Consider the following 63,524-nt stretch of genomic DNA (forward strand, 5'->3'; position numbering starts at 1 on the left):
CACAGGATGCTTCGAGGGACACGGTCGAATGCCTTCTCCAAATCCACAAAACACATGTGGACTGGTTGGGCAAACTCCCATGCCCCCTCCAGGATCCTGGCCAGGGTGTTGAGCTGGTCCAGTGTTCCACAGCCGGGATGGAATCCAGAATTGTTCCTGTTGAATCTGAAATACGACTATCAACCGGACTCTCTTCTCCAGCACCCCTGAATAGACCTTACCGGGGAGGCTGAGGAGTGTGATCCCCCTATAGCTGGAACACATCCTCCAGTCACCCTTCTTAAAAAGGGGGACCACCACTCCAGTTTGCCAATCCACAGGCACTGCCCCTGATGCCCATGCAATGCTGCAGAGATGGGTCAATCAGGACAGCCCCACAACATCCAGAGCCTTGAGGAACCCAGGCCCCGCCACCTCGGAGCTTTTTAACTACCTTGCTCCTTTCTTCAACTTGACGGCCTCTCGAACCTTAGGTGTCCACCACCTGGATCGTGGATTGCCGCCACGAGAGGCACCGACAACCTTGCAGCCATAGCTCCGTTCTGCTGCTTCGACAATGGAGGCTTGGAGCATGGCCAATTCAGACTCAATGTCCATTGCCTCCCTCGGAATGAGATTGAAGTTCTGCCGATGGTGGCAGATGAAGATCTTTCTGACCGGTTCCTCTGCCAGACGTTCCCAGCTGACGTTCACTATTAGTTTGGGTCTGCCCGGTCCGTCCGGCAGCCTCTCCCTCCATCTGATCCAACTTACCACCAGGTGATCAGCTGACAGCTCAGCCCCCCTCTTCACCTGAGTGTCCAAGACATAAGGTCGCAGATCCGATGACATGATTACAAAGTCGATCATCAAGCTGCGACCTTGGGCATCCTGGCGCCTAGTGCACTTATGGACACCCTTATGCTCGAACATGGTGTTCGTTATGGACAATCCATGGCCACCACAGAAGTCCAACAACTGAACACCACTCGAGTTTAGATAGGGGAGGATGTTCCTTCCAGTCACACCTCAACAGGTTTCCCTTCTTGGATCGATGCCTTGCCATGCCAGAAAGGCTTGCGCGGTCTAGTGATCCTCGGAGTTACGTTGCCGGGAGCCACATGCTCCTGGTAGGGTTTCCCAAGACAAACAGGTCTGAGGTGAAGATCCAGACTAACTCAATCCTGAGACCCAAGATGGATTTAAATCAAGGATCAGTGCCCGGGAAAGGGTACCCGGGGCCCCACCCTAGAACCAGGCCCGGGGGAGGGGCTCACTGGCGAGCGCATAGAGGCTGGACCTTTGACCACAGTGCCCAGCTGGGCTCAGCCCGAAGGAGCAACGTGGTTCCACTCTTTTGTGGGCATAACACCTGCAAGAGAGGCCATAGGGGTCAGGTGCAATGTGATATGGGTGGTGGCCAAAGGCGGGAGCCCTGGCGTTCCGATCCTCGGATACCAAAACTGGCTCTTGGGACACGGAATGTTACCTCTCTGGCGGGGAAGGAGCCTGAACTGGTGTGAGAGGTTGAGAGGTACCGGCTAGATATAGTCAGGCTCACCTATACGCATGGTCTGGGCTCTGGAACCATTCTTCTTGAGAGAGGCTGGACTTTGTTCCATTCTGGAGTTGCTGTGGGTGAAAGACGTCGGGCAAGAGTGGGCTTGCTTCTGGCCCCTCGGCTCAAGGCCGGCACGTTGGAGTTCTCGACATTGGATGAGAGGGTTAATTCCCTGCGCCTTCGAGTTGGGGGAAGGACTCTGACTGTTGTTTGCGCTTATGCGGGCGAACGACAGTTTGGAGTACACAGCCTTCTTGGAGTCCCTGGAGGAAGCGCTGCGAAGCACAGCTCCTGGGGATTCTATCGTCCTGCTGGGAGACTTAAACACTCACATCGGCAACGACAGTGAAACCTGGATTGTAATATTATTTGTACAATTCCCATTCACTGGCATTATTGTATGCACCATCTGCATTAACTGTATTGAACTGTAAGATTACAACCCCAGTGTACCTACTTAATGTATTTAAATGTTTGTTTTTGATTTGTTACAATCCCTGGCTACTGGTACTTAACTTTCCCTTGGGATCAATAAAGTACAGTATCTACCTAGATGTGTGACATGATCATCAGACATGCAAGTAAAAATTTCACTGTACACTGAACATGTGACAATATTGCTATTACTATTATCAGGAATCATTTGTCATCAACAATGTGGCACTTAAATGATACTACCAACACAAGCCCGTACTGCCGACACTGAACAGGATGGACCCATGAATTTATGCCGTTTATGTTACAGTCTACCACTACCATCAGCAAGTTGCAACAGAAATCAATATTTGTTAGACCAGGTTATATTTCTCCCCAATCTTTAACAAGCTTGTACTGCTGACACTGGACAGGAAGGACCCATGAATTTATGACATTTATGGTGCAGATGGTAGTGGTAGACTAAGTTGCAACAGAAATCAATACTTGTTAGACCAGGATATATTTTTCCCAATCCTTAGATACCTACCTTTGGTCACCATACATCTACTATGTTCTCATCTACAAGCTATTAGGTGATAGTAATGGAACATGATGTGGTCCTCAGCTAATGTAGTCCATTTTTTTCAAGGTGTGATGTGCTGTGCATTCAGAAATGCCTTTCTGTGCACCATTGTTATAAAGAGGCGTTACTTGAAAATGGTCTTTCTGTTAGAATGAGCGAGTCAGGCCACTGTCCTTAGCCACTTCTAATTTAACAAGGTGCTTTCACCCATGGAACTGCTACTTACTGGAAGTTTTTGTTCATCACACTATTCTCTCTGAACTCTAGAGACTCAAGTGTATGGAAATTATAAGAGGCCATTTGTTTTGCAAAATACTGGTTGAGTTACAGCTATTTGATTGGCTGTTTGGAGGAGCAGGCGATATGCGTTAATGAGGAGGTGTTCCTAAAACAGTGGCCATTATTTAAACAGTATCAGTGCAGACACACAACAGTATTTGCAAGCACAAGTATCAGTTGCCAAAAATGTGGAGACCATAAAAGTTATATCATTTAAATCTATAGAATAAAGAAAACAAATACCTGGCAATAAAGTCCTTTACATTTGACTGCTGTAGTAGTCTACAAGGCTGCACAATGGGTTATCTTGAGGCTGGAATAAAGGAAACAACAAACATTAAAATGGCATGCCGTGTTTAAATACTGGAGGCTAAGTGATAACAGGGCAGGCATTTCCCTTAGCCATGCTTCTTCTTTGTTTTGGATTGGCCAGTTTCAACAGAAATGACATACGCACAACTAGGTTCAAGCTGTGTATTGTACAGTATGTGATAAAGTGAAGTTGGTTTGAATCTCTCAGAATTACCGGTGGATTTACACTAAGACACTAGGGCCCAGATGCCAGAAAAACTAAGTTTTTTATTCTTTTTCTCTAATCCTTCCACAGAACACATTAATCACAAAATAGGTGGTGGAAGAACAAATACTGAAAACAATACAGAAAACACTACATATTCAGAGAGAACTTTATAAGTACAACATAAAAGGAAGGGAATTGTGGACAACTGGACTTGTCTTTTGCAGAGTTCTCAGTTCTTCAACTGTATCTGTTTGGAGAGTATCAAAAAAAACATCTTAAGGTTGGACCGTTTGATGGATTTCAATAATGCAGCACTCAGATTTCAAACCATGTGGATGGTCACCCAGCTGCGTCTTTGAATCGTCCTTTTCAAATAGAGTTGATAAAAAATTAGTCCAATGAATGATACATTTGCCTAATATCCCTTCTTCCTGCTTTTCTCTGTAATTATAGCATTCTGGAACGTAATTCTACAAATATAATCAATGTATGCATAAATATATGTGTCAACTTAATCTCTTTCTGTATATACTGTTCCATACAGCCTTTTCCTATCAGTTTTAAATATTAGCGTCACTTTAGCAAAATTAGTCAACATGTTCTTTGTGGACATTTGGCTTTGAAGTATATTACTGGGGCAGGCATGAAATGACTAAGCTCCTTTTGCTTTCTGTACATTTTCCCTTTGTTACTCCCTCTTGTTACCCCTATTTGTACTGACCCCATTAAGACAATTTTCGGGGATAAATAATTCTTGATAGATTTTCAGCTTTCAATTTATCCTGTGGCACATAACATCTATACCCCAATATATATTTCTATGGAATTCCTGTAGAATTCCATGATATCCAACTGAATTCCAGTAGACTGCTTTAAATTAAAACAGATTGTTATGCTGATCCACTCTAATGGTTTAACTACTTTCACATCACTATTGTATGCACTAGAAAACCTGTAAATAAACAACGATGGACCTCAGTAAATGATGGTGAGGTGACAAGAGGAGAAGTGCACAAAAAAAAGTGAAAGTTTCAAAAATGTTGGTTTTAGAAGTTGAAAACATTTAAACATCTTTTTTCTTGGAATAAAAATCAACAATGCATACATAAAAAATGTCAATACTTCACTTGTATTAATTTTCAGCATTCTATAGTCTTCTGACTTTTCTGAGAGAGTCCATTCTAATTCAGCAGTGGATGCAGCTGCAGCGGTTAGGACATTCTCAGTCTCTTTCCATTAGTTGAGGTGCTCATGGTGCTTCAGCTATTCTCTTTTTCAAATGCTGTTGAATGTTGCAGAGGTTTAGAGGGTGGACAGTCACAATGGGTTCACAATTAAAAAGGTTGAGTGGGTTATCTGTTATGGTCCTCTTGCATGTCTCAGGCATAGCAGCTGTGAAGTTTTCAAATACCAGAGCGTGGTAGCACTGTTATAACTTTTACAGATAATATTCTTTATGGTACAATTAACTAACCAGTGTTTAAGTAGGAGGTTCACACACTTTTGCTAGAAATCCCTGGAAACAAAGTACTTTCTCTCTCTCATGGCAGAACCCAAGGAATATTTTCTCTCTGATTGACACAGCATAAAAGGGAAAGGAAAGCAAGACTCTCCCTTTCTCTATGCACGCACACACACACACACACACACACACACATATGTATATCTATTGATATATATTTATCTATTGAAACGTGAGCAGATTGAAGACAGGCTAGAAAGCAAAATGGCCCAAGCTTAACATTACTTACCCAGGAAAGGCCACATGCTGCTGTAGCCAAAAGCTTTCAATTGTGCCATTGTGATATGAGAGTTTAATTCTACATTATTTTACCTGAAGACTGGTAACGGAGGCCATAACATTTAAAAAAATGTACAGTGAGAGGGCATAACTAAGATAAGGAGAACCATCTTATCAAATCAAGAAATGATGGTGTGCTCCTTGTTTGATGACGGTCAATATACGATTAGCACTTACTTTGTGCTATTTAAAGTTGACCTGTGTTAGCTAAGAATAAATTCCAGTTTAGTTTCAAAGTAGAAAAATGAAACTGCTAAAGACTGTGAGCACAGTATAAAAACTGGCAAATGCAACTACAAGCTTAAGCTCACCCTATGGACAGATAGAAGACATCTCTGCTGCCCATGCCCAGAACAAACTGCTCAGAGGAGATTTCCAGAAACCTCATTACTGCATCTGCTTTGCCAGAAGTTTCCTTTGAATGATTATTTATTGGTGTGTAAGATGATATTAAAAGAAGCTAAGTGTATCCTTGCTGTAGTGTTTTTATTCTTTCGCCATCTGAGAATTGCCACTACAGTATATCACTGAGGAAGTATATATTTTTTTATAATAATTAAAAACAGTATATATTTTGGTTTAGTAGAGCTGCAATCTCTAAAATAACATTGTCAGGGAGCATACGCACCCTGCTGGTTGCAGCTTTTATCTACTTGTAGTATAAAAAGAAGCATTGTGTGCTTTTGCAGGGGCGTGTTGGGTGACACTTGACCAAGAGTGGAAGTGAAGCACAACCCAAGGTAAAATCAAAGTGTTGTTCAACTCCTGCTTTGTTGGTTTTTATTCATATTAACTAAGCACTACAAACTGTCCACCTTGAACAAAGTGGACAAGTCAGACATGGCAGCATTCATGGTTACAACCAGTTAAGGAGTTACCACAATTCTGGAATGTTATCAGACCCAAAAAGAACAAATCTTCAACACACAAGAACACATGCTGTGATATAGAGGCAGTGTGGATGACAGATAGGACAGCTAGCAAAAGCAACATGGTCATCATTTAAGAACCACATAAACCTTTGCATACTTTCCTTAACTCACTCTACAAATGTACTCAGCGTTGCCAGAGGATATAATCAGCTAGTGTATAATAAAAACAGCAAATCAAGCAATGCGATAGTAACAAAAATATGTAGAAATATTTATGAAAGAACAATATGCCATAAGTGGTATATATTGAGTTCAAAACTTAAATACAGACCTCTGATGCATTGAATACTGATTAAACTGCTTCACAGTTCCAACATTCCTAGGATTTGAATTTTGTGCCTAGATGCTGATTGTGGGAAACTATGTTCCACATTGTCTGCATTTACTGTGCTTCAAAAATATAAAAAGTCAATTTTAGGTATACCGAAGGTTTTGAATTGGCCTCATCTGGGTGTGTGTATGTGTGGGCACTATGATTTACTGTCCCACCATCCAGGATTGGTACCTGCCCTATGCCCAATACTACTGCTGCTGCCCCTAACTTCAAATTCAACCAAGTTCATGTTATATTATGTAGAGTGAATTAAGATTGGACGAGTACCACTGTGCAATATTCTACACCTGACTATTTATTGCCTGTCAGCTACCCATAGTATGCGATACCATGTGGCTAACAGCAGACTACAGCTGAGAAACCCAAATAAAATTTCAAATTTGGTTACCAGAGTTCATTTAATTAATTCCACAAATATTTGGTGGATTACTGGAACAAAATCTAAACAAAGTTATTATTCTTATTATCCAAAATGGTCTCAAAGCAAAGCTGCCAGCTTCATTGATTAAATGCGGTGATATGCAGCAATTAGATAGACAGATGCACAGGGGAAATCTGGCTTTTTACAGAAGATACACTATGCTCTGAACATACTCCAGCAGCAAAATTTCTGACTTGGCAATAAAAGTCACAAAAAGGCATTATGCAGGTGTAATAAGATTCCCAGTAGCATTTCTTGACACACTTCTGTTCAGTAATTTCCTGGCTGAAAGTCCTCAGCATGTTTCAGAAAAAAAGATCTGCAGTACTGTTCATTAATGGCACAGGGATTTGTTTTCATTCTCTCCTTTGCTACTACCTCCAGGGGGTTCAGTGTGTGCCCCATAACGGAGCCTAATTAGTTTGTTGATGCAGTGGGTCCCTCTTGATGTGATGTTACTAGCCCAACACACCACAGCATACAAAATTGAAATGGCCATCACTGAGTTGTAAAAGAAATGAAGAATGTCACAACCCACATTATAAGAATTCAGCATCCCAAAGAAAAAGTGTCATGACCTGGTGGTATATTTATAGTCTGAAATGTACAGAGTAAAGAGAAAGGAAAAGAGGACAGTTCCTTGTGGTACTTCAATACTGTTCACATCTGTATCAGAAATGCAGTCCTTAGGTCTTACAAACTCAGGCACCTGCATATTTCGGAGCTTAACTTCTAGCTGGGCTGGCTGGATGGAATTGAAGGCACTGGAAAAAAAAACAATCCTCAAAGTGCTGCAGGCCTTGACTAGGTTAGAAATAGTCTTGTAAAGCAGATATATAATTATGCCCTCCATTCCAATTTTTGTCCAATAGGCAAACTGCAGTAGATCCAGATGGTCTATCATAAGAGTACTCATATAGTCCAGGACTGGCCTCTCTAAGGTCTTCATGATGTGAGACATCAGTGTCACTGATCCTTAGTCACTGGGTGAAGAGGCACTTGCCTTCTTTGGAAAAGGAATAAAGTAGGATGTTTTCCACAGAAGCAGCACTTTCTGGAGCATTTGGGACAGACTGATAAGGTGAGAGAGAATACCACAAAGTTGGTCAGCACAGGCCTTAAAAACTTGAAGACTGACTCCATCAGGTCCCACATCTTTTCCTTTGTATAGCTTCCTCAGTTGTCTAATAACCTGGTCTTCAGTTATGAACAGCCCATATTGATGATCCGAGGTGGCCTTATCAATAATTCATTCCAGTTGAAATGGTAGGAGATGTTAATGTAGTAGGGATGGTGAGGGGGGACTGGACATTTGAAGAAAGGGGCAAAGGTGGCAAAATCTATCAAAGAATTGGTTCAGGGCATTAGCTTTGTTCATGTACCCTTCTAGCACCAGAGCCAGAGATTCCTTAAGCCCAATAATTATACCAGTCCCTTCTAGACATCCTTCACGTTATTCTTAGTGAGTTTTTCTGTTTTAGGTTTGTAAGCTTCTATTACTTTATCAACATAATATTCTAAATATATTTCAATAAGGAGACTGCAGTAACATAGTAGTTACTGCTGCTGCCTTCTGAATGCTAGGATTGAAACTTGCACCTGGTCAATGTTCATGTCAAGGATTGATGTTCTTCCCGAGTTTGTATAGTTTTTCCTCCTACATCCTCAAAGATACTCATGTTAGAATTGCAAACTGTGAGATAGAGATAGAGATGATAGAGATAGAGATGATAAGAGATAGAGATGATAGAGATAGAGATGATAGAGATAGAGATGATAGAGATAGAGATGATAGAGATAGAGATACTTTATTAATCCCAAGAGGAAATTCACATACTCCAGCAGCAGCATACTGGTACACGGAGCTGCTGGAAAGGCTGCCACTTATTTAGCAAATGCAAGTAAGAATTCTGTTATCTGTACGCGTGACAATAATGACCCTATAAAACTACAAATAAAATTATCTTAATACATTTTTTTATTATTTATTATGGCCCTAGAGGGTGGCCATGAGTTGTTCATGGCCCTACAGGGTGGCCATGTGTTGTATGTTGGTTGACAGGTCGTGACACTATTACTACATCTGCAACTATTGTGTTAGTGAAATTATCCTTTCTTTGCCTAAAAAACTATTTATAGTCTGGGGCGTGATGCCCAAACACCAGCTGTACTTACAGAAAAATGACAATTATGCACATACTATGCAGTTCTTAAATGAGTTTATGCTATGATATTAATTGCCTCTGAGTATTAAAGTTCTTAAATGGAAAACACACTACACAAGAGTTTTACCATAAGGTTGATTTGTGTGTGCTTATAATCCTCAAGAAAGAGTTACCTGTAACTGTGAGACTAGCTTGCAGACTTATTTGGGTTGGGAGAATAAAACAGATATACACGCATGAGGTTTAAGCAAGTCAGAGGTTTTGGTGCTACAGAGTGTCTAAGGTTCAGTAATTTAGTGGGTTCCCCCAAGGCAAGGGAGTAGGAACAGTTTTTATAACTAAGATAAGATTGTTTTGGTGAAAGGAGGCAATCAAATGTTCAAGCAGGAGCTTACCACATTTTGCAAGAAATCCCCAACCACAACACAGTTCCTCATTAATCCTACAACAGCACAAGCAAAGTTCTTTTCTCACTGATATAACAAAAAAAAAATTTAAGCAAAAAAACAAGAACATGTAAAATATACATATATCTATATTAAAAAGTAAAAGTAATGTAACATAACAAATGCAATAAAATATTTAGTACATAAAATAATATTTATAAAGCAGGTTAAGTGCAATGCTTATTGAGTACTGATTGAACTTCATTGGCACCTGCGTTTAATTAAAGTACTGTAGTTTTAACTAAACCCAGCAACTAATGAAGCACCTGGGTCCATAATCATTGAACTAATGCAAAAGTGAGTAGAATATACTACACTAAAAATAAAAAAGTATTAATTTCATGCTAAATTCTCAATGCAGTTGATCATATCTGACAATTACCAATATCTTATCAACTTTCATACTACTTCTCTATCCTTAATATATGTCAACTGCTAGTTTGTCATACTTTTTTTTATATCTGTCCTTATCCATCCATTTTTTTTTATCATTTATGGAACAAAAGACAAAGGTTAAATTTGTTAAAAGAAGATTAATATAACAACCTGTGATAAAAAAAACACTAGTTTTGTGTTTTTGAACTAGAAAAAAGCTGTCTGAAACAAAGAAATAAACTGTTTAGGTAAACAAAAGTAGGGATTGGCCTCATATTAATTTTTTAAAACGTAAGCCTACAGCCTAAGAGGCCCAAGATTCCATAGATGGGTTCTTTTCAGTGTTGAGTTTGACAGAATGAACCCTGAGAAAAAGAATGCATATCAACTTAACTATCTAAGAGGATCATGAAAATGATCCCTAAATAGTCCCTTTACCTCCCTTGGGGAAAAGTCTGAAAGCCCCAATCATCTGTAGGCATGTTAAGAAGACCAACATGGAGGGGAACTACTAATTTATACTTACAATCTCATCATTTCATTTGTTATCCACAAAAAGGAATGATAATACTAAAATCTAAATCGTCCCATGAGGGAGAAATTGCATATCCTTTTGAATAAAGTTATACAAACATAAGTAAAATCCAACTACATATAACTGACAAGTATTTTACATAATGAGAACTGAAGAAACTACTGTAAACACAGTACTGCAATATAAGCAGAAAACCTATTCTGTCTAACATTTTGTTGTGCCAATTGCATTATCTTACTGGAGATTCACATTGAGATAAAAGGAAGGCACATAGATAAATAAAACAAGGAGGCTTTTGGAAAGTTTGTTTTTTCTTTATACATAGTGCGCCTCTCTGAGTACAAGGAGGATTCACTTCAGAGAGCACTGGTCAGGCCTATACAGGGAGCAGCAGGCTTATTAGAAGACCTTTCAATCAGAGCACATAATGTAGGAACATTGTGAGAAGCAATAGTACTGAATTTTTTCACAGTGGTAAAGTGAGAAAGTCATCACCAACTGTATTAAAGTACAAAACAGCTGTAGTGGTCAAGTATTTTACATTTCTCTGTACAATTTAATCATAATTAGAACTATTATAACCTCCCATCCCCTTTCCCCAATATCTTTTCAAGAGCTCTGAAGAAATTCAGTCTCTTCACTGAGCTTCGCTCCACATTTAGGTGATTCATTTATCCTACTATACCAGCAAGTTCTAATGAAGTACCTTGAAATCCTATTCAAACTCTTAACACACTCATTTCTTATTACTATCTCTCATCCACAAAAAACGTCTTTCATGATGTTTGAATGGAAACAGTAAATCAACCCCCAAATTCCTAAGGAAGAGGAATTAAAAATATCTGGAAAATATCTGGACAAATTTTTAGGGTACGAAGATGCACTGTTTTAACAAAATGGGTATATGTTCCCCCAGAGCACCACATGGAATTAAGGTTCCAGAAACATCTGGTCAAGGCATTCCTCTGAACTAAGGCAGGGAAGTGATGACACTGGTGTAGCTCGTACTGTTTCTCCTGTACCTACAAAAGAAGTGTTTTGCTAACAGCATATGGGAACAGTTGTGCAATCTTGCATAATGTAAAAATAAGAATCCTTTCTATTGCTTTCACTAAGACCACCTTTTTTTGTTTCATAGACCAAAAACACGCCCTCTTTGTCAGAACCAGTTCTGTAAGAATGCCTACTATGTTCACAGTGAACAGAGCTGCACTGTTCTCTTCTCTAGACAGGTACTAGAGTGCACTCCAAAATGCAACAAAGCCATATATAAATTGGCTACCAGTTCTATAGACGCCTTGGTAATTTTCAATAAAAACGAACGATAAAATTAAACATAAAAACATCAAAAAGAGTGCAACTAGTTTGTCTTATCCTTGATGTCAGTAGGTTAGAATGACATATGGAAAGTTGCTCTGGTGAGAGGTGAACAATAGCAGGTTGATTCCCCCAAAAAATCGAAAAGGTAAACAACAAGTCTCTAAGAGGTCAGTTGCCAATACAGGGCACAAAGCTCAATGACTGTAGCTGTGAAATAACTCTTTTTGAATGTGAATCACCTCACCTACCATATGCAGGTTTTGAATAGCAACCCAAAATGATCAGTAGGCAGAGCAGACCAATCTTGGTGGTAGCAGTTTACTTGGAATATTTGCTCCTCAGAGGCCATCCTATTTGTGTCATGGCTCAGATGGCACTACCCTGCCATTGCTAAAGAGGGAAAGGTTATTTTACATAAAAAAATGAATACCAGGACTTGAGTATTTTGAACACTCCCCCCAAAACAAAAACAAAATACCAGTCTCCATACGCTACATTTGGATTAAAAATACCAACATGGGCAACACAATGCAGCACCTAAATGGAAACTCTGCAAAGATCTGAAACAGGGTCAAGATTGTTTTTTTTCCCCAAAAAACATTATCAGATGCTCGCAGCTGTCGATGTCTCTCAGTGTTAAAGCCTTTTTTTAGTTTTCAGAGCCCCGCCATGTTATCAGAACAGGGGGGTAAAAAAAAAAAAAAAAAAAAAAAAATCCAGGCACCTTTTCCGTTTTATACAAGGCCTATCAAATTAGATGCAGTTTTAACAAAAAAGGGAATTACTGATAATCAAGTTCCTAGATGAATCCAGGTGCAAATAAGCATCTGCTGCTCACATGTCAGTGAACTGGTACAGCAGCAGAGTGAGCCAGTCAGCCAGGTGCAATCACTAGGAGACGCCGCCTAAGGTGAGGACATCAAAACAAATGTCACACACACGCACTGGTTTGTTAAGGTCAAACTTGATGATTGGTATCTCCTTCATAGAGCACTTGTGACAAAGCAGGCGTCCACAATGTCGACTGTGAAAAGTAAAACAAAAGGAGAGTCATTAACTGCTAAAGAATTTTTTTTTTTTTTTCCCCCAATTATAATACAAAATAACCACATTTCTGGACAAAATTACCACACATTTGAAAGCTTAACTTCAATTGAGAATTAAGAGTATGCTGAATTTAAAAAGGGCTGCTAGTCTAAGTTTCCACGGAAATAAAACTGTCCATCAGCTATTTCAGTTATCAGTCACAAAATTAGCCAGATTTTGTAATTATTAATCGTGTGGCATTAAAAAGGAACAAGGGGATTTACATTTAACACACATTACATGTACTCCAGTTAATGATACATTGTGGCAACAAAGAAACTTTGACAGAGTAAGAAATCTGTAGGATAGTACTGGATATGTTTATTTCAACATTAATTTACATTTTCTGGAAATACTGTGAATCTTTCATACATGAACCATAAACTGAAAGGCTTCATAAAAGTTTCCCCACCCCCCCCCAATATTCTACTTTATTAATGACAGCAGAAATGCCTGGCACTACATATATTTATTTTTCATAAGGATGTATATCATTGTATTGCATTATCATTCCAGCAGGTAATATGTTTGAGAAATATAATGAAGTAATGTTAATTAAATTGAAAGAATGTAAGTAATCTTAAGTGTGACTGAAGTAATTCACATCTGAGCATCAACATTGTCAAAAAGTTTCCAAGGTGATTCCACACCACTGGCATTGAAAGGCTGCAACAGATGAAGACTAGCAATGAAATGAAGTGCTCAGCTGGTTTCCTTAAAAAATGGCTGAATTTTACAAAATATTTTTGCTTTTTTTTTTTTTTTTTTTTTTTAACTTCTTAAAATTACATGAATATGCAGGTTTGCTGTATGTGTACTCTCTCAGTAAACAGCCCAATACTCAATAACATCTTTGTTGAAAAAAAATTTAATTTCTTGAAAATTGGTGTATTCAGTAACTTTTAATGCTTTTATTTAATGTCGGAACCCTGGTACGCATTAGTTCCCTTATAAAACACAAGAGCAGGCTTCATCATTTTTCAAAATTTATAAAATATGCTTCACTTTAGAAAGCAATTTCATGTGGCAAATGAATATTTCTTCACAATCATGGTATATAACTTCAACTGAAAAAAACAGAACTTAATCTTTTAAATTTAGCAGAGATGAGGCTATTGAGAAGAATCATTCATTGCTAGCCTAGTAAAAGGTCTTACAAACCCATAAATGAATGGGTTTAGAATTTATGAATCTGTACCTTCAAACAAGTCCACAGTAATGTAAGGGTAAGCATACTGTACTTGCAGCTAGATTAGGTTGCCTACCATTTTATTCAATTTTTCCATGCTATGTCTAGTATTAAATTTGATTAATGCTGGGATTTCTGTCCCGAAGAGTAAACAGACATTCAGCAGAGTTGGGTAGCTTCATTTGTGTAACAATATACTGCTTAAATTACAACATAAAAAGTGTACAGGTGTCAATGAGTTTTCATATAGTTGAGTTTGTGATTCACAAAGGAAAAAAGTAACGCATGGATAAATAAACTTAAGTAAAATGGTTGAAAGTGGCAGGATCAATTACCAGTGATGTTTTCTTGTAGTCACACCAAACTTTGCAGAGCACTCATAGCAGTTTGAGCCATCACACCATGGAGGTTCCTTAGTCAGCATATCTGCAAACAATCCAAAATATCATTTGAGACTCAGCAGCTAACAGCAGAGATAAAAAGAATAGTAGAAGACTATTTTCACCTCAAGGGAAGACTCTTACCTAAAAGCCTGAAGAGCAGCTGCTTTGTGGCAACCTGGTAATTGAAAATGTTGATTCCCTGATTGTTATTAGTTCCAAGTCGTGCCCCAGCTCGGACTATAGCTCGGCAAAGATTTGAATTTCCTTTCATGTATGCAAGCAGGAGCACTGAAAAAGAACATTCACTTATCTACAGCCATGATTGTATACATAGATATCTAAGAAAAATAAGAGTTTACTAAATACAGATACAAAACAGCAGGAATAGTAGAAACAAATTAAATGTTCTACCTGTGTTCCCTTCATTGTCAGGTTTATCTAGAGGATACTCTGGCATGCACTCTAGGAAAAGCTCAAATATGGCAGCTGCATTCTCTTTCCCATATTGCCCTAGGATGTGCATTGGAGACTGTCCCCTAGAACAAAAGGTAATTAGCTGTTCGCAAAACAAGATGCACAAGAAATGCAACAATCCCTCTAGCAACTGTGACCTTGATTTGCTTTTATAAAATGAGCAAAAGATTAAACTAACAAGACAGCATATTATAACAATAAAATGCAGTACTGACTGATCACAGATACTCAAGATATGGTTAAGAACCGATGATCGTGATCATCAGTACTCAGAAATGATTGCTGCTATTTGTACAAATTCCAGTTAACACTACAATGATTAAGTCAGTACCTGAGATTGAAAGCTTCTGCGTCCACATTAGACTCAGTCAGAAGTACTCGGATGTTGTTCAGACGCCCGTGCATTACTGCAAGGTGAAGAGCTGAAAAAACACAGATAAATGCAAGTTTTGAATGTTACTGGCAATTAAATCAAGCATACACAGTTAAATTCTCATCCATATAATGTGTGTGTAAAATAATAGGAAAATCTGAAAGACTTCAGTGTTCCATTTCAAGCAAAATGGGTAAACAAAACATTTTAATCCTGACCTATTAAAATGCTTAGAAAGCTTTTCTATGCCACTCAAATAACATTTTGTTTTGCCTGTGCAAATCACTTTTCTATAGCAGACATGGCATCATCATTATTGCCATAATTTGTCTCACTCAGATAGACTGTCAAATTGGAAATACAGATGGTAGTCACCCAGGTCATAGCCTTGTGAACTTGGAGAATCTCTTAAAATACACAGTTTCACAGGGCAATATTTGCAAACCATGCAGTTTGAGCAGAGGCATGGTAATGAATATGGCCGGATTAGGCAGGGTTCGGGCCCCAGGGCTAAAGACATTTTTGGGGCCCTACCTACACAAAATCCTATGAGAGCACATCAACTTCAAGGACACAGAGATGCACAAAGTAAATAACAGACAGAGTCTTAGCATTAAAATGAACTGCAAAAATCTGAGAACAGAAAAAAAAAAAAAAAGGACTGAAATTATAAGACTACGTATGCTTTATTAAGCTTATAATCTTTGCTTAGCCATTGCTACACAGATGACAGGTAACCATCAAAAACCAAGGTTTGAAAAATCAACTATAAAACCCTAATGCTTAAGGCCTACAAAAGCAGCAATACCAAACACTGCATATGTCATTCTATACATTAACACAGACAAATGTGTGCTTTTCAAATTGTACTTTTGTGGATTTCTTTGGAGATGAGTTGTTGATCAGATCAGAATGTAGTCTGCTATAGATCAACCCCCCACCCCCATACAATCTTGACCAGGGACATGGAATCCATTAGGTTCCAACATTTTCTTTTAGTTTTGGTGTACAGAAATATAAAGTCTCTTTCCTCTTGGCAAAACTGCAATACCATGGCGACATTTTGCAACAATCGGCAAAGTCTCCATAAATCACTTGCTTATGGTAACAGTGCATATCATCTTAGTTTATAGGCTTAAAATATTCCTTCAGTACAACACTCCTTCCATATATAATGCTAACTTTATACCTATCATGCTGTCAGGCCTGAACCAAGCCTTTAGAGCCCCCAGTCCACCAAATCCATCCACATTCTTCTTAGATACCAGGACTGTCTGTGAGACTTAAGCTAGCCATCATATTGCTGAAACTGGCATTTATATTACAGGGTCTCTAAAAGTTACAGGTAGTTTGAGGCACAAGCCAGGAACTCCTTTATAGATCACATTCATTCATTCATACTGTACATACTGTCACACACATGTGCATGGAAGGCAGCTAAAGGGCTTGAGTGAAGGCAGTCCTGAGGCATGCCGGGATGTGGCAGAGTGCACTGACTCTTTTTCTCCCTTCCCTGTAGACCATTCACGGGAGATTCCACCTGGCTCTCTTGACGTCACTTCCGGGACCGAGCCAATGGAAGGAGGCCTTGCCGGCTCCGGCCCCTGTGATGTCACATCCGGGCTCGAACCAATGGCTGAAGAACATGAGCCCGATCCTTATGATCTCACTTCCCGTCTCCCCCTTTAAAAGCCTGCACCTTTTCCCTTTTCCCTCAGTCTTGTTTTGGACTCTGTTGTATGCACATCAGTGCTGTATATTTTGAAGAAAGCAACTTTGCAGCCAGGAAACCAAATTATACGGGTGGCTGCCCCAAACCTTTATATGACTCTGTCTCGAGTTTGTGACAATACATTCACTCACACACTCTCTCCTACCATTATTCCCATTTTCATCAACTGCTGCAAAGTCCACCCCATTCTCTAGGAGTACAGAGCAGATGGTAGGCAAGTCTTGCTGGGCAGCCAGGTGCAGGGCTGTCTGTCGATGCTTGGTCAGTTCATTGACTTTGGCTCCTGCCAACAACTGTTAAAGAAGAGATAATGTGCATCAGTTGGGGTTTTAAGGATTACTGGCAGTTGAATGGAGAATTCTGGGGATACCATAATAATTTATGTTCAAGACTCACCAGGTTACGAACAATTATCTCAGAGCCAGCTTGCACAGCTAGATGTAGAGGTGACAGTTTTGATGCATCCTGTACACGGGAGTTAACATTGGCTTGGACACTGATTAGGAAAAGTACACTTTCAATATCCGCATTTTGTACAGCCACATGAAGAAAATTTCGACCTTTGTTGTCCACCTGCACAGGAATATTCAGATCTTTCAGCCACTTGGTTTGCAGTTTTTAAATTTAAATCCTCACCTTCACCCCATTAACCTTTTAATGTAAAGATCCTGATACATGTACACACTGCTTCTAGAAATATCAAAAGCTAATTTATTCATAAAGACTAAAGGTGAAAAGTATGAAATGAGAGATTCTGCAAAAGGTATCAGCTGGAACATGTATACCGGCCCTACATGAGGCTATTCACCCACCAAGCCCACACCTGTTCAGCTGCTCCTGGCTCCCGTTTAAGGATGGCTTCCGCAGCTCTATTGTTCTTGCAAGTCATAGCACAGGCAAAAGGTGTCATGCCCTGCCTGTCCCGCACATTTAGTCGGATCTCAGGGTGAGAGAGGAGGAGTTGAATAATCACAGTATGCTGGTTGCTAATAGCAACATGGACTGGAGCTCTACCCTCTGCATCCTACAGGAGGCAAGCAAAATATTACTTAAGAGTATCTATAAAGAAAAAAAATCTTACGATCTGGATTTTAAGAAATCAGTTTCACTAGTATGCTAAAATTTAATGGACAGCTTGCAAACCCATTTGTACAATAAAACACAAAACATACAAAAAGAAACAAGAAATATGATTTAGTGTCAGTGCTTGTATGTTTTAAATGTAATGGCTTTGTATATGTACTTGTATGCAAACTGTGTGTGACATGTGAGCCTGTTCTTAGAAAGAAGCTACACCTTGAGCTGTGTTTATTGGCAGAAATGGCACGTACATGCAAGTAAAGTAGCAAGTCAATGAGTGAGAAAGGGGGGGCTGGGGTTTGAGAGAGAGAGAGAGAGAGAGAAAGAGAGAGAAAGCTGTACATCTTTCAGTTCAAGAGAAGGGAATACTTGTTATGGAATCTGAGCAGCAAGGCATTAAGAAGCATTGACAGATAAGAGCATTCGTGTTTATTACACAAATAATAAATAATACATTTTTTGTTGTTTAAGTTTGTCTGAAAATTATCTACTGAAACCATAACATTTTAGCTCTATTGTGGTATGAATATTAGACATACTATTCAGGTCAGTCTTTTAAACCTTGTATTGGATACACAGTGACCTGATCTGTTACTAAGATACTCTTTAAAATCAATAAGCATGGGCTACTTTAAACAACAACCTTGCACCTCTTGCATGTTCTTTTCAGACTTTAATTTCCCTTCACAAAAAATGACAAAGCAGACACTAATAAATTCAGAAATGACCTAGTTAAATCTATCCAAATGGTAGGAGGTACAAGTTAGGAAAACACATTACCACAGGGTTTTCAGCATTGGACAGAAGTCTTCAACAAATGCAATTTAATGATTGATTAATATAGTAAATGAAGCCATAACATTTTAATGTTACCTGTGGATGATACTTACCTGCGTATTAACATTGGCACCAAATTCCAGCAAACATTGCACCACCTCTTCCAAACCCCAAGAGGCTGCCAGGTGAAGTGGCGTCTGACCGTCATGTGCCTCTTCATCCCCCTCACCATTAGGGCCAAGACGTCGTGGGCTATTAAGATCACAACCACTAAAAAAAGAGTAAGACAGCGAGAGAAAAAAAAAAAAAAAAAAAAAAAAGTGCGTAAACATCACAGACGCCAGAACTAAATGCTGCCAGCAGCAAGCCAGATCTCAAAGCCATAAACTTATCTACAGAATAAAAGGATTTACATAAAATAGAACCTTTGCATATGCAATGTGTACATTCATAGTACAGTGAATGCGGTTTTTGCTTATATCCATTCATTAACGTGTGTAGGTATGTATATTCATAGAATTCCAAAGCTTAATATACAAATGTACCTCGATAACTTTTAAGAAAACAATTTGGAAATGTGTGGTATGGCAGAATTATAAGATTAACAAGCTGTAAAATTAAATTATAGGTTTCATTAAGAGCTAAATAGAAAATTGTAGTGAAAATGGTGGTTTCTCAGGGACTGTTTGAGCCCCCTGAGTTTGCGAGTCATCTTTTGTCTTGCTTTGCATCTTGTTATTAGTTGCCATTAAAGGAGGGAAAAAAAGGTAAGCCAATTAAACTACGGCCATAGAACTATGTTAAATTAGCAGCAGTACCTGGTTATTAATTAAAGTGCCTGAGAAGAAAACCTGTCACCACTAAAGTTATCCAGGACTGAAGTTTGACACCCCCAATTTAAACTACTGAAACATATACAATTGAATAATTCATTAAATTTTTTATTTACTCTTAAAATTGAGTAAAAATTGTGTGGGAAGCGAAATACAGCTAAATTATTAAAAAAAAAAACTCACTGACGGTTGGCTTAAAACTGTTACAAATCACAAGTCTGTACAGAAAGAGCCTAAAAGCAGAGTTGAAGAGAAATAAGAGTTTATTGCCATCGGTCAGTATATTATTCATTCAGTGGCTCTAACCTACATACTAAACTAAAATTCACACTGCAAATGTATGAAGTTAGGTCTCACACTTAACAGTTTATTGTCCAACAGGCTGCATTTTTCTCCATAGAGGTGACACTAACTATACTGCTCTTTTTTAAAGCTAGGTCTTCGCTGTTCACCTTGGGAGGCCATGTGATAAAATCAAGAGGTTCTTCACAGGAATTGCAATCATCATCAGCTGTTTCCACTGTATCCACTATGTTCTTATTCTTTTCCAATCTAAAATACCTCACTGTTCAGCACAGCTCCATTTGTCCTACTCCAGAATGTGCTGCTCTGCCCTACTGTCACATACACATGAATGAATGACAATCGTAAACTGTTAGACTAACTAACTGGGTCACTTTAGTGCCATGTTTCAAAGAGTTCGCCTACAGGCCATTATGCTGTCAAGTCTTTGTGGATAATTAACCTTTCCTTTCTGCACTGAAGCAAATATCCTTCACTAATACCCTATGGTAATGAAAACTTAAAACTGTTATATTACACTTGCTAAACTGCGTTAAATTTTCATTCCATATACTACAGAAATGTTATTCATTTAGAACCAATTGCCCCCAAAGCAACTTATAAATATAAGTAAGCTGGCTGTGTAGCCAAGTGTATGTTCAAATGATAGCCTGCCACTTAAAACCAATGTGCACAGATCAGCACTGATGGAAGAAGAAAATGTTTATTCAGCAATATTAAAAAAAGAAATCACAAAGAATTAAAAGTTTGATACCAGTCTTTCTCACATAATAAAAGGAAAAACAAAAAACACAAAATGGCAAAAGTGTATGAAGCAAAAAAAAAAAAAAAAAGATGCAAATGGTTTACCTACGAATCAGAAAGCATGATATACTTTCATTGTTCTCATCAATAGCTCGATGTAGAAGGGTCTGCAAGCAACCACTGGGTCCTAGAGTCCAGCTGGTAGCATCACAGCCATGCCTAACCTGGGACAACAAAAATTAATAGTGATTCATGCCTGAAAAGAAATTTCTTAAGCCTTTTTTTTTTTTTTTTTTTTTTTTGCAGTGTTCACAAAGTCTGTCTTTGTTTATGGGTAATTGGGAATATTTATGACAGTATCACACAGCCAACTATATCTCCTACATACACAAATATGTCTTCAGAACAAATACCATTATGATTTACCAAGGTTGAGGCAATGTCCTCAAGTCCACGATCTAGTGCCAGCCATAAAGGTGGGTTGCCCTTTTCATCCAAAACAGACATGTCTGCCCCTCGGGTACAGATAGCATCCACGACCAGTGGAAGTTGATTCCTAATGGCTAACTGCAGGGCAGTCTCTCCATCTTGAGTCCTAAACAAAAACAACCAAGAATCAGTCCAAATACTGATGATGATGGCATAATAGCAACTTCAAAATGCTAAGCTGAAAGCTCAAAAACAATAACTAGCAGATGTGAAATTTATTAAAATATCTGGTTACCAATGTCACTTATGCAAGCAATTTTAGTAAAAATGAAAAACGCAAATGAGAGAGACAGCTTACTAAGAAGAGATGATTTACCGCATATTAATATCAGCCTGATGTTCCAGCAAGAAGAGGGCACTCTGGCTGTCCTGTCGCAAGATTGCCATGTGGAGCAGTGTCTGCCCGTTGGACATTGTATCATTGATAGATGCCCCAGAACCTAACAGCTGAGCTGCAATTGTATGCATACCTTAAAAAAAATAATAATAAAATATCAAATTAAAAAAAGAAAAAATGTGTTTGGCTTTGGTGATGGAAATGAAAATGGAAGTGCGAGTGTTAGATACACGAGGGATAAATGCTTAGGAGGTGTGCTGAGAGTCACCTTCAAAGACAAGAAGTATAAAAGCAAATAGGAGGCAAGCAAGGCACCTTCAATACAATAGCATAACATGAAAAGCAGGCTTTACAGGAATACACTCAATAAAGAGACTACCAATCAAGACAGGTTTAGACAAACGTAGGGCAAGAGATATCAAATAATTTTAATTTATTTTACAACTTTCAATGTAGCTAGTGACTCATAAAATACTCCCAAATGACATTATTTGGAGCAGGACACTGGCAAAGTGGTTAAGCACTACTACCTAACAGCTCTGTTGACCCAAGGGTAATTCTTTTTGCTCACAGGATAGTTTTTGAATCCTACCTCATGCCAAAAGTGTTTGGCATGGTTGAGTGTGTGTGCTGGCATACATGCAAGTTCTTAGAAACCCTCTAGTTACCCGCAAGCATGTTATGTAAAAACATTGATCCGAAAACAGATGGAAGAATAACAATTGATCCAATTTATTTTTTAAAGGGATGTGTGTATTTCTTATAATCTGGCAACGTGTACTCTTCCTCAAACAGGAATAAATCAGCATACCCAAGAAAACTAAATGTCCAAAGTACAGCATAAGGCAGGGTCACTCAACTCCAGTCCTGAAGGTATGCAGTGCTTGCAGGTTTGTCCTTTAATGAAAATTTTCATTAGAACCTATTTACTTACTCCTACAACAATGTGTTTCTTTGGGTTTAGTTTTATTTAACTCCCATTTTCTTAACCAGATAACAGTTAATAATGAGGTGCAAATGACTAAGGAACCAACATCTCCCCACCCAACATGCTTTTACTTAAACTTGTGTACATGTATCATGAAGTACCTGTGTTAACAGAATGTTTTGAAATATGAAAAGACCAGGACATAAAAATCTGCTACAGACCACAGCACAAATGCATAATGTTCTCAGAAAACAAATTTACAATTTGACAAATATTTGCCTTGTAACAATGAAAGAACTAACAGGCCATATAATTAAACATCAAGTTTCATTATCTTCTAGATCTAACATCTAATTATGAAAGGAAACCTGACACTGAAGACCTCCAGGATTAGATTTAAATGCCCTTGGTATAAGGTATTAAATGGATAAAAATATTACTCTTTTTTGCAGAAATTAGTAACAAAACAGAAAAATAAACTGGTTATGTAGTAATGGAAGAAATTTCCAAGTGTTCTTTATTAAGCATCACCAAAACAGCAAATGAATGAAAACATATTAAGTATTACGTATTATTACTTCAGCCTATTATTTACTGCTAGAAAGTAAAACTCAGAATCTTGTTCAATTTTATATGCAAGGATATAAAATGAAATACAAATCAGCAAGTTTTCTTTAAAGCAAAAGAAATGCAAAGTATAAATTAATCCCAATAAGTAAATCAGAACATAGACTTAAACCATGCAGTATACAACCTGCATTAACAGTCATAAAAAACAATTGCTCACAACTTCAGTGGAACTGATTTTTTAAAAAAATATTAAAACAAATAATTTTACAACTTTTCCACAGATTTTCTTTTCACTGAATAAATTCACAGTATGTATGGAAAAACAAGTACAGTATGGAAACAGAGATGACATTACCAGTCCAAAGAGCAAGACCCAGCACTGTTTGGTCTGTTGAGTCCTTGAGACTGAAGTCTGGAATAATCTGAAGGTTACTGGTGGCATGAAGAGCATTAGCTTTTAAAAGAAAATAAGTGGATGGTTATGAGTTTTGAAGATAATGTGTTATACAACAAAACTATCACTTGGATAAAAACAAGAAGTTTCATGAAGCTTAACATTTACTTATATTAAAAAATACATAAATAAATTATGACCACAATACTTGCCCCACTAATATCTTACATGTTGAATAAGCAGGGCATTATATCTAAATACACAATATATACACACATTAATTCATAAAGGCAAAACCAATTAAACTCCAATAAATACAATCACAAAGATCATAAAGAACTTTCGAAAGTTATACCTTTTTGTTCTAGTATAACAGATACTACATCAGGATGATTGTAGGCTATGGCCATGTGCAATGGACTTTGTAAATAGACACCCTGGGCTGAAGAAACTCCACGACTGTCAGGAAGAGGCTGCATAGTTTGGAGGTTAGGGTTTGCCCCTTGCTGCAGGAGCTCTGAAGTAAGATTTGCAAGTCCAAGGCGACAAGCTGTATGCAATGGGGACTCTCCCTTAAAAGAAAAAAATAAAAATTGACCTTAAAAACTAAAACAAATGATTTTTAATCTCTCACAGATGAAAAATAAACTTTGTATGAAAACATACCCAATTGTTGGTGTGGTTGACTTTAACTCCATGTGTGGCAAGAAAAAGAGCTGCAGTTTCATTTCCAGCTTCAGCTGCTCTTTGCAGTAGGCAGTTCCCTGGCAAAGAATAAAGACATATACTTTGCCAAAGACTGCCAGAAAAATAACACTAATAATAGGCGGCGTCACATTACATACTGTTGTAGTATTTTGCCTAAGACAGCACAAGGCTGAACCCGCTTCAACTGTTAGCTGTATTTCTAACAATGTTTCTTAAATAAAAATTACAGAAGACAGTTTATTAACTTAACTTTTCATATGTTACAATTTATTGGTAAATTGTAGGGAGCATGGAAGCACAACTGTTATCGCCTCATTGCTTCAGAAGACTAAACATTTATTCTAGCATAGTCACTGTATGTGTGGAATTTGGATGTCTGCACTTTTTTTTCCTCCAGTCATTACTGCACAATCCAGACAGGCAGATCACAACTGGTCCATTGTGAGTGAATCTGTGGGTGTGCCCTGTGGAGGACTAGCGGACTTCTTGTTCCATTCCCTATGCTGCTGAGGCTTGGTCTCTCCAAACTCTGCATTTTCTCAACTCAACTTTAATTCAGTTCAAACATGGATGAGCTATATTATTGCAGCAGAATACAACAAGCTGGAAACAACGATGGATTTAAATTTTGAATTATTAATCTTCTTGTACATGTTTTACAGTTTTCAATGTCCAATATGTTGGTGTCATTTGTTTTTTTTTTTTTTTAAAAAAACAAGATCTTGGGATGGGCGGCATGGTGGCACAGTGGGTAGCGCGGCTGCCTCACAGTTGGGAGACCAGGGGACCTGGGTTCACTTCCCGGGTCCTCCCTGCGTGGAGTTTGCATGCTCTCCCCATGTCTGCGTGGGTTTCCTCCGGGCGCTCTGGTTTCCTCCCACAGTCCAAAGACATGCAGGTTAGGTGGATTGGCGATTCTAAATTGGCCCTAGTGTGTGCTTGGTGTGTGGGTGTGTTTGTGTGTGTCCTGCGGTGGGTTGGCACCCTGACCGGGATTGGTTCCTGCCTTGTGCCCGGTGTTGGCTGGGATTGGCTCCAGCAGACCCCCGTGACCCTGTGTTCGGATTCAGCGGGTTGGAAAATGGATGGATGGATCTTGGGATCTAAAGTAAGGGCAATGATTTAAAGAGAAACAAAAACAATGATAATATACAGAACTAAAGTCTTTAAGGGAAAATAAACTTCGATTGCTTAGGGCAAAAACATATGAACCCCTTAACTCAAAAGCTGATGGCACCTCCATTTTGCAGTGCATATGATTTCTAAAAATCTACCTACTGATTGTATTTACCTACTTGGTTTAACCAATACAACTTCGAGTTCACTTATTTCTGACCTCCACTAATTCCTTTTTTAACTCAAATTTCTAATACATGCATGATTACCTCTAAACTAACATATGGAATTGGTAATTTCATGTCTACTCTGTCAGCTGCAGATTAAATAAGGACCTTGTGGTAAGGGAATATACTGTACAATTGCACAAAGGGTTCACATACTTTCAAGCAGAACTGTATACACAGGTGCATCTCAATAAATTAGAATATCATCAAAAAGTTAATTTATTTCAGTAATTCAATTCAAAATTAGATTCATTACACACAAAGTGAGATATTTCAAGTGTTTATTTTATTTTGTGATTATGGCAAACAGGTAATGAAAACTCAAAATTTAGTATCTCTGAAAATTAGATTATTACAAAAGACCAACAAAAAAAACCGACTTCATACGGTAATGTTGGCCTACTGAAAAGTATGTCCATGCATGCACTTAATACTTGGTCGGGGCACCTTTTGCAAGAATTACTGCATCAATGCAGCGTGGCATGGAGGCGATCAGCCTGTGGCATTGCTGAGGTGTTATGGAAGCCTGGGATGTTTTGATAGTGGCCTTCAGCTCATCTGCATTGTTGGGTCTGGTGTCTCTCATTATCCTCGACAATACCCCATTTAGGTCAGGCGAGTTTTCTGGCCAGTCAAGCACAGTGATAACATGGTCATTAAATCAGGTATTGGTACTTTTGGCAGTGTGGGCAGGTGCCAAGTCCTCCTGGAAAATGAAATCAGCATCTCCATAAAGCTTGTCAGCAGTGGGAAGCATGAAGTGCTCTAAAATATCCTGGCAGAAGGCTGCACTGACTTTGGACTTGATAAAACACAGTGGACCAACACCAGCAGATGACATGGCTTCCCAAATCATCACTGACTGTGGAAATGTCACACTGGACCTCAAGCAACTTGGATTCTGTGCTTCTCCACTCTTCCTCCAGACTCTGGGACCTTGATTTCCAAATGAAATGCAAAATTTACTTTCATCTGAAAAGAGGACTTTGGATCACTGAGCAACAGCCCAGTCCATTTTCTCCTTAGCCCCGGTAAGACGCTTCTGATGCTGCCTCCAGTTCAGGAGTGGCTTGACACAAGGAATGCGACAGTTGTACCCCATGTCCCGGATACGTCTGTTTGGTGGCTCTTGAAGCACTGACTCCAGCCGCAGTCCACTCCTTGTGAATCTCCCCCAAATTCTTGAATGGACTGTGCTTCACAATCCTTTCAAGGCTGCAGTTATCCCTGTTGCTTGTGCACCTTTTTCTGCCACTCATCTTTCCATTATTATGCTTGGATACAGCACTCTGAACAGCCAACTTTTTTAGCAATAACCTTTTGTGGCTTACCCTCTTTGTGGAGGGTGTCAATGACTGTCTTCTGGACAACTGTCAAGTCAATAGTCTTCCCCATGACTGTGTTTCCTACTGAACCAGATTAAGAACATTTAAAGGCTCGGGACAGCTTTGTAGGTGTTTTGGGTTAATTAGCTAAGTGGAGTGTGACACCATGAGTCTACAATACTTTTTCCACAATATTCTAATTTTCTGATGTACTGAATTTTGGGTTGTCATTAGCAATAAGCCATACTCAGCATAATGAAAAGAAATAAACGCTTGAAATATATCACTCTGTGTGTAGTGAATCTATGCAATATACGAGTAGCACTTTTTGAATTACTGAAATAAATTAACCTTTCGATGATATTCTAGGGCGGCACAGTGGTAGCGCTGCTGCCTCTCAGTTAGGAGACCCAGGTTCGCTTCCCGGGTCCTCCCTGCGTGGAGTTTGCATGTTCTCCCCGTGTCTGCGTGGGTTTCCTCCAGGTACTCGGGTTTCCTCCCACAGTCCAAAGACCTGCAGGTTAGGTGCATTGGCGATTCTAAATTGTCCCGAGTGTGTGTGTGTGCTGGTGCCCTGCCTAGGGTTTGTTTCCTGCCTTGCGCCCCGTGTTGGCTGGATTGGCTCCAGCAGACCCCCCGTGACCCTGTAGTTAGGATATAGAGGGGTTGGATGATATTCTAAGTAGGTGCTCCTAATTAAAAAAACATGCTTCCATCACGCAGGAGTAATTGATGATGTTAGGCTGCAGTTGCCTGAACAAGAAAGAAGTGTTCCATTGGTACAAGAAATACTGGCAGTCTGTTCACATGGTAGAAGGACGGGAGTTTAAAGCACTTTTTCAAACTTAGCTTTTTGGCAAAGCAGAATACTTCTCTTTAATTGTTATTACTATTATTACTCTGTAACAGCCTAAGATTATTTAGGTCCAAAAATCAATTTCTCATTGAAACTGATCAACAACTTTGTGTGGAGCTTAGCAGAAAGTTTTATTCTGAATGTCAAACTTCTGCAAGCGAATGCTCTAGCTAAAATAGGTATACAGATGCAAAGTCCAAACAAATCTGGTTAAATATGTAACATTTTCCTTAACACCAACCTCCTTGCCATTCACAGCAATGGATTAAAGAAAATAAATCTAACACAAGTGAAAATATAATTAGATCTTTTTAAAAATCACAGGCCACAAACTACATGTTAAATGGAATGCTTGAAAGTACATAATGTTATGCAAGACACACATGAAGCAAATGTTCGGATGTGTATTTTAGATAAGGACAGACTCGCCAACATCACTATCTTGACCCCTAAAAGCTAGAAATTATTCTAGTTTTCTTTATATAATTTTTGTTGAACAGGAAACAAAAGGCTGTATTAGTTATGCAGAAAATAAACTTAAGGAAAAAAAAAAAAAAGAGAATGCAAGAATTTCCTTGTCACTCTTACCTGTCATGGTGTCCGGAGCATCAGGGTTACTGCCTCGTTTAATTAATCTAGCTGCAAAACTATTCTCATCAAAAGAGGTACCATTCATAACTGGAATATCATCAAAGGGATTTACAGATTGATCTGTAGAGACTGTGATGAACTGCAAAGCAAGCCACAGTGCTGTGTTTCCTTCATGGTCTTTCAGTTCCAGATTCAGCCTGCAGGACAGCAATTGGTAAACAAAGTTTAATGACCCGGAGCCAACTTAGATAATTAATATAATTTTTAGAAATTTTAGACATTTGCATATTCCTTGGATTCTTCTAGCAAGTTCCCTAACATTTGTATTTGTTACTTAGGAGTTCTAAAGAAACATCACAGTCTGCTTTAACAAAAATTTACATTTTATGTAGTGTTAACCTCTGCTTTTACTTTAAGAGCTAATCAGTTTTCAGTACTACTTTTAGTCTTGGAGATCCTCCAAAATGAAAATACAACAAACAGTGGATTTTACCTTTTTATTTGCACTTTTAATTTAAAGCTTCATTAAAAACAATATTTTTGGAGACACATTGTGACAACGCAACTTATAACTGCCCGTGAGTGAATATTGTTTCTATTTCTCTAATAAATAATCCAACTTTTTCCTAATGTTTGTCCCTGTGATTTATTGATTGTCATAGCAAAAGCTATTCTCACAGTAAACTGTAAACATTTTAATACGAATGGCATATCACGATCTCCTTTGGTGTGTAATGTTATTCACGGAATGTATACATTACCTTTTTTTTTTGCCTGTTAAAATTTGCATCGCTTCTCCGTGATCATGAATATACACCTGACCGAATTGTGTATTCTTTGAAATTTAACTTGTCGTTGCTTTAACTGTTCCGGGACCACAGATTCTCACAGCATATGGTCCATTATTGTGTAAATCCATGTTTTGTGCATTGAATGATGCAAATGCGAAAAAACTTTGATATCTACTCTTTGCCTTTTATTTCTGACCTCGATTTGTCCTGCTATTTTTTCAATTACACCTGGTTCTGATGATTAATCACCTTTTGTTTGCGGTAATGCGATCTTTTCTTTGATACTATAGCGACTGACATGATAAAGTGCAACAAAAGTTTTACTTGAACAATCGCCAATTTCCTAACCCCAAACACAACTTTCTAGCACCCTCTCCAACGCCCCCCCTTACCACATCAATCAATAACTCGCTATCAGTCTTCCATGCTGTACTCCGCCCTCCCTCAATCGGACCCGAACAGTTACTTAAAACCAAAAAGCCCTCAACCTGGCTGGGATGCTACAATACTTTCGAATTTTACTGCTTTCATACTCTGTACCTTTGTCTGCATGTGTATCGCACCATCGTTTGTTTGAGCCTTTCGAATTCCACTGCTTTCTTCTAACGCCTTTGGGTCTCTATTCTCCGTATTGTCCTTATACGCTTTATATGTGCTGAGAGCACATGATCTGTGTGTACTATGTGCTTTTACACGACTGAGTGTTTTTTGATGGGTGTGCTCTTATATGATATCTTTTGTAAGTAGGGCGTGTCTTGCAAGAATCTCATGTTCCATGACCCCGTGAGACAGCCCTGGGACAATCTCTTGGCACCAAGTCTCATGTATACGGTCCCCGTGAGACGCTTCATGGCAAGTCTCTTTTGTCTCGCGGGTCTTTTAAAATGTCTTCCGAGAACTTCCAAGAAGATCATGTATCGTCGCCTTGCTTTTGCTTTCCAGGATTTTTATTTATAATAGAGAGATGCAATTACATTTTCTGATATGATCACAGTTCAACAGAACATGTGAAGTGTGTTCAAGGTCAAAAACACTAATCTTTACACATCAGCATAACTATATAAAGACTACTTTTTTTGAGGTTGGGGAAGTATACAATATTCCTTCTTTGCTACAAGCTCCTTATCCCGCTTTATTAAGGTCTACTTACTCCTTGCATAGCAATAGCTGGCTAAACACAGCATCATTTCCAGAAAGCACTGCAGTGTGAACAGGAGTTCTGCAAAGAAGAGAAAGAAACAATGAAAGACACTTCTAACCCCTTGAGTACCTTAGGTAGCTAAAGAACATTTCAGTAATGTATATTCTTGCCTGCCATTGCTGTCCTGCATGTTTGGGTTGGAACCAGCATCTAGCAATGCTTCTGTTATGCTGGCCATCCCTGTCATAACCCGAGGAGAATGTTTCTTGGGGGTGAAGGAGGAAGCAAGGTGCAAAGGAGTCTCTAAGGATGTAGCTGTTGCTGCATTCACCTTGGAAGAGTTGCGAATTAAGAAGGTAGATGCAAACTCATCACCTGGAAAGAAATGGAAAGCATTAGATTGGTGTATTTTTTTTAATAAAAGGAAGTTGACAGATGCTCATAATTGTCAGCCACAAGCAAACTTAAAATGTCCGTTGTGACTATGAATTACATTAAAAACAATAAATAAAACTTTAAACAAAATAAATGAGTTAGGCTGAAATTAACAACACATCACACAAAGCGGCAGCTTTACTTGGCTCATATGTTACTGTTAAGGAGAAAGTCGAATTGTCCTATTGTTATTGCCACGGCAAATCTGAATTTCATTTTATATGAAGTCCTGAAAGCTAACTCGCCACCTTGGCTGAAGTGAATACTTTAAGAAACTAAAAGGATATTCTCTATTTGGAAAAGTGCTAAAATGTGTCTCCCAGGATGAATCAGCAAGTCCAAAATCTACTGCTATTCAATGGTGTTTCCCAAAAGAACTATAACACCTAAAACACTGTAAAACCCTTCTAAATATTGATCTATGATTTACAGGCATTTTCCAAAACCCATCATAGCTAAAGTAGCCTGTTTATTCCTTAATTATTACATGCATCTTAAACAGGGTACTTCTTGTACCTTGTTAAAACTTTTGGTTGCTGCAGTTGGCATTTCTTGTGCCAACTGCAGCAACCGACAGTGGTAGCCATGCACATTAAATTCATTACATGAAAATTCTTTGAAATTTTAGAATACTACGATTTAGATTGGAGATTGTAGATTGTATCATTTTTTGATGATTTTAGAAATGATCAACTGAAAAAATTTCTGCTATTATTACAAATTTATATAAGAAACATATTTCTGTGTTGTTTAAAGGTTTTAATGAATCTGTGTTCTAAGGTCTATAACTACCTTTTCTGTCACAGAGACATTTTCTGTATTGCAATTGGTTATGGGGGAAACAAAGAGAAATGAGAAAAGAGAAAAATAGGAATTAAAGTTTGGTACATTCAGGGAGAGACAGCAGAGCAACACTAAAGGAGACCTATTCAGAAAAATATACACTGAATCTCTGGCCACCACCTAATTAATAAACACTTAAATATTATTTACATGAAATCAATGTGCAAGCTTGATAAATTCAGGTACACCAGTTCATTACAGTCAAAACTGTCCAACACCAACAAGCATAGAACTTTACAGTTTGGTCCCACTTGTTTGGTGCACAAAATACAGTATACGTAAGATTATCTAAGGTGTATGCATTAATGAGCTATTAGAGCTGTAGTAATAACAGATTTTAAATAATTCTCCAGCACCCTGAAAGTCACTTTTTAACCTGAGATCTTCAACTTAACTGCTGTTTTATGACAAAATTGTTAAGCACTCATCTTGTAAAGCAAACACTTTCATGATAAAAGGTTGCAAGACTGTGGCAGGCACTATGGTATATGATGGTTAAGCCTTTGGACCTAAAACCTTGACGCTGCAGCTTCAAATCCCCCTACTGACACCGTGTCCCCGTGAGCAAGTCACTTCATGTGCCTGTGGTCCAACTGGAAATACAAAAGAAATGTAACCAATTGTACCTCTCAAATGTTGTAAGTTGCATTGGATAAAGCCGTCAGAAAAAATCGCTCTATTATAATAAAAAAAATCTTGGGACGAGACGCGACTTTTTCAGAGTCCCATGAGACGAGACTTTGTGCCAAGAGATTTAACCATGCCCGGGGCCGGAAATAAAAGAGAAAGAGTAGATGACAAAGTAGAACGTCATAAAGAATTCAAATACGTTGGCGCAATACACACGCAGAGCAGGTCTGAGATAATGAAAGTACTAAAATTCGAAAGTCTCAAAAAAATGATAGTAAAGATCACATTAGCACAAACAAATGGAAATTATTGCTCGGTGAAATAATGGAACAGCAAAAAGAGATTGAATATATTGTTTGGATTTAAACTTTAAGTCAGAGATTTGTAGATTGTCTGATTCGTGTTGCCATCAGGGAAAAGTAGTGTTTCTTCCCAATGAGAATTAAAAGATTTGTTGTTTGGTGAAAGTGAAATCCACATATGCGAACGGCAGAAGTGGCTGGCACATAACGCAGGCCAGGATGTGGCAAGCAAAGCAAGCAGGGGGCAAAGCCATCTAGTAAATAAATAAAAATAATAATGAAAGATAAAAAAATACTGTCGTTTTTCATACAGTATTTTCCTTTTATTATAATGGCTTTAAAATTCCCATTTTAAATTTTTTATGTGCATTCTGACTGTGGATTTGACACTTTGGTTAAAACATTAGGGTGTTGGACCAACATAAAAACTTGCTCAAGTCACCTGTTTTATATTTTGCTTCAAAACAGAATAAAGAGAATCTGTTTAGTGTAGTGCCATATATATGTTATTCACTGACCAACTGGGTTCTAGTGTTAATAGTACTATGAAAAGTTCCATACAACCGATTGACAACTAGCTTTTTTTTTTTCTCCTCTAGCTTTCACCTAGCCATGAAACTAACTGAAACATTCTTCTTGTGTTTTAATTTTAAAATGTGTGCTAGCTATTCTATTTACTATTTACTGATAAACACTAATTTTCATTTTACAAAATTTTGATAAGTTGCTTTGACTAGTCTGATAAATTATTATGAGAAAGAAATTATAAGGGAACATTACATCTTATGGCATCAAATAGCAGCATAGTCAGGAAAAAGAAAAATGAATGACTGTGTTTAACAAGTAATTTATCTTAGTTTCTTATGTGCATTACAGGTAGAAAGAGGTAGTGTAAAGTGTACCCAGCTCTGCTTTCCCTTTTAATTACATGACATTATAGTCACACATTTTTTTGTGAAAGCATGTGTTCAAGTGTCCCATTTGTTTGAAAGCACCAGGCCAGTTTTCACCTGTATCTTTTAAGTAATAGTGCACAGGGTATGAGAATTTCATGCTTTTAACAACACACCACAAGCCAAAAAAAAAAAGGCATAAATATGAACCTACAGTGCAAAATGTCATCCAGAATTTTAAACAAAATTTTAATGATTTCTACTGTACACTTATTTTTTAAAATGAATATTCAAATCTACAATTTTGGCTAACTTGACAGCCTTACTCACAATAGTGCCAGTGTTCTTTCTGCACTTTAGTGTGTGCTCAATTAATTTTTTAACAGATTAAACAGTCTAAACTATAATTCATTATGTTATATAAACACAATCTAAAACATCCTTTTGATTGTTAAACCAATCTGTTTATGTGAGCTACTATTACACCCATCTTTATGACAGAATTTCATTAACCCAAAACCATTTCCGCAGATCAGGCTATAAAAGACCAGACCTTTCTTTCCCCAATTAATTATTCTAGTTACTACTTGGGTATTCACTAATGAATAACTAGAATGATTGCAAGAAAGAATTTTGTCAGTCTGTACAGGCTTTACCCACAGAAGGCCACAATCTGAACTCTCTCTAGCAGACAGCATTCAAGGGAATAATTAACAACTTCCTTTGCTACTTTAAATCTCCCTCTCATTTAGAGAGAGGGAGAGAGACAGAGAAACAAAAAAGAAATAGCTCTTCTCCTAGATTTTCAACAACTGCAGAGCTCCCAATCCAGTCATAAATAAAATGCTTGCCAACTCTAAAGAGAAACCCATTTTTGCCACAGCTTTATCCTTTCAGTCATGACATAAAGAGCCACAGGACTTGACTCTGGCAAACAACTAGACATGCTAACGAAATTCTACCTCTCAAGTTACCCTGAAGAACTTTCAACTATAATTAAATTAAAAAGGCAAATTGAGTTTTCCCAGTATTTTTTCTATGCACAGAAGCTTAAAGGATAAGTTCAGTTTCAAGTCAAAGCCAATTCTTCACAATCATTGTACAAATTAATTTGACACTGAGAATATTCATGCGGCATTTCTTTTTTTTTTTTCTTGAGGTGTGCACGTCTATTCAGCCAAAAAATAAATAAAAAAAATAAATAAATTTAAAAAAAAAAAAAAAAAAAAAAGCAGCTTGGAGCGGAGATTGCCGTTCACAGACAGCGCACTTTGAATGCATTTTCCAGCTGTTTTGTCCCTTTGCCCACTCATGCAGGCGGTCCTCTCTCTGACTCACTCCACTGATCCATGGTCAAAGGTAACTCATAAGCACACTTGCCCTTGACTCTGTGAGGGTCGCTGGTGAACACGCCAGGCATATGGATCCCCAACACGTCTCCTGGCTGTTAAAGTACTCTCTAAGTGCTGCGTCTGCAAAACAGCTATCGAGGGTCTGCTTTTATGTCGGCTTCTCAAGGTAGTCCTGTCCTCCTTGGACCATGTCTCTCTCAGGTCTGGACCCAAGGGCACTACACTGTTATTTCCACTGCGCACCAGTTGGAAAACAGTTGTGTAGAGTATAATTGAGTTGTTGATGGCGATGAACAATTGAGGTTGGTATTTGCTGAGTTTTAACACAAGTTTTAATGTATGCCCTATTAAGAGATTTGTATTATTTCAATTAAATCAGTCTTCAGCAGTGCATATAAACTCAGTTGTTCTGATCGCTTTCTTTACTTTGACACATCTGTGTCCCATACGCTATGCAAATTTGAGAATTAATACATTGGCCTCATTTTCTTGTTGCCTTCTTTTCAACTTGCCTTTTAGAAAGGCATTCAAATTTGGGTTGTACTTGCTCAAGTAGTATTTTGTTAAAAGTTCAGGCTTAAGGTCATTGTTTAAGTTTAAAGTACGCCATTCATTTTTTTTTTTTTTTTTTTTTTTTTTTTTTCTTTTTTTTTTTTTTTCAATACATTAATTTTGAAGTCAATACATATTGAATAACAAAATTAATGTATTCATTTTATAATTACGTTTTAATGTTAAATGTGATTAAATCGCAATTAATTACATAAATCTAAGCGATTGAACGCCAGTTCTCTGGGCAAAAATGCCTTGTTGATGCCACGGATCAGAGAAGAATGGCGAAACTGCTTCAAGCTGATAGAAAGGCAACAGTAACTCACATAACTTCTTGTTACAACCAAGGTAGCAAAACAGCATCTCTGGACACACAACACATCGAATCTTGAAGAAGATGTGCTACAGCAGCAGGAGACCACACCGGGTGCCACTCCTGTCACCTAAGAACAGGCAACTGAGGCTACAATTCATAGGGGCTCACATTGCCTGGTCTGATGAGTCTCGATTTCTGCTGTGACATGCAGATGGTAGGATCAAAATTTTGGCACCAGCAACATGAAAGCATGGATCTATCCGGCCTTGCATCAATGGTTCAGGCTGGTGATGGTGGTGTAATGGTGTGGGGAATATTTTCTTTGCACACTTTGGACCCCTTAGTGTCAACTGAGAACTGTTTAAATGCCACAGCTTCCCAGAGTATTGTTGCTGACCATGTCCATCCATTTATGACTGCAGTGTACCACCCTCACAGCATAAATGGCCACGTCACAAAGCTCAAATCATCCCAAACTGGTTTCTTGAAAAAGACAATGAGTTCACTAGACTCAAATGGCCTCTACAGACACTAGATCTTAATCCAATACAGCACCTTTAGGATGTGGTGGAACAGAAGATTTGCATCATGAATATATAGCCAACATATCTGCAGCAACTGTTGATGCTGTCATGTCAAATATGGACCAAAATCCCTGAGGAAGGTTTGCCACCCCTTGTTGAATTTAGTATCAAAGTCTAAAAGTAGTACTGCCTCAGTATACAGTGGATTGGAATAATGTCCATCAACAGAAAAAAAGTTACTAATTAATTTTACCATCTCAAAAGAACTGTCCTGTTTTTCATATATGAAAAACAGTATCTGTAACAACTACAGAGGCAGGAAAAAAAATACTTCATTCTGTTCAATTGTGGCTTGGCTCCACAGGCTAAATTGAGATATTTTCTTTTTTTCCTCTTTATTTTTAAAATTTCAAAAATTGGTTAATGCTGATTGTTGATTGGCATTGCAAACTTATTGAGGATATGGAGGTGGAAAACAGTGTTGGATTATTCAAAAATGCAAGGCTATCCTGATAATGTAGTGTAATCACTTTACTTCATATTTATTGTTGCATATGTAACAAACCTGGTTCACTGAAGTAATCTATAGCGCTTTGCAATTATTTTTCCACATATCACCAAGGTGATCACCCTTCCTCCACTATTCAAATGAGTTTGACTCAAAAAGAAATTCTATCTGTGGGATGTCCATGAACTTACAGTAGTTAAGGAAAAGAAGAGAAAAAAAATGCAGCAATTGCTACCCCTTGCTGACATGCCGTATTTGTGATGCTCTTAAACTTTCTAACATTTAAACTGATGAAATCGTATGGATCAGCGTACTATTTTAAGGGAACTGTAGTACCAATTTCAGCATTTGCATAAGATGAAAAGGGAGGGGGTAATAACCCCAGATCCAAAAAAGTTGGGATGCTGTGTAAATGTAAATAAAAACAGAATGCAATGATTTGCAAATCTAATAAACCCATATTTTATTCACAACAGAACACAGAAAACATATGAAATGTTGAAAGTGAGACATTTTACTGTTTAATGAAAAATATTAGCTCATTTTGAATTTGATGGCAACAACATGTTTCAAACAAGTTGGGATGGGGCAACAAAAGGCTGGGAAAGTAAGAAGCAACTAAACTAAAAAGAAACAGCTGGAGGAATATTTTACAACTATTAAGTTAACTGGCAACAGGTCAGTAACATGATTGGGTATAAAAGAGCACCTTAGAGAGGCAGTCTCTCTCAAAAGTAAAGATGGGCAGAGGCTCACCAATCTGCAAAAAACTATCTATAAATTGTAGAACAATTTCAGAATAATGTTACTCAATGTAAAATTGCAAAGACTTTGAATATCTCATCATCTACAGTACATAACATGATCAAAATATTCAGAAAATCTGGAGAAATCTCTGTGTGCAAGGGACAAGGCCAAAACTCAATATTGTATGCCCATGATCTTCAGGCGGCACTGCATTAAAAACAGGCAGGATTCATGATTCTGTCAATGCATGGACTCAGGAACACTTCCAGAAATCACTGTATGTAAACACAGTTCACCGTGCCATCCACAAATGCAGGTTAAAGCTCCATCATGCAAAAAAGAACCCATATGTGAACATGATCCAGAAACGCCACCGTCTTCTCTGGGTCAGAGCTCATTTAAAATGGACTATGCAATGAAGAAAACTGTTTTGTGGTAAGAAGAATCGAAATTTTTAATTCTTTCTGGAATACATGGATGCCGTGCTTAAAGAGGAGAGGGACCTTCTGGCTTGTTATCAGCACTTAGTTTCAAAAGCCTGCATCTCTGATAGTATGGGGGTGCATTAGTGCCTATGGAAAGGTACCATCAATGCTGAAAGGAACATGTAGGTATTAGAGCAAACATATGTTTCCATCCAGACCAACGTCTTTTCAGGAAAGGCCTTTCCTATCCATTTCCATTTTCTGAGTGTTTTTTTTTTTTTTTTTTTTTTTTTTTCCTTTTTTGGGGGGTCGTGCATGAGCAAGGCACACCATAGAAAAGATGGCTTGGCTCTTTTCAAAAATCTAAGGCTTTTATTAATAACAACATGCAGTGTAATCTGTTCTGTTCAGATGTATTGTTATGTGTACGAAGTACAATGAAACTTGCCATAAACTCTTCACTATTCTCCGAGTCAGCATGCACCTAGATAGGCTTGGCATTGGGTTGTCATAACTACATCCACAACGAGTGCTGCAAGCAGCAGATAAGCAAAAAAGAATCAATCTTATCTTGAGAAAAAAGGACCAGAAATCTGTCATAAAGTAATTATTGATAGTCTTATTCTGTTTATCACAAGGATGCCTCACATATGTGGAAGACATGTTTTCTTAAATCAAAACCTTCCAACCACTTCTAAGTGGACATATTTTATGCACTTTTAAGGTTTCCTCCATCACCTATGGACCTGTGTACACTAAAGCCCCATTGTAAACTGCAAGAACATACAAGGTATTTTTAAAAATGTATAAAAACCACTTCATTTTAGAAATCAATATGTGCCACATTTGTGAATAACTAACTTGAAAAATATCCAAATTTCTGTTTCAGGAAAAAAAAAATTAAAAAAGAAACGAGCTATGAACTGTAACACTGTCAGGAGGGAAAAAAAAACTTCCCTGATAAATATTCATTTTAATCTAAAACAAATACAAAGCCCAACACCTTCCTGTGTGCAATACTTCCAGCAATGAACTTTCACTAAGCCTAAGTGACTTGTTAATTATCACCACCCATTCTTTCAGTTGTTGTCAAAAGAAGCTTAATCCGATTCTATAAAGGACTGTGACAGGTTGAAACCCATCTCAGCTTTCTAAACAATTTCCTTTAACTCAAACAACACAATTTACACATAATTTATAGTTTAGTTTATATGTCATAAGCATAATTCGTGTCTATCTGACAGCTGAGTAGGATATGTCATTTCATACCGAAATAATAAATTAACTGGCTAGATAGCGGTTTTAACCAACTATATCACCTTTACAGAAAGTAGAGCAATACAGCTTTGACTTTTGGACAAAGTACTTTATTTGTGAAGAATAATTAGAAAAGCATAAGACACAAACATTCTTCTTAAAGTAGGTCCCTAGATATATAGTTCTACTGAAATTAATGTTTCATCACAAACTAACCTTTCAACCCTGAAGAAGCTGCAAGAGCAAATTCATGTGTCAGGCTTTAAAAGACCTCTGATCCAATATTAACCAGACTTTCTTCATTTGTGCTTGGTTCAACTCATCCAGCTATGCCAATTTAGTGAAACGGAGTACTGTAACATATATATTTTCTATCCTTAGAGTTCCGATATTGTAATGTGAGTTCTAAATCAGATTGCTCAATTTTAGAATAGTGAGCAAATAGTTGAAAACAGTAATAATAATAATAAATAATAGAAGTATTTCCCCCACTATATCTGCATCTATTTGCTACACAACTTCTAGTGTAAAATACAACTTTAAACTGTCCACAGCTAAGTATGTTTGCCCTCTGGAGTAAGTTCAGGTTTATATCTTGGCTTACAAAAGAAAAAGGTGAATAGTTTAATAACCTTAAAAATATTTGTAACCACATTAAACATAAAAATGTAAATAATAACAGATTTTCCTTTTATTAGGTTCTCTATTTTTTTATATCGACAAGAAGTAATTTTTGATACAATAATAAAATGTTCTTTTTTTGCTCATTAAAAAACAAAATATTAACAGCTAAAAACATGGTGAAGGTATTCTCAACATAATATTGCAGAGAGAATTGTAAGATGCACTAAACATATGAATCAAAAATACAAGCCTCAGACACAAATTTACTTTTTACAACCTGGAATAACTTTTGATGGCCAAATAACCACAGACCATAGCTTGAATACAGTATTTGAATAGAATATGAATTTAAAGATGCCTTGTGTAATGAAAGGAAACGTATCTATAATGTTAATATTCAGGCAAGTCTACTTAAAAAAAAAAAAATAGGAGAGCCCCAAATTTGAAATCCCACTTCTACTATGTTCAGATGACTGCTCTATACTCTGATCACCCAGTCAAAAATGCCTATGGTCACACATAAGATGACTGGGCATTATCACAGCACAGATTGTGTTAGGCCTCAGCTAGAGAAATACAAGGTGTAAACATATTTAAAACTAGCATTGTACAACTCCTTTTTTTTTTTTTAAGCTAAATATGGACTCAATGACCAAAGGATCACTGTGACCATGAATATACTAAAGGATAAGCTATATAGTTAACTTTTTTAATATTCTGTTTTTTTTAGTTGTTTTTTTACAAGAAAAGCAAGACATTGTTCTTACCTCTGTGAACAGCTCTTGTGAAGCAAGCTCCAGCCCATTATGGTCAATCATATCCACATCTGCCTTATTATTGACTAATGTTTGTTGCAATACTCTCAATTTTGCGAGATAGTGCTAGGTCAAGGGCTAGATCACTATTTCTGTCCAAATTTCATTTAGTTTGCTGGGAAGCTGGGGAGTGTTAAAAAAAAAAAAAAAAAAAATATATATATATATATATATTGTATTACCACAAGTCCTTTTCCAGGGTGGATTAAGTTGAAAAAATCTAACCCTCCAACTACAACATAAAGTCCTTATAAATCACAGTAAGTAGTGATATTTAAAACAACTTCGGGGCTTCGCTCGCTAACTCCCGTGTTTGGTTTTCCGAATACAAACTTTTAAGATTTTTTTTTCTTTGTAATTGTTGCTATTTCATTAGTTTCACTTTTAATTTCAGAACTTCTGTAAAAACAATATTTGTAATCTTGCGAGTCCCAATATGCTGAATCTTTTTAATGAGGTCAGGACAGGTTTCTCTGTTTGGAATTTCAGCATAGACAAAACGATCTACATCAGCTTTTAATAATTTTATTTTTTTTTTTACAAAGTAACAAAGTAGTAGAGTTCTGCATTGGACTCCTGTCTGTAAAGTCGTGCTATTTTCCATCTCCCAGTTCCAAAAGTACATGGGGTTACCAAGGTGATACCCCCAAGCTTTTGTCTAGGTTTTTGTACAAGGGCTAGACAGAACATTTTTGACTCCTGGGGTAATTTTAGCTTTTTAAATAAGCAGACAGATAAATACATATACACTAACAAAGTAACCAATAAATGCATGTGTGGTAAACTCCGTTTTTGAAATTCTCAAGATTCTTTATTTGTCACATGCCATAGTTATACAGGACAACACGCAGTGAAATGCATCCTGATCCCCCACTTATCAAAAACTGTGCAAAGGTATAAGAATATCAGTTAGATTAACAAAAAGTCGTCAGACTGAAGGATAACAGTATAGTAGAAACATAATAAATAAGTAAAAATTATGTGAATAAAAGTAAAATTAAGTGTTAAGGTGCAATAGTGTAGTAATTATTGTGTAAAACCAAAGTTAGACTGGTGCATAGTTAAATGAGGCAGTTTGTTTGTTTGCGCTACTGCGATCTTTACTTTCTTTTTTTATATTTTCTAATTTTCCTACTTTCATATCCTTTAACTTTCTCCACATGTGTATAAGCGCCGTTTTTTTTTTTTTTTTTTTTTTAGCCTTTCTAATTTCACTGGTTTCATAATCTCTAACCTGCTCTGCATGTGTTTAGAGCCAACGTTTGTAAATGTCTTTATGAAGTTGTACTTTGTCATTTTACTCATGTCTTCATTCTAAGCCGTACAGTACAATACATAGAACAGAATAAATCCTCAATACAGTATAAAAATAAAAATTCTAGAAGTAAGGAGTAGAATTTCACATTAGATGATATCACATAATATGATTTGGATTTGTTTCAAGTCCTGGAGACCTCATTCATCAAGCTGCCTCCCCCATTTTGCCATTCCACATCTGAAATAGCACTGATCCAATGAAAGGACCCCTCATTCCCACGTCCCCATTCATCTGGGATGACTTAACCTTAGGCAGGCAAAACTACAATTTAAAGAGATTGTTATTTCCTTGGGAATTGTTACATATGCATTATTTTCACTTTTACTTTAAAAACAATACTGGTTTTCTTTATTTCCTGCCCCGGGCAAGGTTCCATCTCTTTCTTCCCAGGACGTATAATACTGCTCGTGTTGTGAAGGGTGTTGCAGCTGAACGTACGCTAAGGATATGCCTTTGGATCATTTGCTGTCTTTTTGCTGGTTTCTAGCTGCCTCTTCTGCCTGTCACATGTCGTTGTTTTAAGAGCTGGGAACACATGATGCTTGCCTGCCAAAAGCAATCCAACAACTGCTAGCTTAGAGGTCTGTTGATTTGTTTTAAATGATGGCTCACTGCCTGGTCTCGTGTCACATTGTAAAAGCAATACCTGTCTTTTATTTCTGGCCCACGCCCGTGCGTCTCATGTTTACGGTCCCCGCGAGACGCACCGTGGAAAGTCTCCTTGGTCTCGCGGGTCTTTAAAATGTCTTTCAAGATTATCACATATCGTAGACTATCAGGACAGGGGACAGGATTTCTTTTTATAATAGAGAGACGTGTTCAAGCTATTCCGCAAACTGAATATCTCAAGAAATACGAGAAATAGAGGCAGGCAAAATTACAACTAAGTGATAATGAAAACTTGCAGGAGAATAAACACTTGCATGTATTACTTACCTGATCTTGAGCCCCTAATTTTAAAAACTTACATTCTCAAGTCTACAGATATTATATAGCATCATGTGCACCTATATTTTACAATTATTGCATTTCACAAAACCTGTCTAATCAAAAAAAGAACATGTGCATCCAGAGGAATTTTACACACACTATACCTGAGAGTCCATTTCAATAAGATACAGGAAGACCACATCTTCTCTCTCAACTTTGATAGCTTTATGTAAGGGAAAGTCCGTTTTGGACTTGATCATCTTATACAAAAGTTGAGCACTCATGGTACTAAAATCATCTTTTCGCAGATCATCCTGAACAGAAAAAAATGAAGGTATTTCAAAAAAGAAATTAGGAAACAAATACAACATATATCCAGGGGTGAGGGAATATGAAATTCAGGGGAAGTTTGCACTCACTTATAATTAATCACATATATTATATAACTGCATGCATTCTTACCAACAAGATACAATTATGCAATTTCCCCTCCCCATTTTTAAAATTTAACATTAAGTGCCTAAAGAAGGATATCTTTACTCAACACACAAATAACAATCCTTAAGCTTTGCAAATTCCCAGCAGCAATATGTTCATTAACAAACTTATTAAATAATAAGCAAATAAAACGAAAACCCTCATCATAAATAAAGACTGAATGAACACTGGTTTCCAGATCTGTCTAGGGACTGAAAATAATCAAATGGAAGTATTCAGTTGGGATTCTGTTTCAGCAAAACAGATTGCCAAAGACTTTCTTTTGAACCAAAAAGTAGATTTACTGTATATACTCGCGGATAATCTGAAAATGACATTATCCAAAAAAAAACAAAAAATTGGGCTTTGGCTTATCAGCACACCAGAGATATATATATTTTTTAATGTTAATCTCTTTGAACGTATGAAAAGGCCCTGAAATCCCCAAATAGAAAGTAATGATTAAAAGAAGTACTGTATGTCTAAGTAGAATCACATCTGAAACTTAATTATCTCACCATAAGTTGTTTCTCAGTTACACCAGATATTATAGAAAAGTTGTCATTCATTATGCGCCCAGCTTTTCCTAATAACCAAGTACATCCAACAATCAACAAGTTTATATAAAACCTAGCCAGAGGCAACAGGATTGGCAAAGAAGCACATGCTCTATATATTATTGTTAAGAGATCTCAAATCAGATCAGGTGGATACCTGCAATAATCTCCACAACATTTTGAAAGAATATAGCAGATAAGAAACTAGCAGCATCTTTCAATGAGTGCTCCCGAAATGGTGGCCGAATGAAATTCTTAGTTAGGAAGCCTGACTCTGTCTTTTTTACTGAAGATAATGGTTTAAAGTGAGCAGATACACACCAGTATGGTGTACTGGCTTGTTCCATATATAATTTCCATATTTTTTAATAGTATACAAGTGCCTTTCATGTCCTTAACAGTCTGCCTGTAGATGCATTGGGAATTAATTTTGTAACATTCCCCACGGAACTATGTCAATTAAACCTACTCACAAGATGCTTAAGTTAGTACACAACTTTGTTCCTCTTCTCCGACTAATGCATATCGTTTTTTTTTTTGTTTTTTTTAGCCTTAAGTAATGCAGCTATTTTTACTTCAATATAAACTAAGTACTATGTTAGGCAACTCATTATTTAAGAAGTAATGTTTTCCAGAACTGAATTCATTTTTAAATTTTCACATTTCACTTCTCTGGTTGATGCACTAAATTGTATTTTGGTTAATAATCAAGTATCTATGGCACTTTTCTCTGGATGCAAACATAAAACTGTGGAGTTGAAATTGAATGAAAATTAAATTTAATACTCCAACAATGTACTGATAAGCCTGATATAATATTATGACCTACTAGTATTTGCTCATTTTACATCCCTTTGAACATCAATATGTGCTTTGGCAGCTCAGTCAGTTCTAGGCTTAAATATTTAGCTGCAGATTGTTTAAATTTGATGCCTAGTTGAAGTACTTGTTACATTCTCCCAAGATTCAAGGATATAAACTTGCATGATGCTATTAACTCTCCTGGTTTATACAAACACATTACACATGTAAGTACATACATACATAACATACATTACATACTTTTTAACTGCTGTACCATTTTTAGTCTCTAAGCTTGACATGTAGGAATAAATTGTAAAACGGTCTCATTTTTACAGGAGCACTCTCTCTCTCTTTTTTTGGGACAACTTTCCTTTTTTTAAGATTAATAATAATAAATAAATTGGTTAATAATCATGTTAAGATGTGGATTCTGGCATGTTACTATTAAATCTTAAATGAACTTCTAAATTGAAGATATGCTGTTGCCATCGCAGACGCTGTCCAAAGGGGTCCACCCATATCAACTGCTTTTTGTATGAGCTAGGAATTTGAAATTTAACACAGCAGAACAAAAGTTCAGAAGGATCTGATGGGTACCCCTATACCTATAACGTTGGAGAATGTAGGAGACTCTGAGCATGTAAAGAGGAAAATATGAAATGTTTCCTTCTCAGTTGGTAGCACTGCAATCACCTCTACCTGTTGCAGAAGCAGATCATCCACAAATGGGAAGAATATAATTAAAGGTGGAAAGGACTCCGAACTGGCCTGTCTCCATAAATGTGAAATGTTTGATCACTTTTTACATACGTTGGATGAACGTTAAGGAAAAAACAGCTTCAGTCAGTCTCATACTAAAAGTTAAATGGCAAATGTGCCATATTAGTTGCTAATATACTTGGCAATGACACTATAAACATGTAATACATTGGACCATCCTGTATTTCATTTTATTTTTAAAGTACATTTATTATGACTAGGTATTAGTTGTGCAGACTCCAACCTAATAATAAAAAAGGCAATGGCTCAATTCTGCTTCTTACCCAGTGACTGGCAATGATCTCTGCCACAGTAATTCATGAGGGTGGTGGCACTCAACTCCTCCCGCAGTTTGGTAGAATCTAATGCAATTCCTTACATTCACAAGCGACATGACACCTTTTTCACATCTACATATAAAAAAAATCAATTTTATTTTTACATAGAATTGAAAGTAGAAAATGTTCATGATTGATTAAATTTAAGCAGGCACATGTAATGAGAAAAAATCTCCTCCCAGCCTTCCCCAAATTACTGAACATCCAAGCACAGTTTGATTCTTCAACACTCACTTTTTCCAAAGTGAAGTAATGAAGTAATTTTCTTGCCTGCCTATTGCTATAACAGTTGTCAAATCACTGTGAAATTAAGATGAACTTTTAATTCTTTTTTCCAGCAAAAGAGTGTCCATCCATCCATTTTCCAACCTGCTGAATCTGAACACAGGGTCACGGGGGTTTGCTGGAGGCCAATCCAGCCAACACAGTGCACAAGGCAGGAACCAATCCCGGGCAGGGGTGCCAACCCACCGCAGGACACACACAAACACACCCACACACCAAGCACACACTAGGGCCAATTTAGAATCGCCAATCCACCTAACCTGCATGTCTTTGGACTGTGGGAGGAAACCGGAGCGCCCGGAGGAAACCCACGCAGACAACGGGGAGAACATGCAAACTCCACGCAGGAGGACCCGGGAAGCGAACCCAGGTCCCCAGGTCTCCCAACTGCGAGGCAGCAGCGCTACCCACTGCGCCACCGTGCCGCCCGCAAAAGAGTGTATACCTACTATTTGAAAACAAAGAGCAATTTAACTGTATACCCAACAGCTTTCCAAGAATGATTCATAAACCTTATTACATACATGAAACAAAGACATGCTATAATTGAGAAAATTGCAAGTGACATTGACCCAAAGCCATTCAGCCGGTGAAAACATAATAATTCCTTCACCACACTTCCAACAGCACTCCAGATGTAGAAAGCACATCAGTTTTCTGATCTATTAAACAAGCAAGATACCCATGAAAAAAATGTTCCCGGAAGCAACAGTCCAAAGTGCAAGAAAATCTACACATGTGCCTATCACCTGTTCTTTAAGTCGTGATTCTAAAATCAAAGCAAGGAAAAATGTAATACTGTACTCCACAATAGAATTAGAACGAGCTTGTCAGTACTGAACAAAACCTCCAAGGCTGTCAAGAAATGCAACAATGTTGTATGTTATTTGTCTTACACAGGTGTCCGATGGTGCCAATGGCTAGTCAAACCAAATGAAATACAACTGCCTTCCTGTTTATGGAATGCAGCAGAATGCAGCTAGCACCCCATAATATCTCACACGTGTAAAAAGACAGGTCTGTGGAAATATCTGGCCAGGCATATGACAGAATGCATGTACAAACAACAGATGTGAAAAGCCAGTATAACCAATGGTACTCAGTACTATTTCTCTGCAAAAATAGTGCTTATTTCATCTGGACCAAGGAAGACTTATTTTGCTTCTCAAACCCCAACATCAATCCACATTTAGCTGCTGATAGCAAATGGTTATTAGCAGACTTTTTTAATAGATGTGACATAAATGGAAATCCATCTTTGTGACTGGTTAAAGGCATTACAAGTCCATCTCACCAGAGCATCAAAGTACCACAGTGAATACTGTTGACACTGGTATGGTAACTACCTGGACAACTGAAGCATCACTCGCTGAATGGTGAACCTGAAACTGTGATTTGAAGGTCAATAGACTGATGTGTGGTGTAGATTCATATAAACTGACTTTCTAATGTAACACTAGATGTGAAGTACACTGAGACAGACCCAAGAGTGAGCAGGAAGTCCAAAAAAACTCATATGGAGAGTAAATTGTCTACTAATAAACTGTCTGAGATGGGTGGAAAAATATACCACTTACAACAGAGTTCAATGAGGAGAAGAGAACTCAAAAGGGCCTCATGTTTAAATGCTATGTATGCCCATTTCCACGGTCACTTCTAAATGTATAAAAACTAAACTTGCTATAAAGCCCATGTACATTTTCATGGCAGCCTCAGACCATGCTTAGGCACGTTTTTGCTCGGTTTCACAAACAGGCAGCACCCAGCATCAAAGCAATGCCACCGTTTGTGTTGTTTTCCTTCTTTTCATATTAGAATCCATGAGGTGGGCTTTATCAAATACACCAAAATTAATTTAAGGCACTTGATTGCAATCATTCTGTAACAATATCATAGTACACGGAATGGCCAAACTATTCCAACTACCATGGCTCCTTTACATTGTTAGAAGGCACCACAAATGGAAGAATCGGAACAGAGAATGTATTTATAGATGATGACTGGCTTCTAAGTCAATTTTGATTGTCAGCAGCTATCTTCTTGGAGCTGTGTTCTGAATTGGCTCTGGCTTTACAAAGGCAGACTATGAGGAATTGTGCTCTACCTGCTCCTTTGCAGGTTCTGTCTACCCTTGGGTTTTAGCCACAGGAGTTTTTCAATGTGAATTTGCTGACAATCGGATATTTCATAAACCTCATGGAGTCACGCCATGCCAGCTGTATTGGATGGTATTATCTACTTGTCATCCAGATATACAAGATTTTCTTTCACTTTGGTTGAACTGGCAAACATCAAAGCGCAATTCGAAACAAAGTCTGGTTTGCCAAATGTAATGGGAGCAGTCAACTGCAAGTACATTGCTATTACAATGGCACTGGACAGGTTAAATCAGCCAGGGATGAATCACCAAAAGAATGAGCTGGTTTTGCAGGTGCTTTTTCCACTGACGGTACACCATAAAGGCGCCTTCAGAGAATGAATTTGCTTATGGAAAAAGAATACATTCCACTCTAATATTGTGCTGCTCCATAGTGCACAGAAAGTGTGTCACACTCTGCAAGCATGCTGAATCATGTGGCACACAATCATGGCTTGCCCGTACCTGAAGAGATGCGGTAAAATGAACCTGACTCACCAAATGATCAACCAAATCAGACAGCATTACAACTTCGTTTGAACGTAATTAGCAAAAGGTAATCAAATACAGCACTTATTTTTTAACCACTTCATTTAATTTGTTGTCAATATCACACAGTACAGCGTTTATATTCCTTAGTTCATTGGTCACATCTCTTACAGCATCCACTATTACATTTTGTGACTTCGGAACAGCATCCATCAGCACACAGCCAGATGGCCTCCCAGTGGTTTCCGAGGCAGAGGTGTATGAGCACCCAGCGCCTGAAGATGTGCTGGATACAACAGCACAATTACTGCCTGGAGTCGTGTCCTCGGCATGAGGGTCAGCTTTTGTAATATTGCCCAAAACAGAACAAACAGATGGTGGGCTGCAATTCTCCCTTCATGTTGACTTTGATATCAGACCACTTTTTTTTTTTTTTTTTTTTTTTTTTTTTATTTCGGGCGCTGTGCGACTTTCTTAACTTGAACTTTAGAGTGTCTGCACACTCCATCAATTTCCTTTTGTTGCTTATACCACTGCTTAAGCCAACAAATAGTATTTTTTCCTTGCCTCCAATTTGCATTCACTGAAATTCTTTCCCCACCTTCCCCATGTGCTTTTTTGTCATTGTCTTTGAAACAACACACTGAAATGAAGGGGCTATTTATATTGATTTGCATATTCAAATATACAAATTCTGGGAGGAGTCTGGGTGAGGATTTCGGTACATGCATATGCGTTAAAGTTCACGTTCATTAGGATTTATAAAAGGGAACATGGAACTTGGCATATGCATAGTTTTATGTATATGATTTTTTTGTGCATATGCACATTTTCAGTTTTGTCTGTACGCCACGTTTTAGTGTGAATTCATTATACATAACGCCCATAAGTCTTAAAAAGTAGCTCAATTACTACTATCCTCTATAAACATGAGCTAATCTCATAACACTTTGGGAGAAAAATAAAATTATTCAAGTGAAAATAAGAAAAACTTAATATCTTAAATCACAAAAAAAAAAATCAAATGCATGGAATAAAGGTATACTTCCACAGTAAATGCACTCTCTGTGAAGTGACTTTACATTTGTTCCTACAATCTCCTTTGGCTTCCTGAGATCTTGAATAAGGTACACACAGTGCCCCATGTGAGTATATTCAATTATAAAGTGAGAAGACCCCAAAACTACAAAGCTGAACAAAAACAGCGGGATATTTCTAACATTTTCCATAACATTTTATTTTTGCTATACAACATTTCAAAAGAGTAAATATACCTAGGGCTAAATGTTATTTTTCCATAACTGAGAGAAGTCACATTTTTTTAATTAAAAAAAAACCTCAAGTGCGATAAGGATAAAACAGGAGACTTTATTCACCTTTCACGGAGCAACTGTAACTGGAAACAATTTGCCAGCTTCATTAGATCCGTGAGGAAAACATCATCCTCTTTCAGTTCCAGTTTGTCTGTATACACCCATCGCAGCATTGCCATGGCAACTTCAGGCTTGGTATCTGCTAACCAGCAAGGAGGAAGGAAAAGGAGTAATTGGCGCCAGAAAAGGAGGACAGTAGAATCAACCGTCAAAAATATGCTGATATGAGAACCAGAAACTCATGAGGAAGAGGAAAGTCTCAGCAAATTAGCTGACCAAGCCTTTAAAACGTCAACAACAAACCAGAAGCACAATGCCAGTGATTAATATAAAAATGAAAAACTGAGAAACTATTAGGAAGTTTTTATTTATTTATTTATTTTTTTTTTTAAACATTGTGTAAATGCTCTAAAGCTAACCATTACACATTAAACAGCAATCACGAAAGAATGCATTAGGACCTACCTTATAAAACCAAGACTGATACAAAGAAACAGCTCAAGAGAGACTTTAAAGTGACTAAATGGTGATATACAATCCACTGGGGTGTGCTTTCCCAGGAGAACAGCAGTGTCTATGGCTTTCCATGTTTACATATTTAATTGAACTTTCAGATGCATTTTGTACTTATTATTAAAGCATATTAAGTCAAAAATACACTATGTGCTTTAAGAAATATGTCTCACACAAACCAGAATATGTACCTTCTTGTTAAGCTGTCCCAATCAAGAGAAAATTCCAATATGCAAAAGCAATCCAGATCAAATATTTTAAACTAGTATACCAAAAATCCTATCCATTTTGGACATTGCCAACTTGGGTCAAAAACAAGGCAACTAACAAAATTCAGAATTTGATTAAAACATGCAATTGCATCACATAAAAAAGGAAAAATGACTATAATGAAAGCAAGCATTCCATGATACTCCTCTAACCATTAAAACAATAACCTAACACAAATTATGTAAATGCCTATAGTGTAGTACTGTGTAAGAAATTAAACAGCCTTCTTGACAAATAGTTTGGGGACTGCTCTGCTGCCAATATTAAGGATGACTCACTGGACGATTGTGCACCATGCTATGACTTATGTACAATTTTACACTGGGAACGTTACATTTTAGAACCAAGGGCAGTGTAACAAAGCCTGGGCTAACCTGACATGTCCAGTTCTGTGGTGGATGAAAGGTTGGCCAGACTCCAGTTGTCACTACGTGCTGCCAGGACAAATTTGTGTGCAAACACCTTCTTGTCACCAATTTTTATTTTCAAGTCACTGAGGAAAGAATGAATCCATTAAAATGCATGTTGACTAAAATCAATATACAAAATATTCAATCACAGTATTTGTGGCTAACATACCAACAACTACTGACTCTAACCTGTACTGTTCTTGCTGGTAAAGATCAGCTACAATGCTCAGCAACCGGCTGATGAAGGATTCGCTGGTACTTTCTTGGTTAGCCTGGGCTTCCAGCATAGCACACCTCTTCTCGGTGTCTGCGAGCTTTTGCTGCATCTTGACATATTCCTGTCGCAAAAGCGTTAGGTGTTTCTGCAACTTAGTCACCTCTTCTGTTTCAAGGCAAATAAAATGATAATACAACTGCATAATAACAACAACAAAACAATACATTTTGTTCATATAGCGGCTTCTCCCATGCAGAAAAACTTTTACAGCTAGGTAATCAGACAAAATAAAATGAATGGAGAATCTCGACTGACGAGTTTTTAAGAACCCAGAGAAGTATGTATCCGAGTACTAGCGGACAGATGGAAGAATCCATCCATCCATTTTCCAACCCGCTGAATCCGAACACAGGGTCACGGGGTGGAAGAATCTTGCTGAACCATTTGATCGAACTTAGGATGAGAGGACGAAGAGTAAAGTACTTTGTACATTCACTCTTTAAGATACAAGAAAAATGAAAGTTGGTATGACCCCCACGAGACGGAATGCAAAATATGAAGGCAGTGCTCCGTCTAAGCACAGACGAAGAAGTCGGAAAGTAATCCTAAACTGGCTTCGACACCATACAGGTAAAGACAGCGACCCGTTAGTTTACGTCATCTTTCACTTTCCATTACATATTTACTTTACACCAAGTACTATTAGTCACTGGGCGATGCCGAAGGTGCCGAACCTACTGGTTGTAGGGGGCACGCCCCTCAGACATTACTGGTTGCATCCCAAGCATTTTTTCTAATACATTCAGGCCCGCTTATCTCACAAACAGGCCCACATCCCTAGGCACCGAGAGGCTGACAATGGTTTTACTGCTGACTGAGGCAATTAAACTCCGCATTCCGCCTGTTACGAGCAAGGAGGAGCTCACGGACCTCTGAAATCTTGAGGAACCGTACGCCCAACACGGAGCGCTTCCCGCACCAACCCATCTGAAACGACCACACAGTACCTTCTGCCATGTTGTATCCCGGCTGCTCCCAGTCTATCGCGAGATCTACAGTTGTAGTGCCGAGAAATGAAACTTTGGAAAGGTGGTGGTGGGGCGGATTCTATAGGCACGTGTCGGAAACGGCGATCACTAATTGGCAGGGAGGCGGGAACTACACGGAGACGATCTGAAGTACAGTATATTCCTTTTTAGATTCTGGTTCTATGAAGTTAGCTGGTTTATCAATGTTTTGCCAAGAACGAACGTTTCAAACAAGAACACGCAGTATTTGATGCAGTATAATTTAGAAAGATACTTGCCCGCATTTAAAGCTAAACAGTCGAGTATGGATACTTAAAAACAGGTAACTCAACAGGCACTCCACTGGGAGAATAAGACAGGGAAAATGAATGAAAATTAATTTATTGTTGCACGAATAGTAGCAATTCACGAAGAGGAAAATATGCATGTACAAAAGCAGTACTCGATATTGACTGCACAACATTTGAACATGGGCGTTTGCGTGGAGGCTGCAAAAGTGACCCGTTCTAACCGAGTATGGGTCCGTGTTCCCTCGAATGTGCTCCCAGTGCTGCTGCTGTTCTGTTAACAGTTCTCGGCGACACTTCATTGGATAGCCGGGTAAGAAAAGTAATGAATGGGTAGATATTACAATGACTTAATTGAAGAAAAGTAAACAGGTAAGGGAGAGGGTTCATTAAATATTAACGGAGACATGAATTCATTATTTTGCCTGGTGCTTATTTTTATTATTCAATTCAGTTTTATTAACTCCTTAAGGGAAATTTGTTTTGTCAGCAGGTTTTAGAGAGAGAGAGACTATAACATAACATTAAAAACGCATCACAAAGAACACAGCCATCAGACATAAGTTTACTGCAAATAAATGTATCAAGTGAGCGTGACATTTTTGGTGAAACAGCGCAATCATATTATATATAAAAATAAAACAAACGGTTAGACTTGGATAAAGATTGATTCAAATGAAAGCTGTTTATGCTTATTAACGTTGAACTTGTTTTAAAGATTAATAGCAGAAACTGATTGCTTTTAATCTTTAGAAAGATAAGCCTGTGACCCAATGGCAATAACTGAAATCGGGAATGTAGTGGGTGAGAATACACTCTTCTTTCTGTAATCTTTGATTGGTAAACAGGTCTGTGAGATTGGACTGATGAGACCCTGATAGCTTTCTGCTATATTTTACAATTTAATATACTCGTCTTTTTATTGCTTTCATTAAGATTTCCAAACCAGGCAACAGAACAAAGACAAAGAGCCTCTAAGCCCCGTCACGATTCAGGGAGTGGATGTAGAGCTGGTCCAAGCTGGGCTGGTTTTATAACACCGAAAGGCAAAAGAACGTTTGACAACGTTGGTGCTAGCTCAACTTCTAAGACCTCCACCTCGTTTCTCGGCAGGAACTATATTAGAAAGAGCAGAGCAGGCTCTTTTTTTTTTTTCATAGGATACTGCGTTGCTTTAATGTGGGTAATGACATCTGTCACATGTTCTACAAAGGCCAGTGTGATTTTCAGCACTGTGGTGTGCATGGCCAGTAACATCACTTCCTCAGAGACCCACCAAATCAAAAGCTGAATAAAAGGGCAGGCTGTTTAACAGAACGTTAAAAAGACTGGGATCTGATAGCATTTAAGAGCTCCTTATCTGTAAAAATTCAGAAAACAGTGATTGATCCTGCGGGCCGTTTTATTAGTGTGGTTGCATCAATTAATAATAATAATAATTCATTATATTTATATAGCGCTTTTCTCAGTACTCAAAGCGCTATTCACACAGGGAGGAACCAGGAAGCGAATTGTTAAGAATGTCTATAGTATTATTAACACATATGCTCTCAATTCTAAATCAACTTAAATTTCTCTCTAAGCATTGGAAGCCGATTGATTCATTAAAATGGGATCTTTAATTTGGTGTGGTGACTGTAATATAGCAGTAGATTATACACAAGACGCCACAGGTGTGAGATCCAGAAAACCCCCTGACATATCTAAATTTTACTTTATGAATCATTATATGATGCATGGAGGTGTCTGCATTCAAGAGAAAAATGCCTTCCCTTTTATTCAAAGTTCCATGCTTTTTATTCTTGTATTGATATGTTCTTGGTTGATAAATGGACCTTACAGCGACTGAATCCCTTACAATTGGCACCAGAACCTGGTCTGATCATTCACCCATTCTGTTAGAGTTGGAGCAGACCTCTATATTTACCTAATAACAGGCCTTGGAGACTTAGTAAATATTTACTTAATTATCCTAGGACTTTTTCACAGATTGAACAGTCTCTTAAAGAATTCTTTCATACTAATGATGGTCCAGTTTTGAGCAGTGCCACATTATGGTGTGCACAAAAAGGGGTTCTTAGTCAGCAGGCCTTTAAAGAAGAAAAAGGCAGACAAAGAAGGCATAATATGCTTACTTGTTTACATAATCTAGAACTTTTGAATAAATGGTCCTTCTCATCTACTTTGGTAAATCAAAGCAGATTAGGAGACAGCTTATTGAGCTCGAACTCAATAAATATGAAGTAGCTATGAAGAAACAGAGTTAAATATTATGCACAAAGTTGAAGACATAATAAAATGTTAGTTAATAAGGTTAAATCACATATGGCCAAAACTAAAATTCATTTTATTATCGGAAAAGACGGAAAGCAAATTGTGAACCCCCAAGCTGTTGCAGATGAATTTATATCATACTACAGTATATATACACTAAATTATATACTGTAATTTAAATCAGGATTCCCAAATCCCACAACCCAATCCTTCAATTATTAAGGAATTTCTCTCTGGAGTAGCACTTGCAGCAGTATCAACAGAACAGCTAATGAAACTTAACACCTCTGTGTCTCAAAAAAAGAGGTTGCTGCAGCTATAAAATCTCTTAAAACATAACAAAGCTCCTGAAGGTGATGGTTTTACTAATGAGGATTATAAGAAACATGCAGCCCAGCTTCTACCTCACCTTTGTGATACTTTTAATGGAGCCGTTTTAAATGCACAATTTCCTTAAGAAATGCTTGAAGTGATTGCAGTTGCGAACCACATTCATCTCCTCCAAATTTCCATCCTATTTCTAAATTCTGCTGTAAAAATATGCTAAAATGATTTCCTCAAGATTAGCTTTAATTTTGCCCTCAGTAAATAATATTGATTAAATTGGTTTTATACCTGGGATAAAAGCACCAGCCAGCACAAGACGTTTCATTAATATCAGTGAATATGTTGAATCTAAATCTATCCCCACTGTTTTATTAGCTGTTGAGGCAGAAAAAGCATTTGGTCATGTTCATTGGCTGCATTTTATTTCGAGTTTTAAGTAAATTTAATCTTAAAGGATCCATCTGTAAGGCTGTTCTGTCATTATATTTGAAACTTTCAGCTACAGTTTTTACAGAGGGGTTGTTGTCAGCCCCCTTTAATATTTCAAATGGGACTAGACACGGTTGCCCTCTCTCACCTTTAATATTTGCTCTCATTATGGAGCCCTTTGCTGAGCACATACGTTCTAATCAGGGGATTCAGGGTGTTCACATTGGACCTGCAGTACATAAAATTGGACTTAATGCATTTTGAACATCATCTGCATGAACAGATCCTTTTAATTCCCTGGAATCATTTCAAAAAGTTCTGAATAACTTTACAGCTTGTTCTTATAAAATTAATGACACAAAATGTCAGGCCTTTAGTATAGCGATCTCTGCCCCTTTCAACAATGAAAGCTAAATTTAAATACAGTTGGGAAAATTCTTCAATATCATATTTGGGTATATCATTAACAAATTCTTCAAAGGAACTAATCAATATTAATTTTTAAAATTGATCAAAGAACATTAATAAAGATTTTAAGCATCTTAACTCATTGTCATTATCATGGGTGAATAAAATTTTACCAGCAAAAATTATTGTACTTCCAAAGGTTTTACATCATTTTTGCACCATTCCTTTTTTGCTTCATAGCAAACCTTGCAAAAAGATGTATTTAAAATTTATTTGGAAAGGTAGCAAGCCCAGAATAAATAGATCTACCCTGACAAGACTCAGTCCCATCCCACACATGCATGACTACCATAGAGCAGGAATACTAAATCAGCGGAGACAAAGGTGGTCTTTTGACAGTTCTAAACATTGGGTTCAAATAGAGCAGTACATAAGTGGATATTCGGATTTGGTAGATTTGCCTTGACTTGTTCAACTTGGACATAATTTACCTTGCTTTTTATTATCTTGTTTCTTCAGCAGTGTTTCATTGGAAATCTTAACATAAAAATAAAGAATTTTCTCTTCCTCCCAAAATGCTTCCTTTAAACAATATTTCAATATTTAATCCCAGATTTAAATCTATACATATGGAAGCAAAATGGATTTAACACATTGGCCTTTCCTTTGTTCTGGCAACAGCCTTTACTCTTTTCAGTATCTCCATGAACACTTTAATATTTCAAATAAGGAATTTTATAAATATCTTCAAGTACGCAGCTGTATTAACTTCCGCTGTCTTGAACCCATTGAAAGCTCCACCTGCTTTGTGTGATGGTTTACAGATCCTTCTTCTGTAGTACTAGGGTATTGTATCATGTTAGCCATTATGGATGTAGTGAGAAGTCAAGCAAAAGGACACCTTTTATTGGCGAACTAAAAAGATTTCAATATGCAAGCTTTCGAGGCAACTCCGGTCCCTTCTTCAGGCAAGATGTAATTCCATCTTACAAACAAGATATACAGTATTACATCTTACAGTACAAGGGGCCCGAGTTGCCTCTAAAGCTTGCATATTGAAATCTTTTTAGTTAGCCAATAAAAGGTGTCCTTTTGCTGAACTTCTCACTTCATTCTTCTTCTCAAATTAAAGGAATTAAAACACTTTCTTCATTATTAGATAACAGAAGTCAATTTTCAAAATTCACATCTATCCTAAAATAGGAAACAGATATGAAACCATGCTTTTTCTGATGAGCAGTGGCTCTTAGCCTTGGCCACATTATGCAAATCTATACATATTATTAAACATATAGAGCTTAGCTTGAAGATAATTTATAGGTAGAATCTCATTCCTGTGAAATTAGTTAAAACTTATTCAAGCTGTTCCCCTTCATGCTGGAGGCAGTGTGGCAGAAATGGTATTCTTATACATATGTGGTGGTCTTGTAAGTCAATTTATTATTGGCTGGTAGTTCAGAAATTTCTCTCATACACTTTAAAATTGAATATTAAATAAACTTCACCGTTGGCCTCTCTTGGATTAGGGATAGACAACGGTCAATGAAAATGTCACACTTTTATTTTACAAACTTTATTTGCAACAAGACTGGTTATAGCTCAACCTTGGAAATCATCTATTGCCTTAAAATTTTCTGAGATCTTGGAAGAAATAGACCTCTGTACCTCTTTTGAAAAAAATGATTGCTATTAAAAATGATACCTTCCCTAAATATGAAAAGGCTTGGTTATACTGGTATAAAAGCCCATATATTAAATAAAGATGTTACTTTAAATTAGGTATTCTAGACTAAACTGATGGTTACACTCATTTATTCAATGGGTTTGAAGAGGTAAAGGCCGCTTTCTTTATGGTTCCTTTGCTGCTGTAACATAGGTTATTATTAATGAAGATTTTTCTCTTTTAATTCACAGTTCTATGTAACTTCCATGTATTAACTTTCCCTTTAATTCATGTTTTGGGTAACATTGATAAATAGAGAAAGTCATTGCCATGTGATTATGTAATGTTACAGTGTTGTGTAATGGGACACACTTTGGATGCCCTGGAGGTTGTAGTAATGAGGGAACTGGTTTTTTTTTTCTTCTAAAATTGATTATTAGTTTCTTAGTTTTTGTAATGTTTAGGTGTAGAAAAGACTACACCAGTTACAAAATTATCTCCCACTAGAGACCATAACAACTGGTTTCAGGTTCATTAAGTAGGCTTACTGTCACTAAATTAATCAGCAATTTTTAAGATGATCCTGTTTCCAGTTTTACTGTGACAACCATTAATGTAGAGGATGTATAAAAGAGTTGAAAGCACACAGCCCTGAGGGGACCCAGTGGAAAAGGGCAGCTTACCAGAAGGACAACCGTTTACTTCACTCATTGAAGCTCTGTTTGCAAAGTCAATCAGCTACCCTACCAAAATGAAGTCCAGGATGAATACAATCTTAAATGGATGAAAATGTCCACAAAACAACAACTGCAGAACGCTTGCCAGTTTGAACACAGAACACATTTGTAATAAAATATTTTACTTATGTGTATTACTTTTGGAGGAGCGTTTTGCACTTTTAATAATACAATTCTCCAAAACGAAAAGATAAATGTGTATTCTAAAATAAAAAGTCAGTGTTACTATTTGACTTTTTTGTTTTCCGTTTTTAATATGCGTGTTACTAGCCGACTCTAACTCGGACCCCTTGAATGTACCATGAGATCCCTTTGTGTTGAATCCAGTCGGGATAGCCTCCAGCCCGTGCCATTTTGAATTGGATAACCGGTGTGGGGGGGGGGCGGGGGGGGGGGGAATGTTGAATCGGTCATATGGTGTTTCCACTGACTGCAGGTGACCAGAGAAGTGAATGAGCATGGAGGACGAAGCGGATTGAAGGGCGTGGAGCGGTACAAGAGCTGTCAAGAAACGAGCCGGAAGTCTGAACAGCTGAGCAACCAACAACGTTGCCAAGACTGCAAAGTTCATTCTTTCGGCAGGCCCTTGTCATTACTGCTAACCTGGAGAATGTCGGCATCTAACGGGAGCATTAGGAACTTCAACACCATATACTTGTACACTCTTATTTTCATTTAAACACGGTCTTCTTTACCTCGCGCAAGGGGAAATTCGGGGGTTGATGGAACCATATTGTTCCATTCGAACTAATGTGGTGCTGAGGTGGCACCTGTTGCACGGCTGCACTCGAGTACTAATTTGGGATCCTGAGGTGGTTCCCAGATTGTGGGATCACTGCATGAGCCTAGCCGCCGCCGCCTCCTCCTCCTCCTCCTCCTCCTCCTCTAAACCATTTTCTACACGGGACATGATTAAACTCTGCGAGAATTCCATAAACACATTCTTTGGGCGTTGGATCACACTGTCACCATTATTTCCATTCTGCTTAAGATGTTACGAGTATCAAAAATATTGGTGTACGAAATCAGTGTGCACTAATATTTTTTAGCAATAAATACACATTAAGCACAATCTGATAAAAATTATTATTGTATAAATATATACCTTCTAATGTATATACTAAATGCTCCATTAGATAATATAGGGATATTTTTACAAATAAATATTTTATGCATACATGTGTTGGGGTGTTATTTAGCTGTATTTCAGAATGTAAAACAAATGGACAGGTTTCTAAAATATTACAGTATTTTCATTTTAATTTCCCCCGCCCGCCCCCAAAAATTGAAACATCTGAAATCAGTTAGAAGCAGCCAGACAGAGCTCCGGCGATTTATATCGGATTTGCACACCGGACACTGTCGCCTTTATAAAAGATGCAGGTTGTGTTCTTACTCCGATGTTGACTTGCAGTACAACTCAGTAGTAGTGTGTAGATGAACGTGCGCGTATGTGTGTGTCCTGTGATGAGGTGGTTGCTCATTTAAGACTATTTTCATACCTGCACCAATTGATACTACGACAAGCTTGGTCTCGAGGCGATCTTGTAATGAAAAGTAGGCTTAGAAGCTGAATACATTATATTAAATGACTGGGAACAAACCTAATATTAACAACTTGTGAAAAAGTAGCAACTGCTTTGTTATGCCAAAACGATTATATGATTAGGATTATATCAGGACCTATATACAGGTTTTGTAGAAACAGGATTAAAATCTCTTTTTTAATAATGTATTAATGATGAATTAAGTCATGAGTAATCAGACTATTCTCTAGTTTTCAAGTCGTGCATTTAATTCGAGATCCCAAGTATCCGTATTTATTATACTTTAAAGAAAAAGACTGCACATCATACTAAAGCCATCTTTTTACAAATTGTGGCAAAGGACTGCAGTTCATGCCGATTTGATGACCCTTAACAAATCGTACAGTTCTAAGCTACCAGCGCAGCTAGAATGTAAGAGCTTGGATTCAATTTAACATCGTGGAATCAAATCCCGCAGACAAGTCGTTGCCAGTGTGGATTTTGCACGTTCCCCACTTGCGCAATGCTCTGTTCCCATCACCCTTTGCATCCAACAGAACTCTGTATAAGCCCTACGAAGAACTGACGCTCAGTGCTGCTGAGATGGGCTCCGGACGCCGCAAGGCCCAACAGAAAAAACCGTAAAGTAAGCAGATTTTTTTTTTTTTTAAATCAGATTTTAGTTTGTTTTTCTTTTATAAGACTCGTAGGGCATAATCAAAAATATATCTCGCAAGTTGCACAAATTAATTGTACAGATTAATGGTCGAGTGCAGGGGTTTACACATTTCTTTTAACCAGAGGACCGAATTAAATCATTATATCACGATGACATCAGAGCCATAAATAAGACAACTAAACGTTCCTATAATAAAAACCGGTAAAGGTTTTACCATTCTTTTGAAGCATGTGTACATATTTGACAAAAGCTTTAGTAAAGTTGTAAGTAATCAAGTTTTTGAAGAGATAGTATGAACGATCGCTCAACTTACTTGATTCACTGCAATGGATAAGAAATAAAGTAGTCAAAAAAAAAAAATAATGAATCGATGCAGTTTATTTACTTTGTCAACTTTTTAATGCCATTTTTTTTCAAATGAGCTCTACTATTAACAATAACAGTAGTTCAACATACACCAGTTTTCTTTAAGTATTCAATAAATCGAGTAAAAAGGTAGCTCAATTATTCTTAAAAATTAATGCACAACAGCTCGTCTCAAACTTTGGATATTTACTGATATTCTTACAGTTCTCGATGGTTCTTGCTTTCACACTACAAGTAGATGGAAAATCATAGAGCCAATGTTACAATTGTAGGAAGGAATTCTTCCTCGCCGAGGCACTGCAAGCAAAATTGTCTCTGCACTTGTTCAGTGAACTTGGAGTCAATGAGTGCCGTAATAGCGAACACGCAAAGCCCCGACCAGTTTATGGCCACCGAAATTGCTGTTAAGTGTACAACAAATGTACTCCAATTCTATTCACTCGCTCTTCACAACACCCCGAAAAGCACCGGTTAAAACAGAGGTCGGTGTACTTGCCCCATAATTCAGGCTTGGATTAACTAGGCTAATTTTACTACATATTCATGTGACAACCCATAGTTGAAGAAACTCTGGTCTAGTGCATATAACGCATTTCGGCAGAAGGCAGCGCAGTTTAAATACAAAGTCGTTAGTTTTCGTACATTGAACTCCTTGCGTGCAAGTAAGTAAAACGCAACTTGATAAATGCCTCAAAAATGCATCTTTCGAGGGAGTTATATTATAACCTATATTATAACCATTATAACCTAATTTTTGAAATTCATAAATGTCTAAGTAACCGAGATTGATATGGTGGTGCAATTGCTACAGCTTCTGCCTCACCGGATCTGGAGTCAGTGCCTTACTCAATTTCATCTTTAGGCATGCTAATTTTCCGCAGGCTTTTGCAAGCTTTCTCCATTCGCATCCACACTGTTAACACCTGCCTTAGAAATCAATTTCCCCCTAGACTCATTGAGGAGGAAAAATACACTGCCAAAAAAAAAAAAAGTTTCTCTCTTAAAATAACAAGCTGGATAAGCACAAGTCATCTAACATCAAATTAGTTCGTTATTCCTTTTTACCTAGCGTGTCCAAAACAATTGAAAGATGGAGGCTTCCATCGTGTTTCCAGCTCTAGTACAATGCATCCTGCATCAATTGATCATAAAGTTGTCGTAAACGAAAATTATTCGTGGAGAGCTTTCCAGGTACTCCAGCACGATTTTCGTTTTCCATCTTGTCAAGTGTGAAAGAAGACTATTGCAACATTGCCTATATGTGAAGGTTAACAGAGTTACGCAGTATATATGTACGCAAAGCCTTGCATTTCAGCCTTCTTAAAATAAAGACGTTGCTAGGTTAATTTTAAAGGCATATGCCCAATAAGAAATCAAATCGGTTGTTTATAAACCTTACAGTCATTAACCAACATAGTTTTAAATACACAAAATTTTCCTCTTCAAGGTAGGTGGTTCATGAAGGAGTAAAATGTCAGCCCTGGTGGTAGATTTGCTCTAAATAAATTAATTTAACTTTCTAATGCCTCGGGTGCTACTGATTAAGTTTTTTTTAATCCAATTCCCACCCCCACCCGTTTTTAAAAAGGATCCACTTAATAGGTTTTCTACTACAACACACCATAAATTCTTCTTTAATCTCTTCTTACAGGTTACCCAGAACATAATACTGCGCCATCATGCTTCCCTATAGACAAGTTTTCTTCGTATATTTGAGGTTAACATTTTAAATTTTGGCCAACTTGGTCAAATCTAACCTGAAGGCATTGCCTGTCAAAGTTTTGGGCTAGTTAACTACAGGTGGATTTTAAAAGGTTTCTTTCTACCGACCTAAAGTTTTAGGTTTAAAATATTCAGTTTAAAGATATTATAAGCACTCTTAAAGTATTCTAAAAGAGCATCACCAAAGAAACATTATTTGTAAAGAATTTGGCTTGAATAACAGAACGAAGACCGACCTTTTAGTGCTGCTTAGAACAAATCATCTTCAGATGCATAATTTTGACAGACTTTCTGAATTACATAATTTAGATAGATATCCAGGCATATTAAAAAAAAAAAATAATAATAATAATAATAATAATAAAAAAAAATTGTAGCAACTTTAAACTTGAACTTCCTTTGAAAATTGTCCACTAATCTTTTTCACACCTTTCCATTACAATTATGTACTCAGTAATTCCTAACATTTGTGCTACCCAGATATAGGCCATTGTATTTCCAAAGTGAAAGATGAGAGCTTTCATAATGAAAGGGCTTGAAAAAGCATGCAAAACAGCAAATTATAGTTTGACTTTGTGTACATAGCATATTTAATGCAGCAACAATGGAAATTTTGAAATGAATCTGAATATTGTTGAAATCAACATACATATCCTCAGTCTTGCAATTAAATGTTGCCTGTTGAACCAGCCTCCAGCTGTGAGTAAACGTGTGGTTGAGGTTCGTGCGAGTTCACACAGCAACACAGGCAATGTGTTCACCAATGAAATAATCACTATATGCTTCAACTAAACCAATATTAACAATGAACAACCATTCAATATCCTGGCTGTGGGGTGGGGTAGTTGTGCTCCACTCATTTG

At 37.5% G+C, this 63,524-nt stretch overlaps 1 protein-coding gene across 1 annotated transcript; it reads right to left on the reverse strand.

The window, feature by feature from the left end:
* Positions 1–10,641: 10,641 nt before the first annotated feature.
* On the reverse strand, positions 10,642–52,299 carry ankfy1 (ankyrin repeat and FYVE domain containing 1). The gene is given in 31 exon segments (XM_051931241.1): positions 10,642–12,692; positions 14,279–14,369; positions 14,468–14,614; positions 14,738–14,862; positions 15,132–15,222; positions 17,051–17,198; positions 17,302–17,478; positions 17,729–17,929; positions 18,876–19,032; positions 20,748–20,866; positions 21,069–21,237; positions 21,448–21,601; positions 23,322–23,420; positions 23,716–23,932; positions 24,027–24,124; positions 28,181–28,380; positions 30,125–30,193; positions 30,286–30,553; positions 35,334–35,422; positions 40,291–40,325; positions 40,327–40,371; positions 40,373–40,438; positions 40,441–40,461; positions 42,751–42,900; positions 45,468–45,491; positions 45,493–45,528; positions 45,530–45,593; positions 49,809–49,944; positions 50,963–51,081; positions 51,188–51,380; positions 52,223–52,299. Coding segments are annotated over 31 exon segments (3,651 nt in total). The 5' UTR covers positions 52,233–52,299; the 3' UTR covers positions 10,642–12,559.
* Positions 52,300–63,524: the final 11,225 nt, after the last annotated feature.

The sequence above is a fragment of the Erpetoichthys calabaricus genome, chromosome 8, assembly GCF_900747795.2.
Source record: "Erpetoichthys calabaricus chromosome 8, fErpCal1.3, whole genome shotgun sequence".
Lineage (NCBI taxonomy): Eukaryota > Metazoa > Chordata > Cladistia > Polypteriformes > Polypteridae > Erpetoichthys > Erpetoichthys calabaricus.